Below are 53,609 nucleotides of genomic sequence, written 5' to 3'. Positions count from 1 at the left end.
CTTGCGAGGTTATAATAGTTTTAAATTTTCGTTAGTTTTAGTTTTAATTTCGTTGTGAATTTTAGTAAATTATAAAAAAAAAAATTATAAAACATGAACCTAATTGTAACCTTTAACCTTTGAAACAAAGTCTGAAATCCTCACTTTGCAAAAATGTCCTCACTCTGTTGGTTAAAAACGTGTTCCGGTCCTCACTATGTAGGAAGAACAAGAACACACACACACACATTCTTGTACTTGTATCTTTGTGAGGACCCTCATTGGAGCAGTGAATTCCCTTGTAAGGTTATAATAGTTTGGGATTTTTCATTAGTTTTAGTTTTAATTTTGTTGTGAATTTTTGTTTTCAAATTCAGTTAGTTTTAATGAGTTTTTAGAGTGAGTTTGGTAGTTTTAGTTTAGTTTTTATTAGTTTTAGTTTTTTTGTAATGGGGTATTTGTTGGGTGGGAGATTAAAAGAGGTCACGTTAAATTTTTCCTTTATTTTATTTGTCTGATCCATCTTCATTATGTATGAAAAAAGTGGACAAAGAGGAAAACGAAGGACATTTTCACTATAATTTTAGTTAGTTTTGTAACCACACAATACAGTTTCAGTTAATTATCATTATCATGTAACCTTTAACCCTTAAAACAAAGTCTGAAATCTAAAAAAAAAGCCTTTAAAGAAGTGAGGACCGGCCGAAATGTCCTCACTTTGCAAAAATGTCCTCACTCTGTTGGTTAAAAACGTGTTCCGGTCCTCACTTTGTAGGAAGGACAAGAACACACACACACACTTACACTCACCACTGGCTGCTGCCAGTTGAGGCCTTTTTTGCATGGCAGGAAAATGGAACTTCGCATTTGCATTCAGAATCATTTAAAGGGCCAAGTTTCCATTGAGGACATGTCAGTGCCACCATGTTGTTTGTGCCCTCAGATGTCTAATAGACAAGGCTGCCTATTGATATGTGTATAATTATGTCAGTAAGATGTGAAGAGGAGCATGTTTCAGGGTTTCCAGATGTTCTTCTGGACATTTTACAGCTCGTCAGCCGGTCTGACAGGTTTGTTGGGGAGTGTCGGCCTCTGACTCAGCCACATGCCTCCGCCGAAAGAACAGGCTCATGTGATAGTGGCGGACTGATCATGAGCTTATAATAGCCAGTATCAAAGTGTTTCTATTGGGCTGAGTACTCAGACTTTTACTTGTGCTGCTTGGATTAAAAAGAGAGCACTTCAGTTTATTTGGGGAACACCACTCACTATGTGAAAACTGTTGATCCTTCGCTAAGCCCCGCCTTACAACTGCTACTGTCCAATGCTACGTTAGCAATTTTATATGGCAAGCTTTCAGGGTTTTGAGTAAAGTTACCATCTAGATCAGGGGTCTCAAACTCAAATCACCTGGAGGCAGTATCAAAATGACCAAAAAAAGACACAGAATTACTAAAACAAGACACAAAATGACAGGAAAAAAACGAAATTACTTAAAAAAGACACAAAATGACCAAAAAAGATACAAAATTACCAAAAAAGACACACAATTTTAAAAAAAGACACAAAATGACTGAAAAAGCACAAAATTACTTAAAAAAAGGCACAACATTATTTAAAAAGGCACAAAGTTACTAAAAAAAGACACAAAATGACAAAAAAGACACAAAATGACTAAAAAAAGACATAATTTAAAAAAAAGACACAAAATGACTGAAAAAAAACTAAATTACTAAAAAAAGACACAAAATTACCAAAAAAATGCACAAAATGACAAAAAGACACAAATTTACCAAAAAGACACATTATTAAAAAAAAAGCACAAAATTATTTTTTTTAAAAAGACACAAAATGACCAAAAACAGTAATTAAAGGGACCTTCCACACACAACACGGTAAAGTGCCATTCATATAAAACTCACATTAAACTTTCATATCAAGGTGGGGGCCACAAAATATCATCACGAGGACCACAATTGGCCCGCGGGCCGCGAGTTTGACACCCCTGATCTAGATGGTTACATTGATCCAAAAATTTACTAGGGAAAATCAGGCGGCAGCCTGTGGCTCTGAGCAGAACATTTTTACATTACAGGGTGCTACATTCTTGTATCAGTTACATTAATTTATAAAATGATGAATGAGTGGCTCAGATTGAATGACATCACAGTCCTTTGGGGCAGGAATCTCCCTAACCTCATGTAACCTTACATAAAACTCATTCTAATTAGACAGTAAAGTACGCAGGTTTTAAATTAGGAGAAAAAGAGCACCGTGGTATTTTGCTATGTGCAGATTGAGGTGTTAGTATCAGGAGAGAAGGATCTGTGCATTCCTGTTGTCATGATACACAGCTCACCAGTCTGCTTTTAATTTGATACAGTTCCTTTCAGCTACACTTGTTATTGTTATTTGGGTGGGTCTTTAAATGAACATGTCTGATGTTTTTGGGAGGAAAATTCCTGCAAGGTTTTAAAGGAACAGTTCACCCCAACAGCAAAATGAAATACAGTCATGGAAAAAATATAAGACCACCCTTGTTTTCACTAATTTCTTGTTCATTTTAATGCCTGGTACAACTAAAGGTACATTTGTTTGGACAAATATAATGATAACAACAAAAATAGCTGATAAGAGTTTAATTTAAGAGCTGATATCTAGACATTTAACATGGTTTTCTTGATAACAACCAAAATCATTATCAAATCAAATAAATAAATGATACACATTTTAGTTGGTCTCTCTCAACGGCACCGAGTTGATCTTGGTCTTGCTAGCCGGCTAACGTTAGCACGGTATCGATCGGCCGCTAACATTAGCACGGTATCGATCAGCCGCTAACATTAGCATGCTATCGATCGGCCAGTAACTTTAGCACGCTATCGATCGGCCGCTAACATTAGCATGCTATCGATCGGCCGCTAATGTTAGCATGCTATAATTGTTATAACATTGATTATTATCTTGAAATAACTTTATAATATCACAAGCATGTCCAGACATGTGCATCACTTTTAAGCGTCCTCTGGAAACACTTCTGTTGTGTTGTGGTCTTTGCAGCGTCAAATTGATGAAGATGTTTTCTCAAAATTTGCTTGTGTTTTGTGTATTTTCATCTGTTTTCCTAAATTGCAGCGCTGTGAGCTCTCAGGGCCACCGTAGGGGAACTGTCCCTTTAACCCATTGACGCCTAAAACCCCTGTATAACCTCTGGGCGATTTTAAAATAACCCCCTAAAACCTGAAGTTTTTCTGGAAATTCAACAGAAGTGTCAACGCTTCCTACTAAATAATAGATTTTCCAGCCTCTGTAGCAGATAGAAATTATATTCAAAACGTATTTGAGAGCTTATACAAATACTACAAAACGACGTATCCGCTTTCCAGGCTTCAATGGGTTAAAATCCTCTTCAGATGCACAGCTACTTTGTCATTGAAGACTTGTTTACGCATAAAAGAAAGTGTCAGTGGGTGTTGGCTGGTCATACAGTATGCAAGTTAATACTGTCAACACACACACACACACACACACACACACACACACACCAGCTGCCTCTGTCAACACTTGAGACAAACAACATGATTTAGATAACTTCTGCCTCACCTAGTGTCCTCGCCGACAGACACCTCCATTGTTTTTTTACACAAAACAGGAGGTGTGTGTGTGTGTGTGTGTGTGTGTGAGGCTGAAGAAGTGTAGCAGTAAAGACACAGTGGTTTCAACGTTAAATGCTGCTATTCTTCCCTCTGTCTGCTGTTTTGCTGCCTGGTGGTGAAGGTGCCAGCTGTCCTTTCACCCACTCTGTGTCACCCATCTGCCAGCCCTCGTTCCCCCTTTCTCTCCGTCGGCCCACTTCCACGGTGCCACCGTGAACCTGCTGCCCATTCTCCCTCTCACCGTCCACATGTCACCAGGGGAGAATCTATTACACTATCAGCTCATTCAGAGCGAGCTGTAAAGAGGCCAGGCAGGAAGATAAAAAGCCCTCAGAGTGAAGAGACCCTAAAGAAAACTCTCCTATAGGGACTTAAAGAGAGTCTATATAATGTTCTTTTTTCCTACAATATCAATAACAAGTGCTGTTTTTTTTTTGGTATTCCTACACATTTCAAAGTATTACTACATTTTCTTTAGGAATTCACGTTGCTGTGTTGCTCAATACAGTGACTGAGTAATACTTAAAGGTATTTTAATCTCTACAGGGATCAATATAAGTCTGCTGTACGGACTTACACTGTTACTCATACAGTATGTGTACATACTTTCAGTCATGGGGTTTCTAATAGTCACATTACCTCGATCAGGGGTCTCAAACTCAAATTACCTGGGGGCCGCTGGAGGCAGTATCAAAATGACCAAAAAAAGACACAAAATGACAGAAAAAAACCTAAATGCTCTCATAAATAATCAGCAATCAAAAATAAATTGAATATTAAATACTTTGTTTTATCATTTTGGTAATTTTGTGTCTTTTTTTAAATAATTTTGTGTCTTTTTTAGTAATTTTGTGGTTTTTTTGGTCATTTTGTGTCTTTTTTAATAATTTTGTGTCTTTTTTAGTAATTTTGTGCCTTTTTTGGTCATTTTGTGTCTTTTTTTTTAAATTTTGTGTTTTTATTTAATAATTTTGTGTGTTTTTTAGTAATTTTGTGTATTTTTTGGTCATTTTGTGTCTTTTCTGGTCATCTTGTGTCTTTTTGTGTCTTTTTTGTAATTTTGTGTCTTTTTTTGGTCATTTTGTGTGTTTTTTAGTAATTTTGTGTATTTTTTGGTCATTTTGTGTCTTTTCTGGTCATCTTGTGTCTTTTTGTGTCTTTTTTGTAATTTTGTGTCTTTTTTTAGTAATTTTGTGTCTTTTTTTGGTCATTTTGTGTCTTTTTTTTAGTAATTTTGTGTCTTTTTTTGTTCATTTTGTGTCTTTTTTTTGTAATTTTGTGTCTTTTTTTGTTCATTTTGTGTCTTTTTTTTGTAATTTTGTGTATTTTTTTGGTCATTTTGTGTCTTTTTTTTAGTAATTTTGTGTCTTTTTTTGTTCATTTTGTGTCCTTTTTTTTTTAGTAATTTTGTGTCTTTTTTTGTTCATTTTGTGTCTTTATTTTTTTTTATAGTAATTTTGTGTCTTTTGGTCATTTTGTGTCTTTTTTTGTAATTTTGTGTATTTTTTTTGGTCATTTTGTGTATTTTTTTGTAATTTTGTGTCTTTTTTTTAGTAATTTTGTGTCTTTTTTTGGTCATTTTGTGTCTTTTTTTTTTTTTGTAATTTTGTGTCTTTTTTTTGTCATTTTGATACTGCCTCCAGCAGCCCCCAGGTAATTTGAGTTTGAGACCCCTGCTTTAGTTGTACCAGGCATTAAAATGAACAAGAAATTGGAGAAAACAATGGTCTAATATTTGTTTCCATGACTGTATATGTGTTGTTGCTTCAAGAAATGTTTTTTCTTTGGCTTATTAATTTTAGAAGAAGCTTCCCATTCTTTTTTGTTTGTTTGTTTATTTTTTGGGGTAAAGTTTTCTGAGTTTGTAGAGTAAAAGCTGTGTTGCAGCATGTTTCCCTGGTGCCTCATGTCTCCTCCACCATGTTTGATCTTTGCAGTGAACTCAGCAGTGAAACCAGAAGATGCTGAGTAACGCCGTGACTGGCTCCATGCTGCAGCCAGCAGCTCACGCTGTCTGAGGCCGTAACGTGATAGGGCCAACTAAATACCAACACAGAAATAACGATATATATATATGCAATTGTTGCCCTCGCTCCGTGTTCTGTCTTGAAAATAATAAATATTAACAAAATAAAGAAACAGATGAGCGATGACATTTTGTCACTTGTGGTGCTGAGTCACGTGACGTGTGGTCATTGCCTTGCCCCCCTTTAGACGGTCAGATCTCTGCCTACAGTCATGGAAAAAATTATTAGACCACCCTTGTTTTCTTCAATATCTTGTTCATTGGAATGGCTGGTACAACTGAAGGTACATTTGTTTTTAATGAAAACAACAAAAATAGCTGATAAGAGTTTAATTTAAGAGCTGATATCTAGACATTTAACATGGTTTTATTGATATTAACCAAAATTATTATCAATAAACCATGGAAAATGGCTAGATATCAGCTCTTGAATTAAACTCTTCCATTTATGTAACTTTATACTTCTACTTCACTGCATTTTGAGGCAAATATTGAACTTTTTACTCGTCTACATTTAGCTGACAGCTTTAGTTACTTTTAAAGGTCGAGATTCAACATTAAAAACATGATAAAGTGACGAGACATTTTTATCATTTAGACCACAAAACAGATATTAAGTAGTGAAACCAACACGCCAACCTGGCAATATTTACATTTTGCTTATATAATACATCAATTATGATATTATTATTATGTTTTGGAATATATAAAGTAATCTGATATAATAATAATAATAATAATAATAATAATAATTGGAATATATAAAAACAATCTGTGATAACCATAATTATAACCAAATAATATTAAACCCTTGATAATAACCAAAATCATTCTCAATAAAACCTTGTTAAATGTCTAGATATCAGCTCTTAATTCAACTCTTATCAGATATTTTTGTTGTTATCATTATATTTGTCCAAACACATGTACCTTTAGTTGTACCAGGCATTAAAATGAACAATTAACTGAATAAAACAAGGGTGGTCTAATCATTTTTTCCATGACTGTATGCAAATTGTATTGTCCATTCTGCATAACGAGTACTTTTACTTTTGATACTTTATGCACATTTTGATGCTGATACTTCTGTACTTTTACTTAAGTTAGTTTTGAATGCAGGACTTTAACTTGTAGTGGAGTCATTGCACAGTGTGGTATTAGTACTTTTACTGAAGTATCTGATTACCAGTGGTGGACTGTAACTAAATACATTTACTCAAGTACTTTACTTAAGTACACTTTTAAGGTACTTGTATTTTACTTGAGTATTTCTATTTGAAAATGATTTTGGTTATTAGATAGATAGATAGATAGATATACTTTATTTATCCCAAGCTGGGAAATTACAGTGTAGCAGCAGCATTACACACAGAGACAATGACAACACAATTAAATAAAAAGAACAACCTAGGCATACTTCAAGCAATAAAATATAAAAATACAATAAAATACAATAAAAAATAAAGTGTCTAAAGAAGAGTATGTATTAAGGAGTGGAATAGAATTCCAGTGCAGAATAAATATGAATATACAGTATAAAAATGTTGGTGCTATGAAACAAATAAGGTGCAATGAATAGTGTGCATAAAAAACACATAAAGTGCATAGACAGTATGTAATGAACCAGGTTATTATTTGTTATTGTACAGTGTGATGGCATGTGGCAGGAAAGATTTTTTTTTTTTCTTTACCAAGAAAACCATGTTAAATGTCTAGATATCAGCTCTTAAATTAAACTCTTATCAGATATTTTTGTTGTTATCATTATATTTGCCCAAACAAATGTACCTTTAGTTGTACCAGGCATTAAAATGAACAAGAAACTGAAGAAAACAAGGGTGGACTAATAATTTTTTCCATGACTGTATGCAAAAAAAATCTGAGTGGGTCCATTCTGCATAATGAGTACTTTTACTTTTGATACTTTATGCACATTTTGATGCTGATACTTCTGTACTTTTACTTAAGTTAGTTGTGAATGCAGGACTTTAACTTGTAGTGGAGTCATTTAACAGTTTGTTATTGGTATTATTATACTTCTCCCCCTCTGACTGGGTCTATGGTCCACATGAGTCCAGCTCCTGCTGCTCTATCACTTTATTATTAAAACATTCCCATGGGAGCAGCTCATGAAAAGCATGTAAGTGGCCTTTTAGTCCTCACTGCTGGCAGAGAGCCTGGATGAGTGTTTGGCCGAGTCACACAACCAGTCAGTCAACCAGTCAGTCAACCAGTCAGCCAGTTAGATCCCAGAATAGAAAGCCCAGTGGGTGAACAGGACTCTCTCTCTAACAGTCTGCAGCAGGAACCAGCGGTGGAGTTTCCTCGGTCACAACTCATTACTACAGGGCTTTTTTTTCTCCTTTCTGCCTACAACACAAAACACTTTTATTAGCCGGACCCGCCTCCTCGTCACCTCCTCCGCGTGCTTCAGTCCGGTCTCACCTGTTGACGCCGACAGCAGCTCGCGCCGCTCCGACACCTTAGTTTCTGACTCAAACCAGGTGAATTTAGCCTAAAAACAAGCTGAGCAGTGGATATAAAGTGTCTGGCAAACTGTCGCTGCTGTGGACTAACTTTAACTCAGACTGTCTGAAAGTGAAAGCGCTCTAAAAGTTTGCTGAAGTGACGTTCCGCTGGTTTTTTCCGTGTTTCCTCTTTGAATTCGTCCAGTTTTGTCACTATGTTAAACCCAGGAGGACCTGTAGCTACTGCCAGGTAGACTGGAGCTCCTTTTAACAGGTAAGAGATTTTTTTTTTAAATTACAAAGTCAGCAAAAATGAGCTTTTTCTTCTTCTTCTTCCACCTCCCACTCACACACAGCTCATTCAGTTCCTGTTGTAAATAAACCTTCCCACGCCACACAAAGTGACATTTAACCTTCTTTTTGTTTTAGTTTTTAGGTTTTAAATGCATAAAAGTACCATACAACTTTTGTTTATTGCATCAAGGCTTTTTGAAGTTGTCAGGAACTTCTATTTGAACAAAAAAACAAACAATAAAACTATATAATCTATAACCTACCTGCACTGCTGCTGTACTGTACATTCTTTACTGTATATAGTCCTATAACATATTAATTCACTGTATATATCCTATAGCATATTCGATTCATACCTGCACTATATTTAAATACTCTGTTCATATGTACATTACTACTCTGCACTTCTGGTTAGATGCTAAACTGCATTTTGTTGTCCGAGTACTTGTTACTCTGTTCAATGACAATAAAGTTGAATCTAATCTAAAAATCTAATCTAAAAAATGTCCTGGTGAAAGTTATAATGTTTGTGTTGTTTGGGGTCGACCCAGTTATAGTACACGTTTGTTTATATATATATATATATATATATATGCAATTGTTGCCCTCGCTTTGTGTTCTGTCAGAAACAGATAAACAATGACATTTCCTTACTTGTGGTGCTGAGTCATGTGACGTGTTGTCATTGCCTTGCCCCCCTTTATACAGTCAGATCGCTGTCACAGAGGTCAGGTCACGTCAAGTGACAGACACGTAATGTTTTGATAAATCTTTCAAGATGAAACGGCCGTCAAAGCTCTCCGGTGCTCAGAATCGAAAGAGAAGAAAAGAGGAGGAGAAGAAGTCCCAATCTTTTTTTAAATGCCGTTTTGTGTGAAGACGTTTCATTTGTATTAGCTTGTTAGCTAGGTTGAAATAAAGCAACGCTAGCTTAACACAGTTAAGCACATTTTTTGCGCGGTTTGCACTTTCATTGTCTCTCTTGTCTCTAACTTTGTTAGCGTCTCCAGCTGTGCTTCTTTGCAAATTTACTTGTAAGTTAATCATTATATAGACAGACAGTTGTATTATATAGCTGGTTGGCACCATGGGCAAACAAAAACGGGAGTTCCACCCTCTGTGAAACAGCAAGCGGAGCTGTTCAACACCAATGGATCTCGTCTAGGGCACCAAATGGGCTAGAGCCGGCCCTGCCTATAGTCATGGAAAAAATGATTAGACCACCCTTGTTTTCTTCAATTTCTTGTTCATCGCAATGGCTGGTACAACTGAAGGTACATTTGTTTGGACAATTTAATGAAAACAACAAAAATAGCTAATAAGAGTTTAATTTAAGAGCTGATATCGAGACATTTAACATGGTTTTCTTGATCATGATTTTGGTTATTATAAAAAAAAAAACATGGAAAATGTCTAGATAAATGTCAACCATTTAACCTTCCTCTTGAAGGTTAAGTGGTTGGTTAGAAGTAAGAAGTCTCTCTGTTTCTGATCCATAACAAAAGGGGAATTAAAGCGGCTTCCTGGTGTTGAATCCATCCACAAAGACCTTGTTGCTTGTAATTATTTGCCTGATTGTAAAAGAGTTCATTGATTGTGACTCAGTTCTTTTTATTGTCCCGCCCTTTGGCCTAAATACAGACTTAAGTAATTCCAACATTATTTATTCCTTATCTGAGTGAAATCCTCACAGTCACTTTCTCTTGCAGTTTCCCTGTCAGACCTCGTCCCGTGACAATAACTGCAGCTTACGTAAAGTGCCCTTTTGTTTCCAGTGACCCTGAGATATCTGGCCTGTTATCCCTCCATCAGCACACTCAGGGTAAACAGAGTGGGAGTGGGAGTGGAGGTTCAGGGAGAGATTGCCTTGGGTTGGGAGGGTTTACTGTCTGGGGACTTCTGCCTTTAGGTATTGTCCCTCACACACACACAAACACACACATATAGTCTTGTTTTGACTGGCTTTGGACAAATCTGTGTCTGAGCCCTGCGTCCTGGGCCGTCATTAGTGGATCACTCTGGTTCTTGCATCACCGTTCCCACAGATTGAATCAGGCCAAAGGAATCTGTCAGTGCAGTAGAACCAGTAGTGATGCCAGCAGTCACACACAGCAGCCAGATCACAGTTTGATAAGTTTCCCTGCAAGATTTTCTCACGACAGCTCGTCATTTCTGTTTGTTTTCTGCTTGGGCCGGTTTGAATTTTATGCACACCTTTTACCTGTCATTTTATGTAACTTTATACTTCTACTTCACTACATTTTGAGGCAGATATTGTACTTTTTACTCCGCTACATTTAGCTGACAGCTTTAGTTACTTCCCAGGAAAAACTAAAAAACCAAATTACTTAAAAAAAGACACAAAAAGACCAAAAAAAGACACAAAATTACTTTAAAAAAAGGACACAAAATGACAAAAAAGACACAAAATGACAGAAAACAGCGAAATTACTTAAAGACACAAAATGACCAAAAAAAGACACAAAATTGCTAAAAAAAGACACAAAATGACTGAAAAACCACTGAATGACTTTAAAAAGACACAAAATGACAAAAAAGACACAAAATTACAAAAAAAAGACACAAAATTACAAAAAAAGACACAAAATTACAAAGAAAGACACAAAATTACAAAAAAAGACACAAAATTACAAAAAAAAAGTAACTAAAGGTACCTTCCTCACAACACTGTAAAGTGCCATTCATATAAAACTCACATTAAACTTTCATATCAAGGTGGGGGCCACAAAACATCGTCACGAGGGCCACAATTGGCCCCCAGGCCGCGAGTTTGAAACCCATGATGTAAAATGTCTGGGTATCAGCTCTTAAATTCAACTCTTATCAGCTATTTTTGTTGTTATCATTATATGTCTAAAACAAATGTTCCTTTAGTTGTACCAGGCATTAAAATGAACAAGAAATTGAAGAAAACAAAGGTGGTCTAATAACTTTTTCCATGACTGTATGTAACAGAGGAGAGCAGCAAATCTTCACATAAGAGAAGATGGAGCCAACACATGTTTTTTTTCCCTGTTTATTGCTTGTGATGAATTACTTTTTACAAATAAGTATTGTTTTTTACTTTGTGACGAGTAATGACAACTTTTGTTTTCATGCACCTGTATTCCTTGAACTTGTTTCTTACATCCGACCGGCTAAACTTGTTGCACAAAGTTTTAAACCTGCAGTGGAGGAACTTTTGTCTCCCTTTTTGTCAGTTAGAGTAATAACACAAATGCTGTAAAGGTGTATTTATGACATATGTATCATATCCCCCTTCTCCCTCAACTCATTACGACCAGAAACACTTTCACCAGGATCATTGGGATGGATTTCAGTTCTCACTGTTGTTGTGTTTTTTATAGACTGAAATTGGATAAGTCCAAAGCCCAGAGAATCAGAAACTCTACTGGCAGCTGCCATCAAATGCTGTTTACTTGTATCTTTGATTGACAGCATTTAACATTTGAGAGTTGGCTTCTTTGGTTGAGTCATTAAATTAGTTTATATGCCTCAAAGACATTCGTTACCCAACTCTGGCATTGTGTTATGGCTCGAGTTTCTACATTTTTTTGAACAATGGCACAAAGTCGTTTCCACTACTGCTGCTGGAGCCAGTACATCCTGACATGTACAACTAATGGTTGGAATAGCTACATAAAGATGCTATTGTAGTCACAGCAGAACTTTTCATACTGACATCAGCTCGTCAGCCAATTTTCCACAGGAATGTGGAAAAATACACCACGGAACAACAGAACGAGCCCAGAAATGTCCACTAGTTCAGGTAGAGTCGGTAGCAGAGGTTTGTCTGTTCATGCACGTGAGCTTAAGTATGGAAGAAATATCCTATCTTTATTCAAGAGTGTAGATTTTCAGTTTAAGAGCACGATTTTATTCCTTTTAAAGTGAAACAGCTCCTTCTCGTGCTCAGATATATTCTCCTCATGCTAACATTTTGTGCTCGCACTTAAGATTTCTGCTAGCCTTTGCTTCTCCAGTTCTCGCTTTCTGCAAGATTATTTATTTTTACGCCTTATTTACCCCTCGTGTCATTCAAATTTTATCAAAAGACCATACGACAGAAAGTGAGCGTAAAGTGGGCTATTATATTGCATATTATATATAGATCAGGGGTCTCAAACTCAAATTACCTGGGGGCTGCTGGAGGCAGTATCAAAATGACAGAAAAAAGACACAGAATGACCAAAACGTAGCCCTTAGCCAATCATATCAGTTATACCAGATGACGTATGTAGAGCGACAGAAATTGATGTTTACATAGCCAGACTAGCCCATCTCTACTTTGGGACTAAAATGCTCAATTCTGCTTGTGTCTGTGAGAGAGTGTTGCTTGCTGCTTTGCTTCTCCAGTTCTCGCTTTCTGCAAGGTTATTTATTTTTACACCTTATTTCCCCCTCATGTCATTCAGCCACACACATCCACTGATTTTATGGTCACTAGACGAGCTGCTGCGGGTCTTTGGGGGCTCCGCTGTCCCCCGGCTCGTAGCCAGATCACCGTGGTTACAGCAGCGAGCGGTAGCGGGGCTAGTTGGTAGATTAGACTTTGGCCAAATCCTGTCGGAAGTATTAAGGCTAAAACATCCTTTTTGGTGGTGAAACAGGAGTGTAAAGTCAAACGTTGTTCTTCTTTTAAAGTCAACTTTGGCTCTAAACTATCTAGAACACCGTCTACAGCTAGATCCAAAGAGAGCTTGGCGTCTGCTGCAGCCATGTTGGATCTGTAAGAAAACTACAAAACTACAAGCTTCCGTCTGTCCAGTAGTACGCGTCATCGTCTTGCCGTCCCTCTCTGTTCTGTGATTGGATCCTAAAACAGGGCTAAGAAACGGTTGTGGACACCAGACGGTCTTGCAGTTCGAAATGAAATCGAGCGTGCAAGGCAGTATGGGTATACCCAGGCTAGATTTCTGCTGCTTTCTTTCAAAATGTGTGCTTGAACTCAAAAATCACATGCTTGTGCTCACATTTCTTCACTCAAATATGCCCAAATCTAAAATCTGCGATTTTGATTGAGCTGTTGTAGTTTATTTAATTATGTTTTATTCATCTAGGATATTTTAATATCTCTTTTCCACATTTCAATTCAATGTTTAATTTTCTTGAGATTTAAAAAAAACATTGCTGTGAAAGAGGATGTACTTATTATGCTCTAATATCGTTATAAAACTAAAACAACACCAATACAACGATACTATCGTTTATCGTGATCGTTTCTGGGAAAATATATCGTCCTAAAAACTAGTAGCTGCACCAGTGGTTTTGGTCGTATGCGTGGCCTCCCAGGTGTCAGGCAGCGTTTGTTTCTTTCTCTCTCAGTGACAGCTGGGTGACAGCCAGAACTTTCTCCTCTCACCTGCTTTTCCTGCTCACATAGTTGTTCTGTGACGAGTGACGGCAGCCTCCTGGTCCTCGGCTCCGAGCCAGCAGGAGCCACAGGCGGCAGCTTCTGAGGCCGCCGATGGGTGCATGCTCTAGAAAACTTAATTTTTGATTGCTTTAACCCTCTGGAGGCTCCAAAATCACATCCAGACTAGAAAACAAAGCAGCGTGGAGCCCTACTGTAAATTTACCTCTAAAGTTCTGGCTGTAAACTCCATGAGGCCAGTTTCAGTTTGATGATGATATACCAAGTAAAACTGGAGACAAGCTCAAATAGATTTAGTATCAAATGATAGAACTGGATGGAACCCTCTTATATGGTAGATTTGACACCTTTGTTCACATTTGAAACATTTAAAATTCTTTATTGAGCATGATAGTGTTTTGAGTAAAAAAAATATTCAAAATTACATTTTATGTTGGACTAAGAAAGACACAAAATGACTAAAAAAAGACAAAATTACCAAAAAAAGACACAAAAAAACAAAATAACCAAAAAAAGACACAAAAAAACCCCCAAAATGACCAAAAAAGAAACAAAATGACCAAAAAAAGAAACAATATAACTAAAAAAGACACAAAAAGATAAAAATGACCAAAGAAAGACACAAAATTACCTAAAAAGACACAAAGAGACATGAAAAGGATTCAAAAATGGACAAAATAGCCCTATAAGACTCCTTAGAGTTAAAGAAGCAGACTCAGTGAAACCTATCGTGTTTTCCACATGCAGAGTTGTAGCTGCTATTATTTCTCTTTTAATAAAATGGCAACAAAAAAAAAACAATTAGTGGTGTGGAACACGAAGCAAAAACATTTTCCAACCAAACTTTTATTCTTCTAAAATGAGACCAGGACTTTATGTGTGTGTTTTTTCTGAGCCAAAGTTTTAGCCGGGACTCCAGTGTCTCTGTTTTGACAATAAAAATAGGAAAATTACTTTCTGCCCTCTGGAAACATTGTGAGCATAAGATGCTAATGTTATGATGTCAGGCCTGCTGTTGAACAGAGAGTTTAAAGACGGCAGATTTGGTCTGTTTCTCTGAAGCCGCAGCCTGTAATTGTGGTCAATAAAAAGAATATGTGACTTCCTAGTAGTTCACAAGGCTTAATAGCTGGTTTTGGTCTTATTCCTTCTGCAGATGAGAGGACACCACTTACAGTCACTGAAGGAGCATTCAGTCATAGATGGTCCTCTCTCCTCTGGTCTGTGTCAGGCCACTCACTGTGTTTATGTATGGTGCAATGCAGTGAATGTAAGTTGTGGTGGCTGATTTCTCAACCTGCTAATCCTCTGAAAATATTTTGGTCTGTAAAACGTAACATGACAATCAGGTTGAGTAGCTTTTTATTTTCTAGTCTGCAACCAGGAGAGGATCTGCGTATGATCAGTGATTTATTTAATTGCATTAATTTGAAATTCTGGAAAATCTGAGACAGACGTGGGATTGTAAATTCTGACCGCCAAGGAGGTCATGTCCTTGGCTCAGTCTGTTTGTCAGCATGATAACAGAAAAAAACATATTTTTATTAAACGTGGTGGAGTCGTCTAGCATGGGCCAAGGAAGGATTAATTACGTTTAATTTGTCTTTTTGGAGCGGATCTGAGTCATGCTGCATGTATTGCAAGATGGGGCATTTGTGTGGTGATGGAATAATTGGGAAAATGAGTTCCCGGCTTGGAAAAATGAATGTGAATGCCACCTCAAGTTGGAATAACCACTCGGATAGTCTGAGAAAATGTTGGTACACATTTTATGGCTCAGCTGATCCGTTTCCTTTGCTCTCTGTTGTCATGCAAATACAGGAAACTACGGTGGCCCTGAGAGCTCACAGCACTGTAACTTAAGAAAATGCATGCAAATACACAAAACACAAGAAAATTGAGGAAACATCTTCATCAATTTGACAACTCACACACGCACAGCATTTAGAAAACATGTTGCAAAGACCACAACACAACAGTGTTTCCAGAGGACACTTATAAGTGATGCACACGTCTGGACACGCATGTGTTATTATCACGTTATTTCAAGATAATAATCAATGTCATAACGATCATCGCATGCTAATGTTAGCGGCCGATCGATAGCGTGCTAACGTTAGCCGTGACCGATAGCATGCTAATGTTAACGGTCGATCATAGCGTGCTAACGTTAAGACCAAGACCAACTCTTGGTCTGGACATGCACGTGTTATTATCACGTTATTTCAGGATAATGATATTTTCATGTTCAATTGCGTTTTGGAACAGTCTTCCAGGTTGATGAAATTAAGGGAAAGGCTGGTTTTTAAAATAAGATTAAGAATGTATTTGACCTTAATGACATCATCATCTCATTTGAGTGTTGTTGGGCTGTGTAATGCTTTCTTTTTCTTTTCTTTCTTTTCTTTAATTTGTATATATTTTTATATTGACTTGAGGTTGTAATGCCTGTTGTGCTCTATTATTGTCTGGAGCCAAAAAGACTAGCTGTTGTCTTGGCGTCAGCTAATGGGGATAATCCTTTTAAATAAACAGATAAACATCCTGGCTTAACGGCGCACAAGATGATTCTGATTGATTTAACTCTAAGGAGTCTTATAGGGCTATTTTGTCCTTTTTTGAATCCTTTTCATGTCTTTTTGTGTCTTTGTAAGTCATTTTGTGCCTTTTTTTTTGGTCATTTGCATCTTTTTGTGTCTTTTTTTAGTCCATTAGTCCAACATAAAATGTGATTTTGAATATTTTTTTTTACTTTCAAAACACTATCATGCTCAATAAAAAAAATTAAATGTTGCAAATGTGAACAAAGGTTGCAAATATAACATATAAGAGGGTTTAACTGGCCTCATGGAGTTTACAGCCAGAACTTTAGAGGTAAATTTACAGTAGGGCTCCACGCTGCTTTGTTTTCTAGTCTGGATGTGATTTTAGAGACTCCAGAGGGTTAAAGATATACAAACAAGCTGGCGCAATTTTTTTTTTGCTCTCTTCCCAGAATGATAACGGGTTCAGCCGGGCCAGGCGCCAAGGAGATAGACTCAGGATGGTGTGAATGGATCTCACCCATCAAACATTGTAAATATAGTGTGTATAAGTAGTTGCAGGTTTTAATGGTAAATGGAGTGTGTGGAGTGATTGGTCTTTCTCACATTGGGCAAAAATTAGCTTCAGCCACAGAGCCACCTCTTGTTTACTCTGCAGCACACAGTAACCCAGAGATTAGTCCTGTCCAGGCCGGCTCACTCAGAACTACCTGTCGCCACATTATTGTATTTTTCATGCCATTAATATGGAATAACTTGATCCATTTGAGTGAGCGACTTGACTTCCTTCAGATTTTATGCACACTTGTACTGCTTAGTGCATAAAATGCTTTCTTTAAAAGCAAGCTATAAAGAACATTATGCATTATCATATTCTACTTTTATTGTACTGATTTTTTTCCACTACATCTGACCTAATTATTGATATCAAACTCTAATAGATTTTTGAATATTTTAACCCTTTAAATGCCAGGTTTTTGTCATAATACCACCATGTTTTTAGATGAAAAAACAAAACAAAACAGAAAATATAGATTATTTTCAATATACTGCATGCAAAGTAAAAAAAAGTTGAATTATTGCAGCCTGGAACTTGTCAATTATTAGCAGCAACACTGATTTTGTTGCATTGTTATTTTTTGTGCAGTGTCAAATACTCACATACTGCTTAGCAAGCTATAAAAAACATCATGAATTTTTATATTCTACTTTCATTGTACTGATTTTTTCCACCTACATCTGACCTAATAATTGCTATCAAACACTAACTGATTTATGAATATTTTAACCCTTTATATGCAGGTTTGTGTCATGATGTCTCCATTTTTCTAGAGCTGCTGCAGTCACAGCTGTAAATAATCTGTTTTAGTTCTGAGTTTGTCAGATTCATCTTTGATGTGATTCAGATGATCCATGTTCAGATTTATCTGAAGCAGTTCATGCTTGTGTGTATGGATTGTGTATAAATCTCATGTTTTTTCTCTTTATGCTGAATATGGTCAAAATGAGTCAATCTGGTGGAAAGTAGTAAAAATTATCAATTCCAAGGCCAAAGCCCAGATTGACTCCAAGATTTAATAAAATGCATGAATTATTATTTATTATAATGTATTATGCTTTAAAATAAGTGAGATCAGAAATGTCATTTTGAATGTGTTTCAATGTCTCAACCTGAAGAGTAACTATTGTTTGTCCTCAGTGTATTTTAGCCTTACTGCAGGAGCTGAGCTGGAAATAACAAGAGACAATAAAAATACACAATCTGGACTAAATTCATGACAAATGCATGAACACAGACAAAAATATTAACACATGAAGGATGAAAAGCGTGTAAAATGCTCTCAACCTGCCCTGAGGTTATCATTTTCTGTTCATTTTTCAGTTTTCTAGTCAAAGCATGATTATAGATGGTTATTAGGCTGCAACAACTAGTCAATAAAGAATTAGTCAATGCACAGAAAATTAACTGGCACCTATTTTGACCTATTCAATAATCATTTTAGTACTTTTTCAAGAAAAAAAAGCCAAACTTTCTGGTTTCACCTTCACAAATGTGAATATTTGCTTGTTTTACACGACACTAGAGTGTTGGCTGACTGAAAAGGGAAGTTTGAATTCATCTCCGTCAGCGGTGGGAATATTTTTTCACTTTTTTTCCAACATATTATATCAGAAAATGCTGCATAATGCTTTTGGTATCACATACAAGATGACTCATTTAACCCAAGAAACCCAAAGTACTGAAATCATTACAGAAAAAACTGCAGAAAACCTTGAAAAACAATTATTAAAATAGTTGCAGATGAATTTTCTCGCTGCTCTTTTCAGCTGTTTTATTGAAAACCGAGAGCAGGAGAAAAGTGTCAAGCTGAGGTTTGAGAAAGACGAATAATAATCACTTTACTTAAATGAAAGCACCAACTCTACTTCAAGAGCTGAGCTGGAAATAACAAGAGACAATAAAAATACACAATCTGGACAAAATGCATGAAAATTGCATGAACACAGACAAAAATATGAACAAATCAAGAATGAAAAGTGCGTAAAATGATGTTAATTCAGCGCTGTCTCGTCTTTACAGGCTGTTTTGCTCACATGCTTCATGTGTGACATGTTTTTTTTTCTATCCTGCCTTTGAACGCATCGTGACAGGCTGTAATGGGTATTTGACGCCCACCTAGCACGCCGCCGCCGCAGCTCCTTTGTGCCGTGTGTTGCTGTGTTGACTTTATGGTTTGTGTACACAATGCTTAGCTCTACTTTTCCTTTCAGCCAGCCTCCATCAGGGGTCCTGACGGGGACGAGGTCATTCTGTTCATCCTGTTTTCACTTTCAGGAAGAGATTAATCAAACTTTACATCAGCCAACATATTAACACGACAGTAGAACATATTCAAGGGCGACTGCAGCAGTTTCTGTTCAGTCGGCCAAAATAACGTCCTAACCCAGGGGTCTCAAACTCGTGGCCCGTGGGCCAGTTGCGGCCCTCGTGATGATATTTTGTGGCCCTCACCTTGATATGAAAGTTTAATGTGAGTTTAATATAAATGGCACTAAATGACGACGTTAACAAAAAAAGAAAGGCAGCTGCTTTTTATTCACTGTTTATTATCTGCTGTGTTGTTGTTACCGAAGAAGTGGAAATGTTATAGAATGTAATTTTGTGCCCTTTTTTTGTAATTATGTGTCTTTTTTAGTAATTTTGTGTCTTTTTCTAATAATTTTGTGGGGTTTTTTTGTAATTTTGTGTCCTTTTTTTTGTAATTATGTGTCCTTTTTTAAATAATTTTGTGTCTTTTTTTTTTGTTGAAATTTTGTGTCTTTTTTTGTAATTTCGTGCCTTTTTGGGGAAATTATGTGTCTTTTTTTTTAGTAATTTTGTGTCTTTTTTAGTAATTTTGTGTCTTTTTCTAATAATTTTGTGGTTTTTTTTTGTAATTTTGTGTTCTTTTTTTGGGTAATTTTGTGTCTTTTTTAAGTAATTAATTTTTTTCCTGTCATTTTGTGTCTTTTTAGTAAATTTGTGTCTTTTTTTGATCATTTTGATACTGCCTCCAGTAGCTCCAGGTAATTTGAGTTTGAGACCCCTGTCTTAACCCTTTGATGCACAACATGGGTTTAAAGTAACCCGACTAAGTTTTTATATTCTATATCTTTGCAATAAATTAATTTCATCATTCAATATTGCAGGTTTTTCTTCAAATAGCTTGTTTGGAAATTATTATTTGGTGGCTCTAATAAGTCTCAAATGTTAAAATATGTGATTTTCCAATGTAATCTGGTGGTTCTAACAACTCTTTTACAGTTAAACCTTCAAAATAAGACAAACATAGTTACACATATACTCACATTGTTAATTCAGTGAATCACTTTTTGTATCACTACGCTTCTAATGCACAAGGTCATTTTTGACCCATGTGTGTAAACTTGATGTAAAAATACAAAAACTATTTTTCTTCATAAAGTATGAAAGGAAAAATGGATATAATGATCTGTTGTAAAAAAAATAAATAAAGATATTCAAACACACAGCAGCATGAAATAACATGGGGAATGAATGTGGGTCATAAATCTGCTACTTTATTCCCTTAGATTTGCCACTTTTTTCTTATAAATCTGCCACTTTTTTCATGTCGATTTGCCACTTTTTTCTCATAAATCTGCAACTTTTTTCTCATAAATCTGCAACTTTTTTTCTCATAAATCTGTCACTTTTTTCTCATAAATCTGCCACTTTTTTCTTAGATTTGCCAATTTTTTTCTCATAAATCTGCTACTTTTTTCTCATAAATCTGCAATCTTTCCTCATAAATCTGCCACTTTTTTCTCATAAATCTGCTACTTTTTTCTAGCATATTTGCCACTTTTAATCTCTTTAAAGTTAAATATCACCCCCTCCCCCGGGTCGTATTATTATTATTTTTTCATACAAGGCCCTAATACGCCTTTATACGTACTTGTCTCATTCTGCAGGACACAAACAGTTTGTTGAGTGACTTTTATCTGAGTGATCTGGGGTCAAACAGAGTGATGATGATGATGAAGATGAAGATGCGTGGAGCCTCAACGGACTGTTGAGACTGCTGACTGGAGACATGAGCAGCAATATTACACAAGAAGCCTTCTGCTGCTACATGCATAACTCTCACACTAGTCCAACTGTGTGTGTGTGTGTGTGTGTGTGTGTGTGTGTGTGTGTGTGTGTTATGGTGAGTCAGCTGTTGCTGATCTCTGCTGATAATTAGCTCTGCAGACTGAGACTTTAAAGGGTTGAGAGTTGTCTTGTGCTCCCTCTGGGTCCTCATTACATAACTCACACACATAAACAGACTCACAAACTCCCGTTGACTCCCTCTGATATCTGAATCCCCCGAGGAGATCTCCTCCCCGCAATCAGCTCCAATTATTTTGGGCACAGAGCTGCGTTTTGTTCTTTGATCTGACTCCGAGGCTGAAAAACTGAACCTGTTGTGTGCTTGTTTTTAATCCATAGTTTCTACCTTTACTGTCTCACTCTCTCATGCATGCAATTTTTAATAATTTTGTGTCTTTTTTTGGTAATTTTGTGTCTTTTTTTAAGTAATTTTGTGTCTTTTTTTGGTCATTTTGTGTCCTTTTTTTGGTCATTTTGTGGGGTTTTTTTTGTCATTTTGTGTATTTTTTAAGTAATTTAGTTTTTTTCTGTCATTTTGTGTCTTTTTTTGTCATTTTGTGTCTTTTTTTGGTCATTTTGTGTCTTTTTTGTGTCTTTTTAAAGTAATTTAGTGTCTTTTTTGTGTCTTTAAAGTAATTTAGTGTCTTTTTTGGTCATTTTGTGTCTTTTTTGTGTCTTTTTAAAGTAATTTAGTGTCTATTTTGTGTCTTTTTAAGTGATTTAGTGTCTTTTTTGTGTCATTTTGTTGTCTTTTTAAAGTAATTTTGTGTCTTTTTAAAGTAATTTAGTGTCTTTTTTGTGTCTTTTTAAAGTAATTTAGTGTCTTTTTTGGTCATTTTGTGTCTTTTTTGTGTCATTTTGTGTCTTTTTAAAGTAATTTAGTGTCTTTTTTGTGTCTTTTTAAAGTCATTTTGTGTCTTTTTTTGCTCATTTTGATACTTCCTCCAGCGGCCCCCAGGTAATTTGAGTTTGAGACCCCTGCTATCCTGCATTGTGTTTGTTTAGCTTTCTGTTTGTTGCATTTGACTGTGTAAACATGAACACATGGACTTTACTCTGTGAGCTGGGCGCTGTGATAGTGTGATAGTGTATCTGAGTGGACTTCAGCTGGAGGTCAGAGAGTGAAGGCTTCCACTGACGTCTGTTTGGATAAAAACCTTTCTGCGCCGTGGTTTCCCCACAAGTAGACAACATTTACAGGACTGTAGGGGGTCAGAGAGGGCTCTATCAGTAGTGGGACAAATGATCCATACAGTCATTATCACAATCACATTTATTTATTTATAAGTATGCATACACAAACATGGAGTTTGACTCATTTTAATATACTTACAATGTTCATTTCAGTGGTGTGATATGGTGCAAATTGTTTTAAATAATATTTAAATATTGTTGTAGATTTTCATTGGAAAATGTACATATAGATATCAGTATAAGGCAATATAAAAGGAAAAGGAAAAACTCCCCATGTATATAGTTCCCATGTATATATATATAGAAACACACATTTTCCAAATCAATTTCCATAGATGTTGTTAGTGGTTATCTGCATCAAAAGGGGGAATTATGTTGTGAATTCATTTGAAGATGTATTAAAATATCACATATATAAGTTTAAAAATGCATCATATGTGATTTAACAAACACACAGAATTTGACCAACTTGATTAAGATAAGAGATACGACATAATTTACATAAAATGTACAAAAATTAAAAAAGTGCATAGATGCATGGAGGTCAGGGGTTATTGAACAGGTTTTCTTACACTCTTGGCTGTAAAGTTCTAAAGTATAAAGTTGTTTTACTTACGTGAAGTTTTCTATTAAAAAAAACAGCACTTCTGATAAGCTCCGCCTCTTTTTGAGAAGCCTGTTCCTTTATATTTCCTACAAAAATAATAACATGAGGTTAATATTTATGATTACCTGTAAGGACATGGGTCTCAAACTCGCGGCCCGCGGGCCAATTGTGGCCCTCGTGATGATATTTTGTGGCCCCCACCTTGATATGAAAGTTTAATGTGAGTTTTATATGAATGGCACTTTACCGTGTTGTGTGGGGAAGGTCCCTTTAATTACTTTTTTGGTAATTTTGTGTCTCTTTTTTAGTAATTTTGTGTCTTTTTTTGGAAATTTTGTGTCTTTTTTTGGTAATTTTGTGTCTTTTTTTGGTAATTTTGTGTCTTTTTTTAGTAATTTTGTGTCTTTTTCTAATAATTTTGTGTCTTTTTCTAATAATTTAGTGTCCTTTTTAGTAATTTTGTGTCTTTTTCTAATAATTTAGTGTCTTTTTTAGTAATTTTGTGTGTTTTTCTAATAATTTAGTGTCTTTTTCTAATAATTTTGTGTCTTTTTTAGTAATTTTGTGTCTTTTTCTAATAATTTTGTGTCTTTTTTAGTAATTTTGTGTCTTTTTCTTATAATTTTGTGTCTTTTTTAGTAATTTTGTGTCTTTTTCTAATAATTTTGTGTCTTTTTTAGTAATTTTGTGTCTTTTTCTAATAATTTAGTGTCTTTTTTAGTAATTTTGTGTGTTTTTCTAATAATTTTGTGTCTTTTTTTTTAGTAATTTTGTGTCTTTTTTTTTAGTAATTTTGTGTCTTTTTCTAATAATTTTGTGTCTTTTTTAGTAATTTTGTGTCTTTTTCTAATAATTTAGTGTCTTTTTTAGTAATTTTGTGTCTTTTTCTAATAATTTAGTGTCTTTTTTAGTAATTTTGTGTCTTTTTCTAATAATTTTGTGTCTTTTTTAGTAATTTTGTCTTTTTTTAGTCATTTTGTGTCTTTTTCTAATAATTTTGTGTCTTTGTTAGTAATTTTCTGTCTTTTTTAGTAATTTTCTGTCTTTTGTTTTGGTCATTTTGTGTTTTTATTTTGCCTCCAGGTAATTTGACTTTGAGACCCCTGAATAAGGACAATCTCCAGATTATTTTTTAATTTCATGAGGAATACATTTTTTGTGCAACAACATGCAGGGGCTGCCTATTTTTTCCATGACTGTATGTCTATGGATGAATCTGTAAAGCTGCATGTTGCATTTTTAGGTGCATCCCTATAAACAGGACATTGACCTTTGACATTTCACTCTCCACTTCCTGCCGTCTCTCTCTCTCTCTCTCAGCCAGTCAGTGTGCCAGTGTGTTTGGAAGGCCTCACTCATATCTCAGCTGTATATTTATCTCTGGGCTTCCACTCTGCCTGCAGCCTAATAAGGATAATGTGGCTAGGAGGAGAGAGGCCGGGCACAGAGGGCGAGGGAGACGCTGGGAAAAGGTTGAAAACAATGAGCATCAAAAGTATTTTCCCACAAATTGGTTTTGGTCTGAGCATGCATGCAAAGAGAGAGAGACACAGTAGAGAAGAGGAGGAATAGAAGAATAAGAATAGAATAAAGAGACAGGATAATGCACGGCTTTAGGTTGATATACTCCCTAATGTTTGATGTCGAGCAGAGTAAACACTATACAATGATGTCCCCTCTGGGAAACGCACATAAAAGTGACACAACACAAGAGTACTTCAAAGTCTGTCCTCGTGCTTTCACTCTATGGAGTCTTTGGCTATATTGTCCTTTTTTGATCCTTTTCATGTCTTTGTAAGTCATTTTGTGTCTTTTTTTTGGTCATTTGTGTCTTTTTTGTGTCTTTTTTAGTCATTTTGTGTCTTTTTTGGTCATTTTGTGTCTTTTTGTGTCTTTTTTGGTCATTTTGTTTCTTTTTTGGTCATTTTGTGTCTTTTTTTGGTAATTTTGTGTCTTTTTGTGTCTTTTTTGGTCATTTTGTTTCTTTTTTGGTCATTTTGTGTCTTTTTTTAAAGTAATTTGTGTCTTTTTGTGTCTTTTTAGGTCATGTCATGTCTTTTTTGGTCATTTTGTGTCTTTTTTGGTCATTTTGTTTCTTTTTTGGTCATTTTGTGTCTTTTTTGTGTCATTTTGTGTCTTTTTTAGTCATTTTGTGTCTTTTTAGTCATTGTGTGTCTTTTTTGTGTCATTTTGTGTCTTTTTTTAAAGTAATTTTGTGTCTTTTTGTGTCTTTTTAGGTCATGTTATGTCTTTTTTTTGTCATTTTGTGTCTTTTTTTGGTCATTTTGTGTAATTTTTTGTCATTTTGTGTCTTTATTGTGTCTGGATGTGATGAAGAAGCCATGCTTTGGCGCTTCTGGAGACTCCAGAGGGTTAACGTTTTTCTCCTTATAGTATTCAATCTATTGTTCTAGTTCCATTCATATACTGCGCTGCTGTTGGTGTCTTGGTGTGTTGGTGTCTTCTGTGGTTTTTTGATCATTTTGTGTCTTTTTTTAGTCATTTTGTGTCTTTTTAGTCATTGTGTGTCTTTTTTGTGTCATTTTGTGTCTTTTTTTAAAGTCATTTTGTGTCTTTTTGTGTCTTTTTAGGTCATGTTATGTCTTCTTTGGTCATTTTGTGTCTTTTTTTGGTCATTTTGTTTCTTTTTTGGTCATTTTGTGTCTTTATTGTGTCTGGATGTGATGAAGAAGCCATGCTTTGGTGCTTCTGGAGACTCCAGAGGGTTAACGTTTTTCTCCTTATAGTATTCAATCTATTGTTCTAGTTCCATTCATATACTGTGCTGCTGCTGGTGCACGTCTAAGGCCTCCAGCAGTAAAAGACATCATTCATTACTCGTGAGTCCTTCACTGAAACACAACCACAAACCATCAAGCCACATCCTGAACTCTCTCCGTTCTTTCACTATTGCTTCCTCTTCTCTGTGAGGTGTTTTCTCCATCACAGTCTGGGTTTCTGGAAGCCGGGGGGGGGTTTCTGTGTTGGTTTTACCAAGTGCTTGTGCAGTACTACTCAGCTGTGAAATCCCCCTCTGTCAACTGTCACCTGATCCCTGATACGCCTTCAACCGTGCAGCAGATTAGATTACCACAATATTCACCAAAGTAAGTCGCTCACATGCACCACCTTCCCCCCGTCTCTGCCTGCAGAAATGCCCCAACACAACATGGAGAGCACCAGGAGCCCGGGGCTGAGGCCGCCGTGGATCGCCAGAGTGGCCGGAGGTCGGAGCCCCTCCTCCTCGGGGGCGGAGTCAGACACAGAGAGCAGCAGCACGGAGAGTGAGAGGGTGAGTGAGTGACAAACCTGCCTCTTAAATGTTAAATAATGTGGTGGTGGCACATGACATCATCCTCTGTCACTGCAACTAAAACACTTGCTCCATGCTGTTAAATCAGACTGTGTCAGAGAAGTGGCTGTAGCCACCGTGAGGTCACCAACGGGTTTGTTTACTGCCGTTGAAGTGTTGACCATCTTTTATGGAAGAGAGTAGTTGGATTGCAAGGAGCATAATTAACGTTAACTGTGACATTAATTAGGAAGGTAATTTGTCAAGTGAAAAACAGTCTTAAAGTAAAAATATATTATGGAAAAAAATAACAACCAACTGATTAGAGCAGGGGCTCCCAAATGCATGGACCCCAATATACCATTAGCCTCTGGTGGCACCCCCTGTTGCAATTTTTTTTAAAATTACATGCACATTATACAAAAGTTTCTGCACCCCCCTGGTGAGCCACCATTTTGAAAAACAGTGGATTATCGGTGGCCCTGAGAGCAAACAGTGCTGCAAAAAATAAAAAATAACACCACAAGCGCAGCATTTTGAAAACGCTGCAAAGACCACAACACAACAGAAGTGTTTCCAGAGGACACTTAAAAGTGATGCACACGTCTGGACACAAATGTGATATTATCAAGTTATTCAAGATAATGATAATTTCATGTTATAACATAGCGTGCTAACGTTATTAGCCGATCGATGGCAAGCTAACGTTAGCGGCCCTATCAAAACATGCTAAAATTAGCCGGCGATCAATAGCATGCTAACAAGACCAACACCAACTCGGTGTCGTTGAGGGAGACCAACTGAAATTTGTATCAATCATTAAGTTATACATGTAGTTATACTCTGTTTTTTCATCTATTTTACTCTAAATGTGAGGAAGACTTCTTTAAAAAGACCTTAAACTAGTGCTTGAGACCATAAACTGATTAGATGTTTACTGAGGTTATAAATAAAGTGAGAAGTAGGCTAATTAGAAGACTTCTATAATGCAATCTGACTTCTTTTTGCAACCAGTGGAGTCGCCCCCTGCTGGTCGTTAGATAGAATGCAGGTTCACAGCATTTCCACATCGGCTTCACTTTTCAGGCCTCGTCCACTTCTTTGATACAGTCTGTGAGTTAAACCCTCAGTGCTAGACTCAACATTTGCTAACATTTACATTTGGTAACTTCATCTACTTTTTTTCCCCCTGTTGTGTCAGTCCTGCATCAAAAAGCTGGAGGTGGGCTCCCTGAGGGTCCTATCATCGCCCTCAATGCTCCAACAGAGGATCACAGAGATCGACCAGCAGAAGGAGGAGCTAAAGATCGAGGTGAGCTTGTTGGACGATTGTTGCCATAAAAACATCTAATTGTCTCATCGCATTTAAAGAATACAACTGATGTGGTTTGACTTGATGCAAAATGCAAGCAGCCCCTGAATGAGTCAGGATTCAATAAACGGGAGATGGGAGTTGATTAAGAGATAATTAATTGTTTTTTATGATATGATAATAGTTATAATATGTTACTTTTGTCTGTTGGTGTTTGTAAACATACAGAAACCAAAAAAAATCACACACTAGCAAGTCATAACTGATGATTTTAATTTAGTTTAGCATCAGTTTATAAATGTTTTTTTTTTTTTAGGACAATCCTACGGTGGCCCTGAGAGCTCACAGCGCTGCAACTTAAGAAAACTCATGCAAATACACAAAACACAAGAAAATTATGAAAACATCTTCATCAATTTAACAACACAAGCGCAGCATTTAGAAAACGTGCTGCAAAGACCACAACACAACAGAAGTGTTTCCAGAGGACACTAAAAAGTGATGCACACATCTGGATACGGTTGTGATATTATCACATTAATTCAAGATAATTATAATTTGATGTTTTTAACAATCATAGCATGCTAACATTAGCGGCCGATTGATAGCGTGCTAGCCTTAGCGGGCTAGCAAGACCAAGACCAATTCGGTGCCGTTGAGAGAGACCAACTAAAATGTTTATCATTCATTTATTTGATTTGTTTAACTGCAATGTGATTGATACGGGCTAGCGGGCTAACGCTATATACCACGTTAAAACATGAAAATATCATTATCATGAAATGACGTGATCATTTCACGTCATAAGGCTGAAGGGTTAACGTGAAATTATCATTATCTTGTATAACGTGATAATATCACAAGCGTGTCCAGACGTGTGCATCACTTTTAGGTGTCCTCTGGAAACACTTCTGTTGCGATGTGAGCTCTCAGGGCCACTGTACAATCCTGCATATTATACCTTTAATTTAATAATTTTGGGTTTTGGGCAGTCAGACGGGCAAAAACGATTTAAAAATATTCCCCTTCTGGGATCTGAGAAATTGTCATGTCTTTTTTTTTTGCTATTTTTTGACATTTCATAGTCTTTAAGATCAATGTGGAATAATCATTAATTGCAATGAATTAAAGAACATTTAAGGGGGAAATCCTATGAATCTTGACCATTTTTTAATTTAATTATTTTCTTTTAACTCACCACGACTGCTGCAACAAGTTAACCACCAAGACAAAAAGGGTGTTCATGGGAAAACTAAAATGTTTTTTTTTTATTGCGTCTCTGCTGAAGTCGGCATATTCAATCTCCAATTCGTCTCCAAACATGGACACAGTCATGGTAGAGGAATGCATATCTGTGACTTGCTCAAGCTCGGGTCAATATGATTCAGCTCTGTGGCGTCTCGTGTTCTTCCAGCTGCAGCTGGAGATCGCCCTGCTGCAGGGAGAGCTGCACATGGAGCAGAGCCAGCTGCACAGACACACTCAGAGGCTGCAGACGCTCCAGCAGGAGGTCAGACAGAAGAAACCCCGACACACCGACAGACAAAAGGTATCAGCTTATATACAGTCATGGAGAAAATGATTACACCACCCTTGTTTTTCTTCAACTTCTTGTTCATGTTAATGCCTGGTACAACTAAAGGTACATTTGCTTGGACATTTATAATGATAACAACAAAAATAGCTCATTAGAGCTTAATTTAAGAGATGATATCTAGACATTTGGTATATTATATACCATATATATTATATATATGATATATTCTATGGTTTTCTTGACAATAACCAAAATCATTATCAAGAAAATCATTTAAAATGGCTGGAAGCAAATAAATATAATACATTATTATATTCTGTTTTCATTGTACACATTTTTTCCCCTACATCTGACCTATTTTTTTTTTTATTTTTTTTAATCTTTTAAGATTAAAGTGGCAAATCTACTAGAATTTTTTTTTGCAGATTTATGAGATTAAAGTGGTAAATCTATGAGGAAAAAGTCGCAAATTTACACGATTAAATCGGGAAATCCACGAGAAAAAATTTGCAGATTTACGAGATTAAATGTGGCAAATTTGCGAGAAAAAAGTTGCAGATTTATGAGGAAAAAAATTTCAGAAAAATAGTGTTTTGTCTTTGTCAAGGAACCTGAACACACCACAGACGCCTCCCGGAAAGTGTAAATCTGCGTCTTTTTCCTCAAAACATTCCCTCCCTCCCCCTGATTTATGAATATTTTAACCCTTTATATGCAGGTTTGTGTCATGATGTCTCCATTTTTCTAGAGCTGCTGCAGTCACAGCTGTAAATAATCTGTTTTAGTTCTGAGTTTGTCATGTCTCTCTAGATGGATTCATCTTTGATGTGATGATCCATGTTTAGATTTATTTGAAGCAGTTCATGTTTGCGTATGGATGTGTGTATCACATGTTTTTTCTCTTTATGCTGAATATGGTCAACATGAGTCAATCTGGTGGAAAGTAGTAAAATGATCAATTTCAAGGCCAAAGCCCAGACGGACACCCAGACTTAATAAAATGCATGAATTATGCTTTAACGTAAGTGAGATAAAAAATGCCTTTTTGAATGTGTTTCAATGGCTCAACCTCGTTGTACCGGCCATTAAAATGAACAAGAAATAGAAGAAAACAAGGGTGGTTTAATAATATCTTCCATGACTGTATTAATGACTGTGTTCTTCTGTCATGACTCACAGACTCATAGTGTTGATGTTACATTTTAACATCAACACTTAGTATCACAGAAAAACACAGAAACAGTTTGCTTTAGTAATGTTCCATGTAGAAATGTGTGTGTTCAGTAATGGTCCACTAACATAAACACAAGATCATGTCAATAATAAGTCAACTCCCATGAAATGATTGTTGGAGTCAAACTGGTTTGAAGTTGAATCTGTCTCTCTGTAGTGAGAAACCTGCAGAACAAAACATGCATACATGTGCAAAAGCCTTTTTTGATAACGGGCGCTTTTATTTTGAAAGGATGAAAAGAGACTTGATCCTGTCAATCGTAAAACGAACGTGAGATTAAATGTAGAAGAAGAGCTGCAGTCTGTCTATGTTTTTGTTTAATATGTGTTTTAATGAGTAGTTCCCATTGTTCTACAGGTAATAATGATATATCATCATCTGTTCAGGTAAAGGCTGCACTTCTACAGGAAGAGCAGCGTGATATTTAGAGGAGTATTACTGCTGTTGTGCAGGATTTGAACCTTTTTTGCTCCAGTTGTACTGTAAAGGGGGAAAAACTTTTTTTACAGGCTTATCTGACATTTCTATGACGGCGTATTAGGGCCAAGTATGAAAAAAATAAAAATAAAATACCGACCCGGGTAATATTTCAAGAAAAAAGTTGAAGATTTACGAGATTTAAAGCGGCAAATCTAAGAGAAAACAACTCACAGATTTACGAGATTAAAAGTGGCAAATCTGTGAGAAAAAAGTATCAGATTTATGAGATTAAAAGTGGCAAATCTGCAACAAAAAAAGTTAAAGATTTACGAGATTTAAAGTGGCAAGTCTACCAGAAAAAAGTAGTATATTTATGAAAAAAATGAGAAAAGTGAGTTTTTTCTAAATATAAAATAAACATTTTTAAAAAGTCACAGATTTATGCTTTCCGGGCGGCGTCTTTGGTGTGTTCAGGTTCCTTGACAAAGACAAAACACTATTTTTCCGACATTTTTTTCTCATAAATCTGCCACTTTTTTCTTGCAAATTTGCCACATTTAATCTTGTAAATCTGCACATTTTTTCTCTGAGATTTCCCAATTTAATGTTGTAAATTTGCGACTTTTTTTCTAGTAGATTTGCCACTTTAAATCTCATAAATCTGCAACTTTTTTCCCCATAGATTTGCTACTTTAATCTGAGATTAAACTGTAAAGAAAACACGAAGGAGTTCATTGTTTTATGTTTTAGCCCTGAAGAGGCATGAGGTTAGTTTTCATAGTAATCTTCATATTTAAATGTGTTTTGTGTTTAAATAAGTTTTGGATCAAATTAAACCTATCAATCAATCAAACTTTATTTGTAAATAATAATAAAAAATAAAAAGCTAGATAAAAAATATTAAAACAATAAATAAATAATAATTAATTTAATTAATAAATAATTTAAAAGTAGACCATAATAATAATAATTATATATATATATATATATATATATATATATATATATATATATATATAATAGGCTAATAAATAGAAGCAAAAAATAAATAAAAGAGAAGATGTTGTAACAATAAGATGCATAAGCAGAAAAATATTTAAATTTTTCTCTGATGGCCTCAGGTCTTCAGGTCTTCCACCTACATGGACCACAGGGAGAAAACGACGCCTCACTGTGGGTTTTAGTTCTAACTTTTGGTTTTATTAAAAGGCCAGAAGAGCTGAGAGTCCTCCAGGGTTCACAGAATAAAAGTAAATCAGATAAACAGGCTGGACTAACACCATTAAGAGATTTATAAACCAGTAAAAGAATCTTAAAATGGTAATTCATGCTAGCAAGGTTTGATACAGTAAGCTATTTTTGCTCAACTTAATCCTTCTTTTATTTCTGTGTGTTTTATAATCGTTATTGCAACTTTCAGTTTGCAAACTGAAGCTTTTTCCAACTTAATTCTCAGATTCTCAGGCCTCAGAACTGAACGCTCGGCATGTTTCAGTTCAGTGAGTAAAAAATTAAAATTAAAAAATACACAGATCGATTAAAAACTTCCATGTGATCGACCAAATTCTTAACGACCATTAATGGATCATCTATTAATTATTCCCATCCCTATTCTGTAGACATGGTTGTGGAATATACTCGTTATTGTGTTATTTTCTTTCAAAAGGGATGACTGTACTCTTCCTCTTTTCCTTTTTTTGTTGCCGTGTTTGTGACTGCAGGAGCGTGAGAGGCTGGAGGAGGAGAGACGGCGGCTGGAGGAAGTGAAAACGAGGTGCGAGGAGAAGGAGAAACTGCTCCCCGGTCAGCCAGAGAGCCAGAGAGAGACGCTGACTCTGCAGCTGCAGCAGGTGAGTGGACCAGCTGCACAAAAACACGTTTTTTGGGATAAATTGATGATTATTGAGTGTCTTGCTGTGCCAAATGTCTTTCTGAAGGCTCTATTTAGGCTCTTGAAAGAAGCTTATGTCTGTCTTTAGCTTTCTTTAGTCGAACAAACGACCAAAATAAACTGACCAAATGTGAGGAAGAAGATATTTTTTCACTTTTTTTTTCCTTATTAAACAGGAAGCTGCAGCCGTCCAAGTTTCTCTCTTTCACAGAACAAAGACAAAGAGCTTGTTAACTGAACACTCTTCTATCAAACTCACCAGAAGCAAACTAAAACTAACCCCAACAGTCTTTCTGCTGTTCCAACAATCACTAACTTGAAATAAACCCTTAATTCTTGATGTGAAAATATGCTGACTCTGCACGATGTCACTCTTTGTGAGAGCTGAGAGAAAGCTGCAAAGTGAGCCGCTGCACATCAGGCAGTTTGATGCGACGGCGTATTAGGGCCAAGTATGAAGAAAAAAACGGAATACGGGGGGTAAAAAATACAAAATATTTGAGAAAAAATACAAAAAATTTACCAGATTAAAGTAGCAAATCTATGGGGAAAAAAGTTGCAGATTTATGAGATTTAAAGTGGCAAATCTACTAGAAAAAAAGTCGCAAATTTACAACATTAAATTGGGAAATCTCAGAGAAAAAATGTGCAGATTTACAAGATTAAATGTGGCAAATTTGCAAGAAAAAAGTGGCAGATTTATGAGAAAAAAATGTCGGAAAAATAGTGTTTTGTCTTTGTCAAGGAACCTGAACACACCAAAGACGCCGCCCGGAAAGCATAAATCTGTGACTTTTTAAAAATGTTTATTTTATATTTAGAAAAAACTCACTTTTCTCATTTTTTTCATAAATATACTACTTTTTTCTGGTAGACTTGCCACTTTAAATCTCGTAAATCTTTAACTTTTTTTGTTGCAGATTTGCCACTTTTAATCTCATAAATCTGATACTTTTTTCTCACAGATTTGCCACTTTTAATCTCGTAAATCTGTGAGTTGTTTTCTCTTAGATTTGCCGCTTTAAATCTCGTAAATCTTCAACTTTTTTCTTGAAATATTACCCGGGTCGGTATTTTATTTTTATTTTTTTCATACTTGGCCCTAATACGCCGTCATAGAAATGTCAGATAAGCCTGTAAAAAAAGTTTTTCCCCCTTTACAGTACAACTGGAGCAAAAAAGGTTCAAATCCTGCACAACAGCAGTAATACTCCTCTAAATATCACGCTGCTCTTCCTGTAGAAGTGCAGCCTTTACCTGAACAGATGATGATATATCATTATTACCTGTAGAACAATGGGAACTACTCATTAAAACACATATTAAACAAAAACATAGACAGACTGCAGCTCTTCTGATCAGCTGTGTTTGCCAGTTTTTCTCTAAACGATGGTAATCTAACTATGTTATCTAAATACAAAATCTATTAGATTAGAGGGGATTCAGTTACCAGTCAAACACGCAACAGAAATGGGCAGAAAAAAACTGTCCACTGCTGAACCTTTTTTTCAGTATGACAAAAAAAATGTGTTGATTTTTGTGCTTATTATGTTTTGGTTGACATTTTAGTGGGAGTCAATGCACTTCACAGTGAGAAAGAAGTGTAACAAACGCTGTTGTTGGCAGCTCTCCAGATGAAATGTAAAATTGAAACCGATACTTGGAGCGCCGTTTTGGCTGGTGACAGTTTGTGTCAGACGAGGGAGTGTTAGTGTCCCCACTCTTCCACAGAAATGTTGGTTTTTGCACAAAGTTTGATTGTTCTGTACCTGTTAAACCAGATGTGTCAGTGTGACAAACACAGAGAGTGTGTTTTTTGTGTGTGTGTGTGTGTGTGTGTGTGTGTTTGTCTTCATATAGTTGTGAGGACCAACCCATGGCAGAATACCAACATTGTGAGGACATTTGTAGTTGTGAGGACATTTTTCCCAGTCCTCACAAAGAAAGTGCTAGGATAGCCTCTAAAGGCCTTAATTAATCATCTGTATGAATTTCAGGGAAGGTCCTAACAGAGATGGTAAACCCTGAAATGTGTGTGTTGGGCTAGGGGAAGTGGTGGTCCTCACAACTACACAAAGACATGTATGTGTGTGTGTGTGTGTGTGTGTGTGTGTGTGTGTTTTCCTTTGTGAATGTGACAGAACAAGATGGTTTGAACACTGTCTAATGACAGATTTAGTGCAGTCCAGCAGCAGGTTGTCACTTTATGTTGTCACAAGCCAGATTTACTTGGAGAGATCTTTTGAGAAACTGGTTTGTCAAAAACAATTGCGCCACAGAGAAAACCACACACTGCACCAGAACAAGAGTGCAGGTGTTTGGGTTGTGCATCTTTTAAATCTTTTTGAAAATGTTCTTCAGGTTCATTTTGGCATTGAAGCATTAAAACCAGTGCATATACAGTCATGGAAAAAATATTAGACTATTGTTTTCTTCAATTTCATGTTCAGTTTAATGGCTGGTACAACTAAAGGTACATTTGTTTGGACAAATATAATGATAACAACAAAAATAGCTGATAAGAGTTTAATTTAAGAGCTGATATCTAGACATTTAACATGGTTTTATTGATAATAACCAAAATCATGATCAAGAAAAACCATGTTAAATGTCTAGATATCAGCTCTTAAATTAAACTCGTATCAGCTATTTTTGTTGTTATCATTATATTTGTCCAAACAAATGTACCTTTAGTTGTACCAGGCATTAAAATGAACAAGAAACTGAAGAAAACAAGGGCGGTCTAATAATTGTTTCCATGACTGTACAACCCTAATTCCAAAATAATATACCAAAAAAATACCCCAAAAAAAGACAGAATTACCAAAAAAGACACAACACTATTTTAACAAAAGACACAAAATGATTTAAAAAGACACAAAATTACCCAAAAAAGACACAGAATTACCAAAAAAGACACAAAATCATTTTTATAAAAAGACACACAATTATTTAAAAAAAAGACACAAAATGACCAAAAAAAAGACAAAATTATTTTAAAAAGACACAAAATGACAAAAAAAGACACAAAATTACTTTTAAAAAAAGACACAAAATTACTTTTAAAAAAAAGACACAAAATGACAGAATTACCAAAAAGAGATAGAATTATTTTTTGTAAAAAGAGAGAAAATTATTAAAAAAGACACAAAATTACCAAAAAAAGTAATTAAAGGGACCTTCCACACACAACACGGTAAAGTGCCATTCATATAAAACTCACAATAAACTTTCATATCAAGGTGGGGGCCACAAAATATCGTCACGAGGGCCACAATTGGCCCGCGGGCCGCGAGTTTGAGACCCATGGCCTAATTCCTCTGTCCCTATTATTGCAGGAGAAAGAGGCGATGGACGCAGCAGTTCGAGCCTTCGAGGACTGGGAGTTTCGTGTTCTGGAGCAGGAGAGCGGCCTCGAGGAGGAGGAGGAGGAGGAGGAGAGCACGGTAGATGAAGAAAAGGAGGCAGAGAGTGAAGGGGAGATGGAGAAGGAGATCTCCCGGCAGCAGCAGGCCGTCAACACCTCGCAGGTAAACAGCGGCGTGTTGCCGGGAGGAATTTATTCAGAGAATTTTTACAGCTGCTCCTGACGTGTTTTACGGGTTTGCAGCTTATCTGCGTGTCATGTGCTTCATGTCAGTGTTTACCCTCACAGGCTGGCGTGGGATTAACCTTCACACAAACTTCCCTTTGATACGGACTCGTGACGTCAGACTTTTCCACAGAGCAGAGGGACAAAATAACAGGGACAGCCCACAGTCTAATAAGGCCCAGTTTAGTATGATAATTAGAAAGCTTGACAAAAGATTCAGAGCACGAGGTTTAATTTATGAGTGGCCCTTCAAGCTCGACAACATTTATGATGTTCAGTTTATGCTTCAGACTAAAGTATACTCCCTATGCACACACACACACAATGCCATAAAATGCATTTTTTTCTCTGATTAAAGGGTAAATGATTATCATAAATTCTCACCCAGGTTTTCTGTTTTTTGTGTGAGAAACAATTTTATCATTAAAGGGCCAGTTCACCCCAAAATCAAAAATACATACAGTAAAAAAAATATTTTAACAACCGTTGTTTTCTTTAAATTTATTGTTCATTTTAATGCCTGGTACAACTAAAGGTACATTTGTTTGGACAAATATAATGATAACAACAAAAATAGCTCATAAGAGTTTAACTTAAGAGCTGATTTCTCACCTTTTCCATGGTTTTCTTTATAACAACCAAAATCATCATTCATACGCTTCATATGCACATTACAGTTAAACAAATCAAATAGCAAATAACTGTATCCCAAATCGGACACCGTTTGGCTGAGATTCTATCAGAATTTCACATTAACTACTAATATAAATGATCATGTTATGCTTCCAATTAATTAAATGGTGTGAAACTAAAGTCTAACTTCTTTTCTTTCGAACCATATATTGTTTTAACCGTGTACGTTAGCCTCGGGTTAACCAGAGTTAGCTAAAGGAGGCTAATGGTGGTGAATTAGCAGCGCTAACTGTATCCCTAATCGGACACGGACACTCGAATCTCCTCGCTCTAAAACAATGGAGGCAATTGATTTTTGGTTTTTGGTTTCCGATTTGGGATACAGTCTCTATAAATGAATGATACATGTTTTAGTTGGTCTCTCTCAACGGCTCCAAGTTAGTCTTAGTCTTGCTAGCCCGCTAACGATCGGCCCCTAACGTTAGCACGCTAGCGATCGGCCGCTAACGCTAGCACGCTAACGATTGGCCGCTAATGTTAGCACGCTAGCGCTAGCCCGTATCAATCACATTGCAATTAAACAAATCAAATAAATGAATGATAAGTTGGTCTCTCTCAACACCACTGAGTTGGTCTTGTTGGTCTGATAGTCCCTGATGTAGCGTTCACGGTTCAAGACCAGCAAAGAGTTGGTGCCACTGTAGAACCTGTTCTCTTTGGTGGTGGAAAACCAAAGAACAGTTCACAATGGGACACTGGCCGGGATGGAAAATGCCTAATAGAGATGTTAATGACTGTAAAGAGTAAGACAAACCATCAGTGCAGAGGTCCGACAGAAATCTGCTTTATTTTTGTTCCTTTTGTGACTTGAGAGAAAGTTGTTTTTCTTGCTGCAATGTTTTGCGCCGTCCTCCAACTTTGAGTGTCTGAAATGAATCTTTTCAGAGTTAAAATAAGGAGAGGGCAGACCAGACAGTGAACTCTAAACCCACAAATCTGTGTTCCTCCTACAATAATCACAGAGTTGTTGGCATTGACCAACAAAGCTATAAATCTCCCTCAGATACATTTTTGTCTTTTGTAGCACGGTATAAATCAGCATTATTGGCTTATCGGTACTAACTACCACTTTATACTCTCTCATCTGCTGCCCTGGTCCACGGTTGTCACTGCAGGTTAAGACTTGCCCTCCTGCTCTCCCTCCCTTCGTTAAATCATGACACGAGCATGAACTCTTTACCTCGATCTCACCAGCATCACCCTGACACTGTCACATGACTGAACAGCAGCTTAATTACATCAGAGGCCACCATGAGAGAGAAACGTAAGAAGCAAGCAGTGGAGTAGATGGAGAGATTAGAGGATTTGAGGAAGTCTGGAGCACGGAAACATTGTCATTGTTAAACAGGATTATTTTTAGTCAACATGTTTTGCACTTGGCAGAAAAATGCCCTAATTTATTATTTACGGGTGGATTTTTAAATCTTAAGCAATATTCCTGACATGAAATTAGCATCTCTTTCCAAATACAAAGCAAACACAATAACAACTGTAGTGCCACCATAGCATTAAAACTAAAAACATGTTTTTCTGAGAAGCAGCATGCACAAGAAAAAAAAAGCCTGTAATTGACAAAGCAGTTTTGACTGGACGCACTTTAAATACAACAGAGAGACAATCTACGACCCAATGAGTCTGATTTACTGTTGAAGCCAAGATAATGATCGTCCTCGTTAAACAATTCATTCTGCAGCTTTGTGATGGAGAGAGTCGAGAAATGGAACAAATTTGGAGACAATAAAACTCCCTAAGATCCAGATTCACACGATCATTTGAAGAGGCCTGGAACATGCCGGCACTTGTGTGATAAATCCTAAACTGTAACTGCAGCGAGGCGCCAGCTGCTGAGACATTGGTACCCTTTGTTTCGATAGTGATTTATTGACCTGAACATATTTTTTTTCAATATCTAATTAAATGAGATTTAGCTTGTACAGACGTTCACATGCTTCTCCTAACAGTCTCTTTGTTGTCGGCTCGTATTTACAAAGCGGCCACAATCAGGTGCTGCTGAGGAGGTGAGAGAGATGCATCAGTGGAGTTGGCAGCGTTATCAACCAGTTGCAGTATAAAAAAATACTCTACAAGACGGTGACCCTGAGAGCTCACAGCGCTGCAACTTAAGAAGACACATGCAAATATACAAAACACAAGCAAACTGAGAAAACATCTTCATCAATTTGACAACACAAGCGCAGCATTTAGAAAAAGCGCTGCAAAGACCACAACACAACAGAAGTGTTTCCAGAGGACACTTAAAAGTGATGCACACGTCTGGACACACTTGATATTATCACGTTATTTCAAGATAATTATAATTTCAGTCTTGATAATGATCATAGCGTGCTAACATTAGCGGCATTATGAAAAAAGACACAATATCACTAAAAAAAGACACAAAATTACCAAAAAAGACACAACATTATTAAAAAAAGACACAAAATTATTTTAAAAAGACACAAAATTATTTAAAAAAAAGACACAACATTACCAAAACAAGACACAAAATTACCAAAAAAAGTAATTAAAGGCACCTTTCACACACAACACGGTAAAGTGTCATTCATATAGTGAGCTTGTTTGAGTTTGAGACCCATGTTCTAGAGCCTGTGGAAAACCAAACAGGTTCGTAGCTGATTGCGAACCACACGAGCACCGGCACCTGATCTTAAAAAAACATCTTATGAAGGTCTGTAATTTGAGTTTGGTGTCTGTAAAAGACAAGACTGAAAAAGTAGAGGTTGTTAAAGGTTACAGTTAGAGCCTGACATATCGGATGATCTTTATTTTGGCTGATATTGGCCTATCAAAGATCTGTTCATGCTGTTTGGATATGTGTCGTTATGGAAACTTTAACATAATAAAAATTTATAATGCAGGAAATGTTGCTTGGTGTGATTTAGAAATGGTGCCCGCTATTCTTTTTTATTTATATATTTTCAATAGTCAGCAACTGACTGACACTGAACACTATTTATGTTTATTTAGCTCTTTATTCAACCCTATTCATGTTATAACGTTATAATGTTATAACGTGAAATTATCATTATCTTGAAATAACGTGGTAATATCACAAGCGTGTCCAGTTGTGTGCATCACTTTTAAGTGTCCTCTGGAAACACTTCTGTTGTGTTGTGGTCTATTTGCAGCGCTTTTTTCTTACTGTGTTGTGTTGTGGTCTATACTACTGTGAGGTTGTACTACTGTAACATAGTGGTGCTTTGAGTTAATGCCAACATCAGTATTGTAACATTCTCACAGTGACAGCCCTAACATACCGATGTTTATCATGTGTAATGTTTACAATACTCACTATCTGAAAGGAAGCTTCACCCACAAAATGACCATTTGTATAATCAGTTACTCACCTCTGGAATCCATGAGGAAAAAAACTGAAAAATCTAAGTAAGTAGTCTTTACGTAAAAGAGGAGCACATTTAACAATAGCAAAACTATATTAAATTTTAATTTTAATACCTGGTACAACTAAAGGTACATTTTCCATGGTTTTCTTGATAATAACCAAAATCATTATCAAGAAAACCATGGAAAATGTCTAGATATCAGCTCTTAAATTAAACTCTTATCAGCTATTTTTGTTGTTATCATTATATTTGTCCAAACAAATGTACCTTTAGTTGTACCAGGCATTAAAATGAACAAGAAACTGAAGAAAACAAGGGTCTCATAATTGTTTTCCATCTTCTATAGATGCTAAGTATTCCTTTGACTTCGTGTTTGCATGCTCACATTTGCCAATTAGCACAAAACACAAAGTCCAGCTAATGCTGATGACGATGTCTGTAGTTTGGCAGGAATTTGGTCGAAGATGAAAACTCAGAAGATCACAAAATATTTTTTTAACAATTTATCCTGTTATGGACATGAATGTGAACAATGAATTTAAATGCAATCCATCCAAAAGTATTCAAGACATTTCACTCGAACCTCAACATGGTGGCACTAAAATTACAGTTAGGGATCCCTGAAGCCAGAGGGGTTTGTCCTCTGGGGACCACGAATATTTGTACAAAATTGCATGCCAATAAAAGCTAACAGAAGCTTTATGGACAAACTTTCCCTGGATATATTCTCTAGTCCAAAAGTCGGACAAACATGTCTTGAATCTGGTATTAATTATTTCTGAAGCCTCCATTATTTCCAGGTTGTTCTGCTAGCAAGTGAGAACAGTTGCACAATCTTTTGACATGTGATCTTTGTTTACAATCTGACCCAGAAAGTTCCAAAACGGCTGTTTTGTTTCCAACTCAGATTCCGCAAGAAATTATGAGTATGGACTAGATCAGACCCGGGCATTGGGGTGGCCCGCGTGAGTTACCCAGAAATGAGAAATCAATACAACCGCAGTACTTTTATTTTGAAGGCGATTTATGGCGACACAATCGTTATTATTTACCGTTCGTTTTTCATTTAACCGTTCCACCTGTTATTTCCTGTCACTACCTTTCAAAATAAAAGCACCCGTTTCACACTGGACGGTGCCTTTTCAAAATAAAAGCACCACAACATCGTGAAACACCTAGAAAATTTACAAACATGAAAAACAAGCTATATAATACAAAAACACCAATAGGAACCTTGCTAAAGGTCATTTACAGTTGTGTTTAAAATAAATGGAAAAGTGATATAGTGATTAGAGTATTTACTACTTTTCAGTCTTATCATAACATGTATTCTTATCAGTAGCAGCACAGAACCAGATAATTTACTATATTTTATAAAGCGATTAAATTAATATTGAGCAGAATTTAGTTCAGAGTTTTGGTCCGGCCCCCGCAACCTTCGTGGTCATGTGACCCCTTGGGAAAATGAACTGCCCACCACTGGACTAGATGGTGAAAAATGTCTTGAATTGTTCCTGAATTAGCTGGAGGTATGTAAAGAGAAGAAGAGAGGGATTGTGTGAGAGGGATGGTAGTTGACTCAGCAGCAGACAGCTCATCTCTCTACCCTCCATCTGCCTGTCTGTCTGTTTAAAACTCACCGTGTCACACTTCCTCTCCTGTGGAGCTGCTTTAATATCAGCCAATCATTTCCTCACGTTTCCCTCTCAGCCCTGCTGTCACGTGTCTCTCATTAACTTGCAAAATGCACATTTGATTTGCATGGTGTCTGAGCTGAGGGCATCAGCTCGGCTCACATTCACTCAGACAACAGGGAGGCTCAACACGCCACCACCACATAATGAAATGATTAGAGTCGAGTGGAGGCAGCCAGATGAATCAGAAACAGCACATGCCTCTTCTGGTGCGGAGGAGAAACCATATGTTGGTCCACGCTGACGGGAATCATGTTGTGAATTTTCAGGAGCGAGTCCAGCAGCTGGAGAGACAACTGAAGGAGATGGAGAGAGAGAAGGAGAGGGAGCTGAACGCCCTGAGGAAGGAGAAGAGGGAGCTGGTCCACACCAGTCACACGGTAAGACGGATTTATGATTCTGTGGATTATGGGTCTCAAACTCGCGGGCCAATTGTGGCCCTTGTGATGATATTTTGTGGCCCCCACCTTGATATGAAAGTTTAATGTGAGTTTTATATGAATGGCACTTTACTGTGTGGAAGGTCCCTTTAATTACTTTTTTGGGTAATGTTGTGTCTTGTTTTGGTAATTTTGTGTCTTTTTAAATCATTTTGTATCTCTTTAAAATAATTTTGTCTTTTTTAGGTAATTTTGTGTCTTTTTTGGTAATTTTGTGTCTTTTTTTTAGTAATTTTGTGTCTTTTTTTAAATAATTTTGTGTCTTTTTTTAGTAATTTTGTGTATTTTTTTGGTCATTTTGTGTCTTTTTTAAAAATAATTTTGTGTCTTTTTTTAAATAATTTTGTGTCTTTTTTTAGTAATTTTGTGTATTTTTTTGGTCATTTTGTGTCTTTTAAAAATAATTTTGTGTCTTTTTTAAAATAATTTAGTGTCTTTTTTGGTAATTTAGTGTCTTTTTTTAGTAATTTTGTGTCTTTTTAAAAATAATTTTGTGTCTTATTTCGTAATTTCTTTGTCTTTTTTAAGTAATTTAGTTTTTTCTGTCATTTTGTGTCTTTTTTGGTAATTTTGTGTCTTTTTAAAAATAATTTTGTGTCTTTTTTAGTAATTTTGTGTATTTTTTGGTCATTTTGTGTTTTTTTTTAAATAATTTTGTGTCTTTTTTAAAATAATTTTGTCTTATTTGGTAATTCTGTGTCTTTTTTTGGTAATTTCTTTGTGTTTTTTTGGTCATATTGATACTGCCTCCAGCGGCCCCCAGGTAATATGAGTTTGAGACCCCTGCTGTGGATCATTAGAGGCACAACTGCTGCTGTAGGCCTGTCACGATAATAGCTATACTGACTTATCGTTTGATATATAAAAATGGACACGATAGTTTTTTTCTATTGCCAAAACAATATATATTTATATTTTCCAAGCAGCCATTCCAGCTGTTTATATGTTATTTTAATAACAAAATAATATAATACATAATGATTATCTCATTGCAATATTTTGTTAACAGAGCCTGAAAGTCTATTTTATTTCCTTTGGTTGTAGTTTATTTATTTATGTTTTATCTATCTAGGATTTTTCTTTTCCAAAATATTTACATTGAAAAATACAATAAGGAATTTCCAATTACAGGAATAAAATTATCCTTTTCTTATTTTTTTTAAACATATATGTGCATGTAAACAGTCACATATACACATACGCAAACGAAAATGAACAAAAACAGGAAAAATTAAATTAAAAATAATTAAAATTAACAGTGGCTGTGGCTCAGTTGGTAGAGCGTTCGTCCACTGATCGGAGGGTTGGTGGTTCAATCCCCGACCATGGCAGCCTACATGTCAAAGTATCCTTGAGCAAGATACTGAACCCCAAATTTCTCCCGATGCTGCGTTCATCGGTGTGTGAATGAATTCCCAATGGTGGCAGGTGGCACCGTTTAGGGTAGCCTCTGCCACCAGTATGAATGTGTGTGTGAACGCGTGAGCGCTTTGAGTAAGCGCTTTTGAGAAAAGCGCTATATAAGTGCAGGTCCATTTACCATTTACCAAATTACAGAGTGCAGTGTAAACCGAAACTGAAAAACCGAAACTGAAAATTCTGCACATGCAGAATTGCACTGCTTGCATTTGCAGCAGTGCAATTCTGCATGTGCAAACTAAAAAATTTAATACCTGACTGTTAAATTTCCATGGTAACGGTACATCATGTGCAAAAATATAAAAAAGGACCATATTATAGTAGGTCTAAAATTTCAAAAATATAATAAAGCATGTTGAAAATTTAAAAAACAGCTGTTGTTTGTCCAGACACGGCTGTAGAATACCATGTTTTCTATTAGTGTTTTTTGTTTTATGTTTTTTTCAATGAAAATGAGAATTATAATGCAAAAATGATTATTCCCTTCAAAAGCAAAATAATTGCAGTTAGATATTTTTTCCACATGGTGCAGCTGTGAGTGGTAGTGATTGATTTCTTACTTTAACTGTTGACTGCAGAGTGTTATCAGTGTTTATGATAAAAACTCGCTGCTCCAAAGTTTGTGATTTACTCAGAGACTCATTAAAGTCTTTATCAGACAGACAGAGAGCGGTTTGACTCTGAATCAGACTCACAGCAGGCAGCAGTCAAATAAGGAGGAGGAGACGAGATCTGGAGAGAGAGAGAGAGAGAGAGAGGGAGAGGGAGAGTGAAAAGTAATAGATAGATAGAGAGAGAAAAGGGATAGAGAGAGAGCGAGTGAGAAGGGTTAGAGATAGAAAGAGAAAGTAAGGAGATAGAGAGAAAGAAGTGATAGAGATAGAGAGAGAGAAAAGGGATAGAGAGAGAAAGAGAGAGAGAAGTGATAGATAGAAAGAGAGAGAAACAAGTGATAAAGAGAGAGAGAGCAAGAAATGATAGATAAAGAGACAGAGAAACAAGTGATAGAGAGAAGTAATAGAGAGAGAGAGAGAGAGAGAAAGAAGTGATAGAGAGAGAGAGAGAGAAACAGAGAGAGAGAGAGAGAGAGAGAGAAGGTATATAGAGAGAGAGAAACAGAGAGAGAGAGAGGATAGATAAAGAGAGAGAGAGAAAGAAGTGATAGAGAGAGGAGAGAGAGAGAGAGAGAGAAAGAAGTGATAGAGAGAGAGAGAGAAACACAGAGAGAGAGCGAGAGAGAGAGAGAGAGAATAGATAAAGAGAGAGAGAGAAAGAAGTGATAGATAGAGAGCGCGAGTGTTGTCTTTATTTTACTATTTTTACTTAATAAATTGTATATTTGTCATTGATTTGTCTCACACATATATTTTATGAAATGTATCCATTTAGGTTTATTGATTCTTAGATCTTAGTGTTACTGTGTGTTGTCCAGATATTTGGAAAAAGTTGTACTTGTGCTTTGGCAATATTGTTTTTTAACATTTGTGCCAATAAAGCCTTATTGAAGAGAGAGAGAGAGAGAGAGGGAGAGAGAGAGAGAGAGAGGGGAGAGAGAGAGAGGGAGAGAGAGAGAGGGAGGGATCGAGGGAGGAGTAAGCAGTGTGAGGGAGGGAGCTGCTTTTGTGAATGTGTGTGGACATGTGAGAGTGTGTGAGAGTGTGTGTGGATGAGTGAGTGTGTGTGGAAGTGTGCGAGGGAGAGAAGGCAGGCTGGGAGAATCCTTTCGACAAGCGGTAAGCCAAAAAACAACAACAACAACAACAACAACACAGAGAGAGAGAGAGAGAGAGAGCTCTTGAATCGATCGTTCTGTGTTGGAATTGTGTGTTTTGTCAGATCAACTTGTAGCTCCTGTGCTGGTCTAAATGAGAGAGTGGGGACCGCTGGAGGGAGGGAGGGGAGAAGGGAGTGGCAGAGGACAGGAGGAGAGGGAGACCTGACAGGGTCAGACAGCATGAGCGAGAGCAGCAGGATGTGGTTTTTACTCCTCACACATGAGGAGTAAAGTGCTGAGAGCGTGTTGTGTCTCAGAGGAAATCACTGGTGTAGTAGAAAGTTGTTCTCAGATGTAGAAGACAACAACAACAGGGAGCTGTTGTCTAGATCTGTTACTGTCCTCACATGTAGAGTAGTGAGAGAGAGGCAGATAAGGGTTAAACAGTGGACTGTATGTGGCGAGTCAATTGCTCATGTGTTTGTGAGTCAAGCAGGGAGGGAGGGAGGCTCCGAGGGAAGATAGTGAGGCAATGATCTTTTTGTTTAACTCATTACATACGAAGCTGCGTTTTTAATTCTCAGCCAGATGTGAAATGTCGAACGCAGCAGCTTTCATCCGTCACTGCGATCTTCTTCTTCTTCTTCTTCTTCTTCTTCTTCTTCTTCTTCCCTGCTACACTTGCTGCTGCTGCTTCATTTAAAACTGCTAGTTTTTGTGCGTTGCAGTCAGTTTTCATACGTTACTGAATTTCATATGGGGCTCCACGGTGGTCTAGTGCAGTGATTCCCAACAGGGGGGGCCCGAGCATTTAATTCATTAGTGGGACAAAAACAACTAAATAAGGGCTGCATTAAATGTTTATTCATTTATTTAAATAGAAAAATCACTATAGAAAAGTTTAAAAATAAAGGCTATATCGCGAGAATAAGGACATGTGTAACATCCCTCCTGCAGTATACACAGGTAACCTCACCTAGAGGTAAACTCACCTAGAGGTTACCTCACCTAGCGGTTACCTCACCTAGTGGTAACCTCACCTAGCGGTAACCTCACCTAGCGGTAACCTCACCTAGAGGTAACCTCACCTAGAGGTTACCTCACCTAGCGGTTACCTCACCTAGTGGTAACCTCACCTAGCGGTAACCTCACCTAGCGGTAACCTCACCTAGCGGTAACCTCACCTAACAACAGAAACACAGAGCTAATGGAAAAATGGCGAAGCGTCAGGGAGACGAAAATGCTGAATATCTCAAAAAGAAAAAGAGAGGGTACCATGAAAGTCACATTGAGTTCGGCTTCATAGAAGCAATGGACAATGGGGGGGTCGCCAAAGTTTACAATGGTAAAAATGTGGGTCCCTCAAGAAAAAGGTTGGGAACCACTGGTCTAGTGGTTAGCACTCTTGCCTCACAGCAAGAGGGTTGCTGGTTTGACTCCAGCGGCTCTTCTGTGTGGAGTTTGCATGTTCACCCCGTGTCAGTGTGGGTTCTCTCCGGGTACTCCGGCTTCCTCCCACAGTCCAAAAACATCCACTTAGGTTTAATTGGTGTCTCTAAATTTTCCGTAGGAGTGAATGAGAGCGTGATTGTCTGTCTCTATGTGTCAGCCCTGTGATAGTCTGGCGATGTGTCCAGGGTGTACCCCGCCTCTCGCCCAATGTCAGCTGGGATCGGCTCCAGCAGTTAAGGATAATGAATGAATGAATGAATTTCATATGTGATTTAATGTTGTCCTGCAGGTTCTCAAAGAGAAGAAGCCGCTCAGCGATTGGTCGAACATCACCAGCTCGACCCCCTGCATGATGTCACTGTCCCCTCTGACGGTTCACAAGCCTCCTCAGGTACGCACGAGTGTGTTTTTACAACCTAACTGGTTGTCTTAATGCTGATTTTGGTTATTATCAATACAACCATGGAAAATGTCTAGATATCAATATTTGCATAAAACTGCATGCTATTAAATGCTAACAGAAGCTTTATTGACAAACTTTCCCTGGACATTCTCACGCCCAAAAGTCAGATATCAGCTCTTAAATTAAACTCTTACGAGCTATTTTTGTTGTTATCATTATATTTGTCCAAACAAATGTACCTTTAGTTGTACCAGGCATTAAAATGAACAAAAAAATTCCAGAAAACAAAGGTGTTCTAATAATTTTTTCCATGACTGTATCTACACCTGGTGTGAATTTTTGGCAAAAAGACTCAGATTAAACTTCTGACAATAGAGGAATTGATCCCTTCAGCATTGGTTTCCTGATATAAGATGAGGTTGAAATGTTTCTTTTTTTATTCTTTTAGGATCCATGTAAAGAATCTGCCAGTTTGCCCCGCAGACGGAGCTCACACCGCAACAACAGACTCAGCGACAGGCCGCTGTCCGCTCAGGGTGAGCTACTTCTTTTTCTCTTTCCCATTGTGCTCTTGATTGCTTAAGCTGAGAGCACTACGCTACAGAACAATAAAGCCTCTCTCTCTGCACACATGTCCTCATTTTGTCTGACTGTTTGTTTAGCTCACTCCCTTTTAGTCAAATCAAAGGTGTGTCTGGAGTCGGCAGGTTGTTATACGTTGGTAGAAAGCAGGATTTTCCTGTACGGACCGGATGAACCAGAGAAGAGCCTATACTTAACCTCCTCAGGACTATCTATATTTCACACACAAGCACACCTTTTTCTCACCACATTTATCTACAAACGCGTGTCAAGTCTTGCCAGGTGATCCCTCCTTTAACTGTCTCTGAAAGCTGTGACTGAAATCTCTTGATCCAATGTGATTCATTGTGTTGATACGCAGCCACCGCTTGCACATTTATCCTCCCACGCCACATCTCGTATAGAGCGATTCGCGCTGATTGATGCGTGTGGTTCTCATGTGTCCATCTCTATCTGCTTCCTCCTTCAGGCTTGGTGAGGATGCTCCCAGACAGCCAGAGCCCAGAGGCTTTCACTTCCCCCCTCGTTTCCCATCGGCTCAGCAACGGGCACAGCATCGGGCACAGACCCGGGACCAGCAACGGCGGCGGCGGAGGGTTCCTCACTCCGTGCAACAGCACGACGAGCTCTCGGGCTGCCAGGTCGGTTAGCTCACTGCTACAATGATGAACGATTTTTTAAATAGGGAGATGAAGGAGTTTATGCACTTCTTTAGGATTTACATGCAACAGTAGGGACAACTCTCTCTGGCAACTCTGTGCAACGGCTCTGTAACGTAAAGATCTAATCAGCCAATCACAGTGCAGCAACTCAATGCAATTAGGCATGTTGACGAGCTGCTGGAGTTCAAACCAGCAGCAGTTCTCTGGGCCACAAGGCCTTGTTGATGGCAGAGGTCAGAGGAGAATGACCAGACTGGTTCCAGATGATAGAAAGGCAACACAAGTAACTCAAAGAGCATGTCTGAATGGCCACTTTATTAGGTACATCTTGCTCGCTAATAATGTGGCCAGTGAGTGTTAATTTGCTTGCAGGGCTGAGAAATCAGGAGTGTGTGAAGGGTTTCATTTCAGACCAGCAAAACTGTGAGGAAGATCTCTCTCTATGTGTTCTCGGTTTAGTTTGTTTTTATGTTTGTCAGCGGGAGTACAGAGAAGTTACTCTCTCAGTTTCATGAAACTTAGTGGAACATCAACGAAGAGCCTGTTAAAATATTTTGAATTGGTTATGATAGAAATGTTGAGTTTTTGCAGAATTGAATCATCTTGGAGGCATTATTTTGCCTCTTTGGAGTGCTGCTAGTTTTCTCAAGTTGCATTGAAAAGTCATTCATTTACACGTTCTTCTGAATGAGGATTCAACACGATTCAAACATGATATTTTGCCTACACTGTACTGTGTCTGATTACTGTAATACCAGCTTTATTTTAATAAAGCAAACAGTGGATTTGCTAAATTAAGAACGTGGCATGTTTGCATTTCTGGAGCAGCATGAATACAAAAATCAAATTGCAGTGCTGCTCCTGATTTCTGCCTTTGAGGAGTTCACATCCTTCTGCACATACCAGGGTTGTTTGCCTTTGCCGATTCACTAAATACCAGATCTCCTTCACCTCCTCTGCAGCCCGTCTCTGTTGGATCTGGTGGAGATCGAGAAGAAGCTGAGAGAAGCCAAAGCGGAGCGAGAGAGGCTGCTCAGAGAGAGGGTGAGTCACCTGCCGTGGGAAACACTCGCTGACACCTCTAATCACCGCGACACGCTGCGTTAGACGCGGCTGTCGGATCACTGACACCCACTCAGCTCGCACATGACGCTCCAAGAAAACAGCCAGCAGATGTTTGCATGTTTGTGATGCATGTTTGCAACATGGGCCAATGCCAAGAGTGAAAAATGTGCAGCCATATGTTGGTGAGGTTATGTGGAGTTTGAAATTAGAAAGGGGAACGTTCTGTGGTACATATTGATGTCAGGGTGGGTTTTTTTTATGCACACATCAAGTAATACAACGTAAATACAACTCTGTTGGCGCAGTATCATCATTTCTTTCACATTCATTGGAAGACGGATAATAATTTCCAGTTTTACATGTGTGCATCCAGGAGGAGCGACGAAGGCTGTTGTTGGAGGAGAGACGGCAGAAAGAGCTAAAATCTCCAGAAACAGAAGACCAGGAGCCAGAGATCCCACCCAGACCAGAGCTAGAACCAAAGGAGCAACCAAAGTCCAGTTCTCCCCCAAACTCCCCAGAGGTCTGTACGAAATAACAACCACAAGGCAGCGCTAAAAGCCCTGGAAATGTATTTTATCAGTCACCTTAAAAAAGAAGATAACAATTGAAGCTTGGTCCTGTTTATTCCACACATTTCCCCCTTGTCAGAAGTAGAAGCCTGCAACCGAGATTCCAAAATGTTGTCTAAAACCTAAACTACGGTGGCCCTGAGATCTCACAGGGCTGCAACTTAAGAAAACACATGCAAATACACAAAACATAAACGTCAACAATAAATGTAAATATCAGCAAAAACTGTAATTTAGACTGAATATTCCTGTTATTTTTAGGGTAATTGTGTCATTGTGACATCATGGTAGTTCTCCATTAATTTTGCATGAAAATGTTAGATTTTTTACAGCAGAACTGTGTGATTCTTCCAGTTTATGGGGGCTTGAAAGTATTTTTTAGATAGAAAAGGGGGGCCCAGTAGAAAAACTTTGGGAACCACTGTTATAACGTGATATATAGCGTTAGCCCGCTAGCCCGTATCAATCACATTGCAGCTAAACAAATCAAATAAATGAATGATAAACATTTAGTTGGTCTCTCTCAACGGCACCGAGTTGGTCTTGGTCTTGCTAGCCCGCTAACGTTAGCACGCTATCAATTGGACGCTAACGTTAGCATGCTATCAATCGGCCGCTAATGTTAGCATGCTATGATCGTAATAACAAATGATCATTATCATGAAATAACGTGATAATATCACAAGCATGTCCAGACGTGTGCATCACTTTTAGGTGTCCTCTGGAAACACTTCTGTTGTGTTGTGGTCTCTGCAGCGTTTTCTAAATGCTGGGCTTGTGTTGTCAAATTGTTTTGTGTATTTGTATGTGTTTTCTTAAGTTGCAGCACTGTGAGCTCTCAGGGCCACCGTACTAAATAAAACGTAATGTAATGTAATTTGTGTAAATCACAAACACATTGAGACACATTTTGCACAAAATTCACGTTTGTATGATGTGGTTGCAGAAGGCGGTGCAGCAGCGCAGCCTGCCCCTCTTCCTCTCTCCAAACTTTGACCTGCGAGCCCACGTGGAGTCTCTGGGTCACGGCGTGACGGGCTGCACCGACCTGCGGCTGACGCCTCGGCGCTGCGCCGGCTTCCTGACCAAACGAGGGGGAAGGGTCAAGACCTGGAAGAAGAGATGGTTCCTGTTTGACATGGACCACAGACGACTAGCCTACTATACAGGTTAGACTGGCTCTCTCGCTGCTTGTTTGAATGAATGAAAGCTTTCTGTGCGTCACACTGGTGAACTAAGAGGAAGTCAAACATGTAACATAATATTGTATTAATAACATTGTATTCCAGCCTGGTCCTGTTTGCTTATTCTGCTGTCTGTTTTAGTTTCTTTCATCCCGAAATACAGTCATAGAAAAAATGATTAGACCATTGTTTTCTTCAGTTTCTTGTATTGTTTTCTAACTTGCTCCTCTTCTTGCTGCAGACTGTGATGAGAGGAAGCTGAAGGGGGTCATCTACTTCCAGGCGATAGAAGAAGTTTACCTCGACCATCTACGGACAGCCACTTCTGTGAGTTATCACACAGCGACACACAAACTGACTCACACAAACCTGTCAGAGTCTGTGAGGTTGATCATCCACCTGTCACTTTGATAAATACATTTTAACCCATTGAAGCCTGGAAAGCGGATACGTTGTTTTGTAGTATTTGTATAAGCTCTCAAATACTTTTTGAATTTCATTTCTATCTGCTACAGAGGCTGAAAAATCTATTATTTAGTAGAAGCGTTGACACTTCTGTTGAATTTCCAGAAAAACTTCAGGTTTTAGGGGCTTATTTTAAAATCGCCCAGAGGTTTTACAGGCAGTTTTAGGCGTCAATGGGTTAAACTGGACTTCTGGTGACTTTTGTATATGTTGGAGTCTTTGATCTCATTTTAAAACTTATATATTAACGTATATTATACGATTTCATTTACTCCCCACTCCCTGTGGTCACACCGGTGTCTTCACATGACGTAAAGTTTATTGATTTATGAGATTGATGATTTTATTGATTGATATCCTCATATTCTCGTCGTCTGTCTTCCCTCCAGTCTCCGCGGCCCACTCTGACGTTCTGCGTGAAGACGTACGACCGCCTTTTCTTCCTGGTGGCCTCCAATCCAGTCTCCATGAGGATCTGGATGGACGTCATCGTCACGGCAACAGATGAACACAGCCGTTATTGACCTCTCGCGGACATGACTGTGACGCTGTGGCGTCAAGCTACTGAACAGAGCGCTTCGTTTGGCTGAGATCCTCCTCAGGGCTGATTCTGGACCTGGACTCATGAATCTGAGGATAACGTGTTGAGGTGCAGTGGGACAGACGTGCTGCAACACAGCGGAGGAAACTGTTACTTGTTGCCAGCAGCAGCTCAACACAGCAGCATGGACGCCTGCAGGTCTGCTGCTGCTGGCAGGTTTCACTCTCTGAGCCTGAGCGCCCCCTGCTGGTCAGAGTCAAGCATTACAGGAAGCGGCAACACACTACAGCAGGCCTGGACACAGTAGTGAAGCACCTGCACAATAATAACAATCCAACATAACAACCCAGCAACAAATTAAACTGTCTAAGACAGGGGTCGGCAACCTTTACTAACTAAAGAGCCATTGTTGACCAAAAAAAGAGAAAAATATCGTAATGGAGCCACAAACGTGTGTTTTGATCCACTATTTTTCCAACTTTTTTTCCTCATAAATCTGCAACTTTTTTTTTGCAAATTTGCCACATTTAATCTAGTAAATCCGCAACTTTTTTTCTTGCAGATTTGCCACATTAAATCCCTTAAATTTGCAACTTTTATCTCACAAATGTACTACTTTTAATCTCTTAAATCTGCAATTTCTTTCTTACAGATTTGCCACATTAAATCTCTTAAATTTGCAACTTTTTTTCTTGCAAATTTGCCACTTTTAATCTCGTAAATCTACAACTTTTTTCTTGCAGATTTGCCACATTAAATCTCTTAAATTTGCAACTTTTATCTCACAAATTTACTACTTTTAATCTCTTAAATCTGCAACTTCTTTTCTTGCAAATTTGCCACTTTTAATCTCGTAAATCTGCAACTTTTATCTCACAAACTGACTTATTTTAATCTAGTAAATCAGCTATTTTTTTCTTGAAAATTTGCCACTTTTAATCTCGTAAATCTGCAACTTTTTTCTTGCAGATTTACCACATTAAATCTCTTAAATTTGCAACTTTTATCTCACAAATTTACTACTTTTAATCTCTCAAATCTGCAACTTTCATTTTCTTACAATGAAGATGAAACAGCCTACTATGTCTAAATTACCCTAGCAACAATGCTAATAGGTCATAATGGGCATTTATTAGTATGATTTTGTCAGAATGCAGAAGTGCAAATGAGACACCGAGCTCGACACAGAAGAAATATCTCAGGAGATTTGGAATCGAAGGGAAACTCAAAACTAGACTTGATGTTGGCAAAATGTAGAGGTTAA

At 37.3% G+C, this 53,609-nt stretch overlaps 1 protein-coding gene across 2 annotated transcripts; it reads left to right on the top strand.

Moving 5' to 3' along the window:
• Nucleotides 1-7,870: 7,870 nt before the first annotated feature.
• phldb3 (pleckstrin homology-like domain, family B, member 3) lies at nucleotides 7,871-53,057 on the top strand. 2 transcript variants are annotated; one of them, XM_059339992.1, is made up of 15 exons: nucleotides 7,871-8,403; nucleotides 25,969-26,108; nucleotides 27,310-27,420; nucleotides 28,835-28,969; nucleotides 32,333-32,461; nucleotides 35,841-36,032; nucleotides 42,116-42,226; nucleotides 47,161-47,262; nucleotides 47,723-47,810; nucleotides 48,326-48,497; nucleotides 49,481-49,562; nucleotides 49,957-50,106; nucleotides 51,105-51,324; nucleotides 51,581-51,666; nucleotides 52,194-53,057. In XM_059339992.1, the coding sequence occupies exons 2-15, from the start codon at nucleotides 25,971-25,973 to the stop codon at nucleotides 52,326-52,328; spliced, it is 1,851 nt and encodes a 616-aa protein (XP_059195975.1). In that variant the 5' UTR covers nucleotides 7,871-8,403; nucleotides 25,969-25,970; the 3' UTR covers nucleotides 52,329-53,057. The 2 variants fall into 2 exon arrangements, with proteins under 2 accessions (XP_059195975.1, XP_059195974.1); XM_059339991.1 differs by having other exon boundaries at nucleotides 7,873-8,403; nucleotides 51,102-51,324.
• Nucleotides 53,058-53,609: the final 552 nt, after the last annotated feature.

This window comes from Centropristis striata, chromosome 8, assembly GCF_030273125.1.
Source record: "Centropristis striata isolate RG_2023a ecotype Rhode Island chromosome 8, C.striata_1.0, whole genome shotgun sequence".
Taxonomy (NCBI): Eukaryota; Metazoa; Chordata; class Actinopteri; order Perciformes; family Serranidae; genus Centropristis; species Centropristis striata.
This window is presented reverse-complemented; position numbering and strand designations above follow the sequence as displayed.

Coding starts and splice junctions, on each gene's coding strand:
- phldb3 (XM_059339991.1), top strand. CDS start 25,971: ATGCCCCAACACAACATGGAGAGCACCAGGAGCCCGGGGCTGAGGCCG. Junction 27,421..28,834: donor AGGAGGAGCTAAAGATCGAG/GTGAGCTTGTTG, acceptor GTGTTCTTCCAG/CTGCAGCTGGAGATCGCCCT. Junction 47,811..48,325: donor CAGGCCGCTGTCCGCTCAGG/GTGAGCTACTTC, acceptor TTCCTCCTTCAG/GCTTGGTGAGGATGCTCCCA.